Raw genomic sequence first — 72089 nt, 5'->3', positions numbered from 1 at the left:
CTGGAGTGGTGGAATGGCAGAGAGGGACAGGGGGAAACTTAACAAACTGGTCGGGAGGGCCAGCGTTAGCGGCACAAAGTAACATTACAAATCACTCTTTGGCACAACATCGGGATTATTTCATTATTTATTTATTTTTGTGTTCATGCGAACAATATGCCTGATTTGCGACTTTCTGCACTTCTATTGGTTGTTCAAACAAACGTCACGTCACTCCGAGGTCAAAGTTCAACACGACAGCGCTCCTCAGCCAGCACTTTTTATTTTATTGTTCTATAAAAAAAAAAAAACCCAAATACTGTATTAAATTTATTTTTTACCGGTAGTGAACTGTACCTACCATTTCCACACACAGGCGTTAAGTGCACTGGGCAGCTCAGAGTATAAGATATGATTTCCTTCTTGAGCTGACATACATTACACAGTGCAGGAGAACGATGACGTCATTCTGACATTATAAACAGTTAACAGTTTGCTCATTTCTTCCGACGCTGTACCACTAACGTATACACAGTTACATGCACAACATTAGTTTGTGTTAGCATGTTGTGAGGGGATCGTCAGTCGGCCACCGTCAGAACAACAACCGGGGCTGTGTCGGTGGCTGTGTATGAACGCCACCCATTTTTCTGAGTGAAATATCCGCATAAACATTCATTACAGTTTCTCTCCTCCGCTGTACTAAGTGTAACTTACTGCCAATATCAAATATACCAGTGTTATTGGCAGGCGGCTAGAATCTGTAACACAGCTCCGCTTAACTGCCTTGAAAAACTATGTAATAGTAAGTAGAACAATAAAATAAAATGCAACGAACCCATCTGGGATGATCCTGCAACAGTTAAAACGTCAATTCACCGAGTATACTGTAACATCGTGAAACACGTTCATTCCTATATAACATTATAAACTAACAAACATGCTAACAGCTAACCGTAACTGTACCGTAACTGTTTTCCTGTAAAAATAAGAGACACCAAAGTATCTCTCTTTTTTTACTCACCTTTTGCTCTTCCATTAATAAAATAGCATCTTCGGGGACCCCTCGGCCACGCAAAAAATCACTTATATCCACCATGTTTAGTGAATTAGGTCTCCACCTGCACACCTGGACACATCCCTGTCACTGAAGATGGATGCCTGCAGGTGCCCACCTCAAAATTCTGAGATTAAAGTCAGAATTCTGAGAAAAAAGTCAGAATTCTGAGATTAAAGTCAGAATTCTGAGAAAAAAGACAGAATTCTGACTTTAATCTCAGAATTCTGAGATTAAAGTCAGAATTCTTTTTTTTTTCTTTCCTGTGGCCCTAATCCTCTTCCGTACAGTAGTGACTTGAGGTGGAGCGAGTGTGTAATGCTCCCGCCCACACACCCGCTGGACATGACCGCGAACACGCCCCCCTACACTTTTTGCGTAGCCCGGCTGCTCGAGTTTTTTTGCTGGTTTACCGCGACTGACCACTCGGTTAATTAAGGTAAATACAACCATGTCACTGTTATAGAAAAAGACGCACAGCTTATCATCTTATAGTTCTAAAATCACTCTGTTGTTAATTCGTTTGCTAGATTAGCCGCTAGCATATGCGCTGTGTTGGAGGCTTGTTGCTAGCTAGTTAGCAATGCTACACACCTGCTACTCTAATAGTCTGTGTTATTGAAGGATTCAGCACTTCTTATGTTTGTTTTTATCCATTTTTAGACAGCGATGAGATCATCTGCACACTCCACAGAGGCCCAGAGTTACTGTTAATATCAAAAAATATCATGCTGTCCTTTGAGATTTTAACAGAAGACTGTGAGTGTAATGGATCTAAAACTGTTTAAATCTTCAGAGCTCTCTACAGCCTGGTAACATGGAAACTTTAAAAACATCAGCAGAACGTTTCAGTGTAGTTGTAGAATATATATAAACTGGAGGTGCTGGGTATACAAGTCTGGCCTAAGTCTTCGGTCAGAAAGACTGCAGCAGTCCAGGAGTTTAGTTCACTGTCTTTAATTAAGCTTCACAGAAGAACTGGTTACAGCAGGCTGCCAGGATAAATCCAACTGTGCTGCAGCCAGATATGAACTTATAACTAGCAGATGCAGTATAGGTGACTATAAGCATGGTTGTCTGAAACAGAAACAGGTAATACTATAATTAGCAGGGTCTAAAATAACTAAGCAACAATCAGAACATATCATCTACTTAGTCACAGCAATATTTTACAATGTCCACAAGGGGTCACCGTAAGACCACAAGTTGGCTAAATAGCACATATATTCCCAGTTGCTAGTACTAAGGCAAGAATGTGGCAAGCTAACAACAGCGTAACTAAGCAATAAACAACAGAAAAATCTTTTAACCGCTGGATGTAATCGTTGGAGGAGATTCTGACCACTGTTATGAACTTAGTGCAAATTAACTAAATAATTAAATAAACCTGCTAACGTGATATCAGTGTACCGAGGCATAACTTTAGCTTGAAACATGCACAAACAACTATGACTCTTGTTGTACCAGTTAGCAAAGGTCAACTTACAGATTCATTAACGCACACGGAATCACACAAACTGCGTTACAACTGCCATGCTCTGTCGCTGCGCCTTTCGTCTCTCACTCCCACTCTCCCTCTGCGTGATGCGCACATGATCAATGATGCGCTCATTTGGGTGCGCTTGATTCTTGCCTCTAGCCCTCCTGAGGCCGAGTCAGCAGGGAATTTGCACAGTAGTCTAATTTATTCTTTTCATTTTATAATAGAGTCCATATTATATCCACAGCTACATTCACCCTGGAGAGAAACTAGTGAGGGAGACCATCAGGACCAAGCTGGGTTTCCTGGGTCCAGAGGTTTGGAGAAACTTCTTCCTTTTCTTTCATCACATCTGTCCTGTGCCAGATGTTCTGTTGACCTACTGAGAGAGACTTCATTTAAGAAACACCAGGAAGACTGAAGCTCATCGCATTGATCAAGCAGGACTCATGATCTTCACCAGCAGCTCCCTCACAGGGAAATCTTCAGCACTCCTCTGTAGGCCCGATCCAGGAGATGGATAAACCCAGCATTTCATGAACACTGTGATGAGACCTTTGGTTTGTGTAATTTTATAAATACTCGGATACTCCCCAGAGGCTCCAGACTTTTACATAAACATATTATATTCAGTCCTGTAAAGTTATATATTTAAAAATATATGATCACCTCTGGTTACTCTGGTATGAATAACTCTGAATCACTTTATGGTAAATAACACACTATCTGCAAAAAACTGTGAAAGAATTCCAGATCACAAGTTTGTAGTTCAACATACAAGTGACGACCTTTGACCTTCATCAGGTTTTATTTAATTGTGTCAGAGAAAATCTCATATGCTCTTCATGCAGCTGAGTACATCAAGTGTTTAAAACGGAAGCTGTGCAGGCCTGAGATCAGCAGCTTTGTGAAACACCAAACTGAGGTCCTGTTAATGCTGATATATAGTGACACAGTTACATGAGTGATTAATCCTTTTGTTTTTTTTGTCTTTAACTTTATCAATAAAGCTGCAGCTTTCACTACAGCATAAAGCTGTAGTGAAAGCTGTATTCACTACAGAATAAAGCTGATTCTTCTGTCCTCACACACTCAGGATCTTAAGTTCCTCTCTTGCTGCTGTTTAATAAGATATTTAATAATCAGCTCTGCTGAATACTTAATACTTGTAATAAAAGTACAGTAACAGTAATTAGTGACTGATTAGCCCGGAATGTTTCTCTTGATTTCTTTAGTAAATTCATTCACCTGCACAGATTAGCTAAACGAACCCTGACAGCTGAGTGCTCATCTTAGCTAGCGAGGTCTCAGGAGCTAGCTGTCAGGGTTTCTGGGTCGTTGACCCAGTATTTTCGGTTCATGTTCACTGTTTATCTTCTGCCTGTTTCACTTCCTGTTTTATTGTGTTAACCTTGGTCCATGTGCATTATGTTCAGTCCTCTTCCCATTTTATCATTAGTTCATTATGTTCAGCTGTGTACTCACCAGTTTCTAATCACTTTTCACTCAGCCTGTGTATTTATGTTCCTCAGTTCAACCAGTCCAGTGTCGTGTCATTGATGTTATGTTCGTGTGATGCTGTCCTTTCCGTGCGTTCCCTCAGTTCAGTCAGCCATTCAGTTATCCAGCCAGTCAGTGTCCGTTCACCATCTGTTCATCCATTCCTTATAATAAACCTTCACCAGTCTTCACCTACCTGCGAGTCCTGCGTTTGGGTTCCTTCTTCCTCGCCTCCACACAAAACCTGACAGAAGCTAAGGACGGTAGTTACTGATTAGCTTACAAACACGTTTAACTTACCGAAAAAGTGCAGCGGGGCCTTGGGTCCTTCTGTCAGGTAGTCGAGTTTACTGAAGAACAAATCAGACTGTCAGGTTAAAACACTCGGTCGTGTTTTCGTAGCGTAAACGCTGGCCCTCCTCTCAGAGCCTACGCTCTATCTGCTATTCCCGAACAGAGATACACAAGTTTCTCCGTGACTGCAGCTGCCAGTCAAAGCTGCTATGATGACGTTTCACCCCAATTTAACATCACCGCGGTAGGGAGCTGTGGCGTCGTCCATGTTTTCTACAGTCAATGGTCCTGAGTGATTCGCTTACGTTTATGATTCAGCACAGGAGGGAGGGGGTGAGTAGCTCAAATATGCTGTTAGCAGAGCGATGCTACTGTGAACCGAGGAGCTATTGTCTTGATGTGAGCATCTACTCAGGGTTTTTTCTTCCAGTTCAGAGCAGAAATTTTTTTGTTAAGATACTGGATGTTGTGTTTTTCTCCACAATTTTAATTATAAGCTAGATATATTGCTGCTAACAGCAACAGAGATGAGTCAGTGAGTCAGTTGGGCTGGTGAATCATTATTCATGAGTCAGTAAAGTGATTCTCGAGTACTGAACGATTCGTTCATGATTCGCGCATCACTACTGCTTTCCCTAAACTCTTTCCTTGGCCTCGAGGAAAACGTCATCGTGAGAGGGAGAATTGCTAAGGACTCAGGGAAAGAGAGGAGCGATGCTGAGAATTAGAACAGCCTTTTTTAGTAGTGCACACAGCTAACTCTCTCTTAAAATTAAATACATATTGTTTCCTTAGAATTTACTGTTGTGATCCAGTGTAACTCTTTTTCTCCTCCCTGTTAAGGATCTCTGTGACTAAAATAAAATTCCCTCTATCGATTTCTGAACTGCACTGAAGTAAAACTTAATCCTCTAAATACGACCTGCATAATTCCAACTTTTTTCGTTATCTTCAGGCTAGAGATTTTGTAAAAACGCAGTTCCCTCACTTTCCCAATCGGCCTCCAGAAACAAATCTGGATATCATCCTGCAGACCAGTGGCAGAGCGGGGGGGGGGCTTACTGGACTTAAGCCCGGGTTGTTTTTTCAGAAGCCCGGGGTCTTTTGGAGTGTAATTTTTTCATAGTTAGATGCCTGACTGACAACTGTATAAAATAAAAACTACACACAGTATGCGAAGCACATAGTGGCACACTGTGGGAATGTACGACTGCGCGTAAATCCCCCCTAATATTGGTATGATCCGAGCTCATGACCCTGATGAAGGCCACAAGCCGAAACGTGTTGGTCAGTTATTAAAGCTGTTCTTCATTTCTCAAGTGTTGCTGGAGTTCCTGCTTTTTTAATTCTTTCATCTTCTCCATGCACCTTGGAAGCAGGTGAAGTTGTGCCAGGATTTTTTGCTGTGATTTATGATCCAAGCTCAGACACTAAGCGACTGAGCGAGGGGGCGGGGGGAGCTGCTGCCTCGAGTGCGCTGTTTTTTGCCATTCCTCCCGACTTGAACTCATCTGGCCCCTCAAACAGGCCCTAGCCTTTACCACTTTACTAGCTCGGAGGCTTATTCTGTTGAAGTGGAAGCTTCCCCACCCCCCAACTCATGATCATTGGGTGAGAGATGTACTCTTTAACTTAAAGTTGGAAAAACTTAGATTCTATCTAAAAGGTTCTATTAGAGCATTTAACAAAATCTGGAAATCATTTCTCTTGCTGGTGGACACCATCACTTTACTTCCTGAATCTGAAGTGAACTGAGCGAAGCTACATTATAAAGTTTTTATTTTTATATTTTCTTTTTTCTTTTTTTAATTTAATTAAATTTTTTTTAAAATCTATCTATCTATCTATCTATCTATCTATCTATCTGTCTATCTGTCTATCTATCTATATTTGTTTTCCCTTTTGTTTCGTTTGATCCCTTCTCTGTTTTTGTTTTGTTTGTTTGTTTTTTGCGGGGGGGTTGTTGTTTTTTGGGGGTTATGCTTGTTATGTGTATGGGTCTTGAGGTGTTTTTTTGTTTTTGTTTTTTGTTGTTGTTTTTGTTTTTTTGGTGTTTTTGTGTGGGCAGAGACTGGTTCTCTGCGGTGTCTTGTCTAGTGTGGACCTGGTAGGGGGAGAATTCGGGTTGGAGGGTATAATGGACATACACTGTTCTGAAATCAAGATTGACTTTGCTGTCGCTAACTTTGTATGTCATTGTTGAAATCAATAAAACAAAGTTGGAAAAGTAAAACTTTAAAAAACCTTTTTCGAATTCCACTTTAATAAACTGCATTTCAAAAAACATTTTCGAATTGCACTTTAATAAACTGCATTTCAAAAAACATTTTCGAATTGCACTTTAATAAACTGCATTTCAAAAACCATTTTCGAATTGCACTTTAATAAACTGCATTACGTACTGTGTTGTCAGTTGCAACGTTAGATCACACGATAGGGAAGGCAGGAAGCTGGAAAATGGGCTCTTTTCATCGTTTCCCCTCCTGGAGGCAACGGGAGGGATCTCATGTATCCGATATTACTAAATGAAGACGTCAGGCTTGGATTGCAGCGGTCAGACTCGGACCGGCACGCAAGGCGAGTGCAACGAAAGCGAAAAAGAGCACCCATCGGAGGTAACCCCCGCCCCAAAAACATACAAAATTGTGCTCGTTGTACGCTAATCTGCACATAACTTTCAGATGAATCACGCACCTGGAATACTGGTGTACATTTACCTTATGGTGTATGCACTAATTTTATCTTACATGCTTTCATTATGCAGCGGCACAAGTAATAGATGAAGCTCTGACAGAAGACCAACAACAAAATCACCATGTCATGGAGACTGTGGACAGGAGTTACTCATATCATGTGAGGGTGAAGACACAACACTGCTTGATAAGAATGTTAAGGTGTGCTGTGTTTTGGTGAATATGTGCCCCAGTGTGGTTGTCAAACCAGGGCCAAATGAAACTTGCTCTTGTTGAATATTCATAAAACTGCTGTGTTTCATTGTAAATAATTGTACTTTCTGTAAAGTGGTTTCAATTAAACAGAAATGAAAATATGTTCATTTTTTTTTTATTCAAGATCTGTTCACATGTACAGCAAGTACATGTGCAGGTACGCATGAAATGCAAAGTATTTACATGACAACACACAGCTGGCATCAATCGTGAATCGTTCATCTAGAGCAATTTGGGGGGCAGCTGCTGAGGAGAAGTCAATGTTATGTGCAACCTCTGGCTGTATCTTGGTCATATGGTCAACGTACTCACAACGTGGAGGCTTAAAAACGGCCAAATCTTGTACCCAACAGTTTGTGAATTAGATGTGCGCCTCCAGGAATTTATAATTCCGAAAATGATTCGCCATGTATGCGCTGACTCCACAGACAAGGTACGCAAAAATATCGGGATAGGACAACGGTGGTAGGCTGTCTGGGTTTCCGCTCCACTGCCTTATTTCATACGGGTCCACATTACCGATGCACGCTATTTTTTCCAAGTTCCAAGTCGCGATACAGCCCTTTGTCTTTTGCGCTGATTTTAAGCATGGTTCTGACAGTCCTGCTTCCAACACAGTGTGTTGTTTTGATTTGTGGCCTTCTATCATGGGGCCGCGATCCCACAATGCACTGCAGCGTGACGTCAACTCCAAAGCCCTATATAATGTAAATGATTGAGGTCTTAAAGTACTTAAATCACTGCTGATAGTCTGGTTGTTTATATTTTCACAAGTTTTTGTGTCTGTAGGGCTGTTTGATGACGATATGGACTCCTCTGGGAGATGACGACACACCCACATCTGTTCCATACTGCAGCCATTGATGTTGTTACAGCTCTGAGGGAGCTTTGGGCCATCAGACGCACACACTGGAAAACCAGCACCTGGACTTCATGCAGGAGAGACGGCCTCAGTGATGTAGGTTCATAAGCGAGTTCAAACATTTCTGGCCTCTTGTCACTTAGATTTTGAATGCATTTAAAGCGGGAACTGCACACCTAGCTGTCAAAAGTTTGGCAGCATGAGTACTGTAAAGTTTTGTGGGGTCCTTGTTAAAAATTCCACAAGCACCACACCACATTTGTCATTTTTCACAGTACATTTTTGAAATTACATATATATATATATATACATATTAGAGCTGGGCGATAGAACGATAACGATATGTATTGCGAAATAAGTTTTTCTCAATAGAAAAATTAAACTATTGCGATAGACCTCATCTCTTTCTTGCTCTCTTAAAAGAAAAAAGAAAAAAAGACCAGCCAATCCAAATTAAGTAGCGCAGAGCCGAACAAATCACAGCCGCAGCGTCACGTCACGTGACTGTTACGTACAGCACAAGTGCCAAGGCGCACATGTGTAGTTGTTTGGGAAGCAGGCAGCCGCCGTGCCGCCCGGGTAATGGAGGAAATGAGTGTGCCAACTAGAGAAAAATCAACCGAGAGCGTGGGTGACCAGGTTACCGAAGAGAAAAGAGATGATGGTTCCAATGCCGGAGAGATTGTCAAACGGAAGGGCCAGAGAAGTTCCGTAGTATGAAGGTATTTCGTAGTGATGTGTCCATCGCAAACGAAATGGCTCTTAGAGCCGGATTTTTGACGTGAACGACGCGAGCCGGCTCCTTATTGCGAGCCGTGGGTTTTTTTTCTTTCCTTCTCTCACCCTCTCTCTCGCACTTTTTTTTCCGCTTCATTCCGCACGCGAGCCTTGTGCTTTGCGCTGGGAAGAGGGGGGAGGGGGGGTAGTTACAGTCGCAGTAGCAGAGGAGCGGGAGGGAGAGAGAGAAAGAGAGCCAGGGACAACAACGTCACATTAGAAAGGTATAGTGATCATCCACAACTATTTTCAGTTGCGGATGATAAAGGATTCAGAAAGTTCAGAAAGCTATACAACAAGGAGAGACTGAAAATTTCCTTTTAGTTCTCAGTTTATTTGATATTGACAAAAGTTGGCCAATTTTGTCTGTTCTTCTGTAAAACAAAGATTTATTTTCAGAATTAATATTTTGTTTCTAAGTGGAATTGACAATTTAGTAGTCTGTTTTGTTTGTTCTATTTTGAAACTTAAACACATTAGCGGCTGCCTTTTGTGTAGTTTGCAATATTTGCATTTATTTATCTGAAAAAGTCTCACGTTCCTTAAGTACATCTACCCTGTTGAACTTATTATGGGAAATAAATATTTAAATCAAGACAAGCTGCTGATTATTTGACATTTTACTTGTGAGCAACGGCACATTTAAATCTTACAAATATCGTTATTTGGCTTATATCGTGATATTATATCGTTATCGCCTGAAATAAAAAAAATCATATCGTGATATGAAAAAATCTTAAATCGCCCAGCTCTAATATATATATATCCTAGTTATCCACTTTTCAGTAATTTTTGAGTAAATGGATGTCAGTGATAAATCAGTGGTAATTCACCTGCAAATGTTTTTAACAAACTTTGTTTTTTGTAGAATTCATCAGCAGCTGTGGAGAGATGCATATGAATATCTTCTGGTTCCACTTTTCCTTACCTGAAAGCTGAGCATTGCTGATTTCTGACAAGGACACAAACCTCAGCGCTTGTCATGGATGTTACATCCTCTGTGCAGCAATTCCAGAGAAAACGAGAGAGCAACGACCACTCATTAAGACCAGCCAGAAATCTGTCCCTTTCTGGCAGCTGTGGAAACTTCCAATAAGAAAGTTTGCATTCTTAGAACAATGCTGGATCATGTGTGATGTGTCATATGAGGATATTACACTGTTATGGCCCATCTAGGCGCGGCCAGACCACAACATAAAGGGTGATCCATCCCCGTCCAACCCCAAGCAGCACTCCACACACTTAATATTTTGTGACAGTGATTTATTTACAATGAGTGCAGTTAAACAAAGGAAGGGAGCATATCATAACTTCAGGTTGAACCCAAGGCCAAAACAACAAACAAAAGGTAGCCTATCTCAGGAATAAACACAACTTACCTACTCAAAAGAACTAAACCAAACGACAATCACTTTCCTCCCTGCCTAACAAAAACAGGAGAAAACTGATCAAACAAAAAGGCGGTCCACCCCTACGTGCTCTTACATTAACCAACATAGTAACATAGTGACACAGTGAACGGTCTGCGGGTTGGGTTGGGCCGAGGATGAATGAATTGGCAGTCCCTGGCGGTCTCTTCTTATCCGCTGCCTCCCGGTCCTCAGCCAGTCGGTGCGAGCCATCCACCCTGGATGCACCAACCACGGAGGAGCACCTGCACACTCAAATTTACATATGATTACGATCACAGTCATAACATACACTTTGCCTTAATTCTGCTCAATTAAGTGTTTTGATCGTTGATCCAGTATGGCAGCTTTGTGTTGTGCTGCAAGTTAAAACCCATTGTCCTCATGAGCACAGCATCTAACAACTCTCCTTAAAAAAGTCGATTGACTTTAACTGGACACAATGGTTTCCAGTGGGAGATACATTCATCACTCATCCGTGACACTAGAGAAGTCACCTGGATGTAGGGCTGTGCGATATGACCAAAATCTCATATCCCGATATAAAAATTCTATCGTCCCGATAACAATATAAATCACAAAAATTTAACATTTTCTGTAAATTCTGTGAATCTCTGGCAGCTCGTCTTGCAGGAAGTGTTTCTAGCTGCGCGTCGTGTACCTGGAGTCGAGTGTTTTAACCGATGCATAAAACTACACATTTTTAGTCATAAGTTGTAACAGCCGCTGTTTTTCTTTGTGAGTATTTATTACACGGCGTGCTGCGGGGAAAAGTCTGTTCTAATGTTTGGGTTTATTTTTTAACACCTGACGGCTCTTTTTTACTTCGCATCCGTAAATAATCTGCTCTTTCACGTGATTCAGTTTATTTTGAAAAGTCTCAACAGGATCTTGAGCTTTTTGATGCAGTCTCAATCATCCAGGAAAGTAAATCTCCAAAAGTTGAATCTGTTCATCTGGATGTAGCGTTTTGTGGGAGAAGCGTTTCGTCACTCATCCAAGTGACTTCTTCAGTCTCAGCTGACTGCAGGTTTCCCCAAACCTTATAAACAGGACATTTGCATAATGACTGAAACCAGCCCACAGAAGGAACAATGGGCTGTGAGGTCAGTTCCTTAATCATAATTATGCAAATTCCCATGACCATGGGAATTTGAGAAGGTGAGAGATGTCATTATGGAGGCAGATGAAACCATGGTCTCATACGACGTTACATCTCTCTTCACTTGCATCCCAGTCACGGAAGCGTTGGAGGTAGTTCGTAAGAGATTACAGGATGACCCCAACCTCAGCAACAGGACCACTCTCAGCATCGACCAAGTGTGTTTGCTTTTGGAACTGTGTCTTCATTCCACCTACTTCACATACAAGGGTCAGTTCTACAGGCAGAAACATGGGTGTGCCATGGGTTCCCCAGTTTCACTCATCGTGGCCAATTTGTACATGGAAGAAGTGGAAAAGAGGGCTTTGCTATCCTACCCTGGAACACCACCAAGCCATTGGTTCAGATATGTGAATGACACCTGGGTGAAAATCAAATCTCAGGACGTACTACATTTCACAGATCACATTAACTCGGTGGACCGACACATCAAATTCACCAGGGAGGATATGAAAAGTGGCAGGTTAGCCTTCTTAGACAGAGATTTCCATCAGTAATGGGGGACATCTAAAAGCTGACATGTACCGTAAACCTACACATACGGATCAGTATCTAAGGTTTGACTCTCATCATCCACTGGAGCACAAACTGGGTGTCATCAGGACGCTACAACACAGAGCAAACACCATCCCCACTGACACAGCGGCCAGGGAGGCAGAAGAACAGGACATCAAGAAGGCCCTGAGTAAATGTGGCTATCCCAGCTGGACTTTTGTCAAAGCTGGAAAGACACCTAAAGAAAGCTCCAGTCGATCCAGGAGAGAAGGACAACCGCTGCCCAGGCGAAAGCCTGTAGTGATCCCATGTGTCAGGAGTATCGGAGCAGTTGATACGCATTTTTTCGAAACACTGGGTCTCTGTGGCTTTTAAACCCCAAAACATGCTGCTCCAAAAACTGGTCCACCCCAAGGATTGGGTCCCCCGACACAAACAGAGTAACATAGTGTACGCTGTTAAGTGCCAGGAGGATTGCCAGGATTTATACATCGAGGAAACCAAACAACCTCTGGCGAAGCGGATGGCACAACACAGAAGAGCAACCTCGTCAGGCCAGGACTCTGCAGTCTATTTACACCTACAGGCCACAGGACACTCTTTCAACGATGAGGATGTACACATGCTGGACAGGGAGGAACGCTGGTTTGAGCGCAGAGTCAAGGAGGCCATTTATGTGAAAAGGGAAAGACCATCTCTGAATCGAGGAGGGGGCCTAAGAGTACATCTTTCGCCATCTTACAATGCTGTGATTGCAGCCATTCCCCAACTCTCTGTGAATGGGACTCATGGCCATTGATCAGTGGGTTTTGGTCAGTGATTGTTGATCAATGGTCATGGGAATTTGCATAATTATGATTAAGGAACTGACCTCAGAGCCCATTGTTCCTTCAGTGGGCTGGTTTCAGTCATTATGCAAATGTCCTGTTTATAAGGTTTGGGGAAACCTGCAGTCAGCTGAGACTGAAGAAGTCACTTGGATGAGTGACGAAATGTTTCTCCCACAAAACGCTACGTCCACATGAACAGATTCAACTTTTGGAGATCTTGAGCTTTATTGTGAAAGGTTTATGTGGAACATAAACAAGCGGACACGCGATGCTGTTACCATCATTGTTGCTAACGACATCGCATAAAAACAGGCACTTGTCCGTCTGTAGTGTGGTTATATTAAGTATAAGAGACAGAGAGAACTTTAAGAAATTAATATAGCCATTACAGTGACCGTCAAAACGATGAAAAAATATTGCCGTAAACAGTTTATTTTGCGACACCACAAAACAAACGATAGCGTAAAATGAAACTATAGACGTTTTTATATCGTCATCCGATATACAGGTCCTTCTCAAAAAATTAGCATATTGTGATAAAGTTCATTATTTCCTGTAATGTACTGATAAACATTAGACTGTCATATATTTTAGATTCATTACACACACCTGAAGTAGTTCAAGCCTTTCATTGTTTTAATATTGATGATTTTGGCATACATAACTCATGAAAACCCAAAATTCCTGTCTCAAAAAATTAGCATATCATGAAAAGGTTCTCTAAACGAGCTATTAACCTAACCATCTGAATCAACAAATTAACTCTAAACACCTGCAAAAGATTCCTGAGGGTTTTAAAAACTCCCAGCCTGGTTCATTACTCAAAACCGCAATCATGGGTAAGACTGCCGACCTGACTGCTGTCCAGAAGGCCATCATTGACGCCCTCAAGCAAGAGGGTAAGACACAGAAAGAAATTTCTGAACGAATAGGCTGTTCCCAGAGTGCTGTATCAAGGCACCTCAGTGGGAAGTCTGTGGGAAGGAAAAAGTGTGGCAGAAAACGCTGAGAAAAAGTACTTTGGACCACTGAGCAACAGTCCAGTGCTGCTTCTCTGTAGCCCAGGTCAGGCGCTTCTGCTGCTGTTTCTGGTTCAAAAGTGGCTTGACCTGGGGAATGCAGCACCTGTAGCCCATTTCCTGCACACGCCTCTACACTGTGGCTCTGGATGTTTCTACTCCAGACTCAGTCCACTTCTTCCGCAGGTCCCCCGAGGTCTGGAATCGGTCCTTCTCCACAATCTTCCTCAGGGTCCGGTCACCTCTTGTCATTGTGCAGCGTTTTCTGATACTGTTAGATCTATGTCCCTCTACAGAAAAAAGGCAAATATTTCATACAGCCATTACTAGCAGCTCCAAAACTATGGACCAATATGCCTTTTGAGATAAGACAGGCCTCTTCTGTTTTTTTGTTTTATTTGATTCTGTGCTGTTTTATCTTATTTTAAACATAGGGCTGTTTTAATTTTAATGTATTATGTGTTTTATTTTTTTATTCTATTGTTCTTAACCTATTTACTGTACAGCCCTTTGGTCCTGTGCTGGGAATTTTAAAGTGCTTTATAAATAAAGATGGTTTGGATTAGATTGGATAGAATTAAATACATCTTGTTCTCTTAGAATTTATTGTTGTGATCCAGTGGAACCCTTTTCCTGCTCCCTGTTATAGATCTCTGTGACTACAATAAAACTCCCTCCATCCATCACTGAACTGTACTGAAGTAAAACATCATCCTAAGGACTGCAGTACACCAAAGGACACCACTAATAAACACTGATTACACTCGGTTCTTCTTGCAGCAACAACATTTTCTGCAGGTAACAATTTCCCATGTTACCTGCAGCTGGAATTGAGCAGTAAGACTGTATTTGTCTCTATTCAAATGATGATTCAGTGAATTTGAATTATTCTGCAGCAGGAGAATGACCCCAAGCATACAGCCAAAGTCATTAAGAACTACCTTCAGTGTAGAGAAGAACAAGAAGTACTGGAAGTGATGGTACAGCCCCCCACAGAGCCCTGAACATCATCGAGTGTGTCTGGGATTACATGAAGAGAGAGAAGGATGTGAGGAAGCTGGTAGGAACAACCTACCTTCAAAAACGGTGTGCAAGTGCACCTAGAAGAATTGATGCTGTTTTGAAGGCAAAATGTGTTTACACCAAGTATTGATTTGATTTATCTTTTGTTCATTCACTGCATTTTGTTAATTGATGAAAATATGGTGACTTTCAGCTAGCAGGGCTCAAATTAGAGCACCAACCAGTCGTCTTGATGCATTCTCAATCATCCAGGAAAGTAAATCTCCAAAAGTTGAATCTGTTCATCTGGACGTAGCGTTTTGAACAATCAGTCATATTTGTAGGTTATTGTTACGCCCCAGTCTAGGGGTACAGAAACATAACATAAGGGTTAGAAATAAGGGTTAGAAAGGAAGTGACCCCCCCCCCCCCCCCCCCCAAAAAGAAAAAAACAAAAAAAACAAAAACAAGCTAAGTCAGGAAAGGAGGTGCTATCTAAACCCTATGTGAAACATAAACCAAACAAAAGACACGTGCTACACCTAACTCCCTAACTGAATTAAACAGGAGAAAATTAAGGCAGCTCACCCCTTCTGCTTCAGTGCCTATTTACAGTTTACTATTTACAACTGAAAATGTGTCTACACACTATGTACAAAGCTCTGTAGAACCCAAGAATCACACACACGAATATCATAAAGTTTGGAGGCCAAGGATGGCTCTGCTGCTGCTGTCAGTTGCTTCAGCCAACAACTGCTGGTGAGGGATGTTTTAAAAACAGCCACATGATGAGGGGACCAATAACCACCGCCAGCTCTCCAATCAGGAAAGACCTGAAGATACTTAAAGACATAGCACAGAAACAAACTCTAGATGGCCAGGGCCGTAACAGTTATTGCCAATAACCTTCAACTATTAAAATACGTTTTGCTAAATGACCTGTATTAGATCAAAATAAGAGAAAACAGATAACCACTGTGTGATACTCTTTATCTCTCACCTGGGTTTGTTGGTTTTGTCAAGTCAATTAATACAAAGAAGGACTGTCTTTGTTGAGCTTCCTCAGTTAAAACACTAACACAGGTACACACTTAGCCTGTATTTTTGTAGGAAAATTACATTCTGGCAACTTAAGCTGACCATCTGCAAAATTAACATGAGAAGTCCAAGAAAACAAACTGAAGCAGAATTAAGAGAAACTCTATATTTGTTTCTTTATCAGTACCTGTGAGAAGACTGTTCATACTGTGTTGTTCTCTCTGCAAAGGTTTCTATCAGTAAATCTCAGAGAGACAAAGGAAACATTTACCGTCAGGTCCCGAGCTACTGCTAAAGATACTGTTACTGTGCCACGTGCATATCTTTGGAAATAATGAATTAGGTGGCAAAATTTGAGAATTAAAATCAGTTAATTAACTAAAAAGATAGAAAACAAGTAGAAAACCAAATTGAAAAGAAATATGTGTTGGTGTGTCTCCTCCTCTGATAAACCTCCACCAACACCACTGAAAACAGTTAAATTAGTTTGAATCTGAAATCATGGCTCAAACTACTTGTTCTGAGACCAATTCTTCATTTTTCACAGCAAACTGTTTAATAAGACAAACGTTACAGAGTTCATCAAATATAACTAACGCTTTACCATTATCAGGATTTCATAATACAAACTTCAAATCAACAGGAAAACAGCTGCAGAACATGTGGATCAAAGTGAATTCATTAAAAAACAACACGTGGACTTCAAGGATACAGTAAATACACTAAAGTGAAAGGAGGAGCCAAAATTTGAAGGAATTTGAATTAAGTAAAAGTCACCTGTGATCTTTAAAATGGTCCTGATGTGTGCTGCTGTTTTTAACTTTAGACATTTCTTTGCTGCCACTGTGAATACGAATGTGGTCTTTGCCCAATTAAATAAAGGTTACACTGACTCACTGCTTCATCTTCTGGTACAAACTGGTATTATATGGAAGCACAGCCCAAAACCAGTTTAGCTTGAGTTTCTTTTTTCTGGACATAAAGTCACAGCAGGTGTTGTTTCAAAGCTGGTGGACAGACAAGGTTATTATCGTTAACGAAAACTAACGAAATAACGAAAACTAGAAGTGAAAAAACATTTTCGTTAACGGAAATAAAAATGAAAACAAAAAAAGGAAAACTAACTAAAACTGTAATGAGTGTTCACAAAACTAACTAAAATTAACTGAATTCATAGCAAAAATGTGTTTAGTTTTCGTTAATGTGTGCGTGTCATACAATAGTCAAGGGTAAAAATGAAGTTTAGTTTCCAGGTTTTTTCTTGCTGTGTCTCATTATGCCAGCAGGTGGCAGTACGTTAGTCGAGTCGTCTGTGTCGGTGCTCCGTCCACGCGCAGAATCATGTCAGGAAAAGTCTGGAGAAAGCGCCAGCTTCCAATTTGGGATTACTTTGAATATGACTGTGTTTTGGATAAAGCAAGTGTCTTGTAGTGGAAAGAGACAAATTATGAGGGACATTTCTAAAGGGAAAAAAATCCCACAAACCTTAAAGTGCACTTGAAAAGCTCACACAAGAAGGCTAACCTAGCTTACCTGGAGAAGGTAAGGGAGCACATTCAACCCTCATCCCCAGAAACAGAAGCTAACCCCAGGCAAGGCAGCGTGATGCATCCCGAGACAACAGGACTGGGATATCTACATAACTGTGTGAGTCAATTGCCTTAACACCCGGTGCTGCAAGAGTTAATAGTCTCATTGGGGCCAAGATATACTTTTTATAGTTGCCTGGTATCAACGGTTGTTCATCTGCCTTTATTTATTTATTTAAAGAACCCATAGGTGGGAATGTGAGTTGTCTTTCTCTGCATGTTAACCCTGCGACAGACAGGCGACCTGTGCAGGGTGCAGGGTATGGTAGCTGGAATAGCAACATACCCAAGGATAAGCAGAAGAGAATGACTGATATGATGAAACTGGGATTTTGTTACACTTTATTGCAAACACAACTAAAACTATAACTGAAACTAATCAAAACTAAACTGAAACTAAGGATTTTCAAAAAAATAAAAACTAAACTAAACTAGCAAACAATTGGTAAAAACTAATTAAAACTAATATAAAATTGAAAATCTGAAGTCAAAACTAAATAAAAATAAAAACTAATGAAAATTGCAAAACTATTAAAACCCTGTGGACAGATTTAGTTCATTTTGGAGGTTTTAAGAGCAACTGCTGTGAAAATATTTGCAGTTTTGGGAGAAAAGGATTTAAGAGAAGGGATTACCACAGCAAACGATTAAATATGAATGAAGGATGCAGACCTTTTTATTTACCACGGGAATTCACCACTGTTTTCATTATCGGAGTGTACATTCCACCTAGCGCTAATGCTAGGTGGTTAGGGTAACTATATACAAACATCAGTGAACTGCAAAACACACACCCGGATGGACTGTTCATTGTTGCTGGAGATTTCAACCATGCAAATCTCAAGTCAGTGCTTCCCAGATTCCATCAGTATGTGGACTTTGCAACGAGAGGGGAAAACACGCTGGATCTTGTTTACACAAACATCCCCGGCGCATATCGGGCAGAGCCCCGCCCCCACCTTGGCTACTCAGACCACATCTCTGTTATGCTAATCCCAGCATAGGGCTTTGAAGCGTGATGTCACAGGGGTGGGCGTGGAAAGGATTTTGGCCCGATCTGCCATTTTCGGGGTCTAGCGCTAGTGAAAAGGGAGCGAAGGCTAACAGAACAGCCATGGTTCGTATTTGCTGTGTGGTCGGCTGCAATGTTCAAACGCACGACCGGCAAGAGAATAAGCTTGAAAAGGGTTTATCTTTTCATTCTTTCCCAACCTGGAAGCAACATGAGGCAGCTCGTGTATCGATGTTACCAAACGAAGGCGTCTAGCCTGGATAGCAGCTGTGAGACGAGCTGATATCCAGTTCTCTTCCATCTCCAAATATCTGTTGGTGCTCCAGACATTTTCATTCCGGTAAGTTCTAAATATGTTCGTATCACTCTTTATAGCCTATTAGTTTTATTTGAGGTCATAGCATCCTACTGAGTGATTTTGCAGAACTACCTTCTCTTTATAGAGTTGCTAATTATTTGGCGTTATTGCAGCAAATCAGCCTATGAAATGGATGAAACACATCGTGACTGGGTTCCAGCGCTACACAAGGGACCTGCTTCAAACATACCACCATGCCAATCAGATTACTTCTTCCATGTGAGGGTGAAGAGGTGACCCTTCAGGATAAGATGGTGAAGGTTTGCTGCGTTTGTTAAACAGTGTTGTAGTAAAACCAGGGAAAATGAAACTTGCTCCTGTTAAGTATTCTTAAGTCTTTTGCTGTATAAATAGTGGGGTTTTTTTTTTTCAAAAGATACAGTAAATAATGTTAGTAGTGTGTGATATCATGTAAACACTGTCATGATTTTATGTAAACATTTTGTCTTTTATAAACTATAAATGACATGGATTCTACACTGTAACTGATGTGATGTTCTATAAAGTGGTTTTAATAATAAAAAAGAGGCAAAAATTAGTTTGTTTCTTTATTAAATTTTTGAACAGTGGTACTCAGTACATATTCAGTAAATTATTTACATGGCAGTGCACTACAGGTATAAATCTAGACCCCTAGACAAAACATTATGGCATTATAGCAGTGACAACTCCTCCACAGTAGCAGGTGGGCTTTTTCTTTTTTGAGGACAGCTCCTTTTACCTGTCACTATGGATGGTCTGTTTATGTTTTGATCAAGAGCCTTTTTTTGGCCAGCTGAAGAGGAGAAGTCTATCTTATGGCCAACCTCTGACACATAACCCAGCAAAACCCAGTATGGAGGTTCATCTGTAACAGGCCTTGTGCCACAGATCCGCACTGTTGCTTCTACATTAAACAGAAGAGCAGCGACATGGCTGCAAGTCTCCACGACATGGCTGCAAGTCTCCACGACTCCGGCCATACAGGTGCAGTGGGCGGCTTCAACCTTCCCTGTGATGCTCACAGTGACCCATGGCTGCAATGCTGTTCATTCAGTCTTTGAGAGTGCAGCACCTGAAACGCACACAGACAAAGTTCAATTAAAGACAAGAACTATGAGCCAAGGCCGACATAAATGTGTTTTATCTACTTCATCATAAATGTGACAGTGTTTAGAAAGTTAGCACATACATGTAATTTTTCATTTCTTTATGTGTCCATCTATAAAACGCTGCATTTTATAGGGTAAATCTGCCTGTTTTCTGTCAGAAACCTGCCTGCAGAAAATGAACCTAAAGTATGTAATGCAAGGATGTAATCGCTTTAGAGATGGAGAAAGCATAAAGTGACAATTATGAATCACTTAATATGATAAGGAGTTCTGCAGGTCATTAATCAATGTATAAAATTAAAATAAAATGTATTTTTAGTGACACAGGACACAAACACAGAAGCAAGATGTATATTTAAATTATTTATAATAAATATGAATAAATCATTGCGATTTCTTTAACCATAAAGAATAACTAAATCCTTCAGGACAATGTCTCATCAATGCACTGAACTCACTATGTTATCCACCTGACAGCCTCCACCTGTTCTCACTGTAATTTCCCCTTATGAATGAATTTATGCTGCACTAATCTGAATGTTTGGGGGAAAATCAAACGCATTTCACACGCAGTACTCGAGCTGACTTACCTTTGTTTGAATGACGACTTGTACTCGCTGACTGCACAGATAAGGTACGAAAATATGTGAGGCTATGTCAGTAGCGGTTGGTCTTCAGGGTTTCTACTCCACGGCCGTGTTTCATACGGGTCCACATTTCCAATGCACGCTATTTTTTTTTAAGTACCGCTGCTTCACCTCTGGACGCAATCGGTCTCTATACCGTCCGTTTTCTTTGGAGCTGCTTTTAAGCATGATTCTTGTCGACGTCGTTCCAACACAGTGTCTCTTTTGATTCGTAGACCCCGAAAATGGCGCCGCGCTCCGCGGCGTGACGTCAACTCCAAAGCCCTATACAGACCACTCGTCAGGCGATCAAACCGGTTCTGAAGCAGGTGAAAACCTGGCCAGCAGGAGCCACCTCTGCTCTTCAGGACTGTTTTGAGAGCACTGACTGGAACATGTTTAGGGAGGCTGCAACCTACGGCGACTTCACTGACTTGGAGGAGTACACGTCAACAGTGTCCAGCTACATCAACAAATGCACCGATGACGTCACTGTCTCCAAGACCATCATCTCACGACCCAATCAGAAACCGTGGATTACTGCGCAAGTGCGTGCACTTCTGAGGACCAGAGACTCTGCCTTCAAAGCAGTAGATAAGGTGGCGCTTAGCAGAGCTAGGGCCGAACTTTCTCGGGCCATCAGAGAGGCGAAGCGTGCACACGCCCAGAGAATCCACAACCACTTCAAGGACAGCGGCGACACACAGCGCATGTGGCAGGGCTTAAAAGCCATCACCAACTACAGGACGACAACACCTGCCTGTGATGGTGACGGCTCCCTTCCAGATGCGCTGAACAACTTCTACGCTCGCTTCGACAGGCAGAACGATGTGGCGGCGAGGAAGTCCACCCCTCCTCCGAACGACCAGGTGCTGTGTCTCACTACAGCTGAGGTGAGGAAAACTCTACGCAGAGTCAACCCACGTAAAGCTGCTGGTCCAGACAACATCCCAGGCAGAGTGCTCAGAGAATGTGCTGAACAGCTGGCAGATGTTCTCACCGACATCTTCAACATCTCTCTGAGCAGTGCCGTCGTTCCCACGTGCTTCAAGGCCACCACCATCGTCCCAGTGCCCAAGAAGTCTTCTGTGTCCTGTCTCAACGACTACCGTCCTGTTGCACTTACACCCACCATCACGAAGTGCTTCGAGCAGCTCGTCATGAGACACATCAAGACCCTGCTGCCCCCCTCACTGGACCCACTGCAATTTGCATACCGCCATAACCGCTCAACGGATGACGCCATCTCCACTGCACTCCATCTTGCCCTCACACACTTGGACAAGAAGGACACACACGTTCGAATGCTGTACATAGATTTCAGCTCAGCATTCAACACGATCATCCCCCAACAACTGATCGGAAAGCTGAGCCTGTTAGGCCTGAACACCTCCCTCTGCAACTGGATCCTGGACTTTCTGACCAGAAGGCCTCAGTCAGTACGGATTGGGAACTGCACCTCCAGCACCACCACACTGAGCACTGGGGCCCCACAAGGCTGTGTGCTCAGTCCTCTGCTGTTCACACTGCTGACTCATGACTGTGTAGCAACACACAGTTCAAATCACATCATTAAGTTCGCTGATGACACGACCGTGGTGGGTCTCATTAGCAAGAACGACGAGTCAGCGTACAGAGAGGAAGTGCAGAGGCTAACGGACTGGTGTAAAGACAACAACCTGTCTCTGAATGTTGACGAGACAAAAGAGATGGTTGTTGACTTTAGGAGGACACGAGGCGACCACTCACCGCTGAGCATCAACGGCTCCTCTGTGGAGATCGTTGACAGCACCAAATTCCTGGGCGTTCACCTGGAGAAAGACCTCGGATGGTCCCTCAACACCAGCTTCCTGCACAAGAAAGCCCAACAGCGTCTCTTCTTTCTGAGAAGACTGAGAAAGGCCCAGCTTCCACCACCGATCCTTACCACCTTCTATAGAGGAACTATTGAGAGCATTCTGAGCAGCTGTATCAGTGCCTGGTTTGGGAACTGTGCCATATCGGACCGCAAGACCCTACAGCGGATAGTGGGAACAGCAGAGAAGATCATCGGAGTCTCTCTCCCCTCTATTAAGGACATCTACAACACACGCTGCATCCGCAAAGCCACCAGCATTGTGGCTGATCGGACACACCCCTCTCACACACTCTTCACACTCCTGCCATCTGGAAAAAGGTACCAAAGCATTAGGGCACACACATCCAGACTGTGCAACAGCTTCTTCCCACAAGCCATCCGTCTCCTCAACAAAAAGGAACTGGACTGATACACACACACACACACACACACGCACACGCACACACACACACACACTCTATCACTCAGCTCAACTCAACTACCTCAAAGCATTGAGACTGGACTTACACATCAATCTGAAAATGCTCTTTTTGCACAATATTTTTATGTTTACTGTTCCTGCACTACCTACATACCAAGTATGTTTACGGTTTCCTTTGCACTACTTACCTAGTTAGAATAGTTAGTTTTAGTTAGATAGTTAGTTTTTGTTAATTTATGTTGTAATTTATGCTAGGTCAGTCTGCCCTGTCTCGAGCTAGCTAGTTTAGTAATTTTCTGTTAATTTATGTTGTAAATTTATGTTGCATCTAGCACCTTGGCCCTGGAGGAACGCTGTTTCGCCTCACTGTGTACAACTGTATATGGCTGAAGTGACAATAAAGCCAACTTGACTTGAGGATCGAAATTTAACTGAGGTAACACATAAAATGAATACAACTACTAAACACTACTGTGTCCTAATGGAACAAAGATCAAAATGTAAAAGTGATAACATTTTAGAGAATTAAAATCCCTCAAAGGAAAAAAAAACATAAACTTGATATACATATCTATACATGCAGCTTCCTAAATGTAACATTCAGGATTATTCACTGCAGCTCCAGAAATCAGAGCTACCTCATCAGATCCAAGTGTGACATCAGCTGACACTCTTTACAGGAGACTCCATCTGAACTCTGTGGAGCCTGATCTCAAGGTTTTTAAGTCCGACCCTGAAACCAGAAGAGGATCTTTCTCTCTATTCAGATTCATTGTGATCCAGTGATTTCAGTCCTGCATGATCAGGCTGATGTTTGCACAGAGCAGATAATGAAGTGAATGTTTTTGCACATTGGTAACAGTGAAACAGTTTATTTACAGTGTGGAATTGTTTGTGTTCGGAGTATGAACTGAGATTCCTGAAGCTCTTGTCACACTGCTCACAGCTGAAGTTCACTTCCATGTGTGTACGTTCATGTTTGTTACGATGACCTGATTGTGAGAAGCTTTTGTCACAGTGTTTGCACTTGTATGGTGTCTCTCCTGTGTGGATTTGCTTATGCTTTTTCATTGAGCTCATGTCCAGTGGTGAAGGATGGCCCACACTGGTCACAGATGTGCTTTTTGACCCCACTGTGGAAGAGTTCATGTATTTTTAATGTACTTGGTGTGTGGAAGCCTCTCCCACATTCTTTGCAGTAGTTCATTTTGGCTCCAGTGTGTCTACGTTGATGTGTTTTTAGGTCCCGTTGATGATTGGAAGCTTTTCTACAAAGGTCACAGAGAAACTCTTTCCCACCACCACAGTGACGACAGGGTTGAGAACTGGATCCATGTGCGTTGCTCTGCTTCTAAACAAAGACAGTGTAAGTCAGGGAATTCCTTCAACGTTTTTATCCTGAACGTCGCCTGAAATAAAGAGCATCTCTGCCAACGTCCAATTACATTTTACTGTTTACATTATAACACTCAGCTTATCGGACAAAGATGACTCTTCATTTTTCCAAACAGTTCATTCAGTATAACTCCATAAGTTTACTGATCAGACTTGTTCCAAACAATCAGGTTAAAATTACAAGATAAAAATCAATACCTCCTCACAGTAACTGCACTTGTAGAGTTACTTTCTGGTGTGGATCTGTTGGTGTTTTTTTAGCTGATGTGGAGCTTTAAAAGTCTTCTCACACAGGTCACATTTATAAGGTCTCTCCTCAGTGTGGCTAAACATGTGTCGTTGTAGCTGTGCATCTGTTGTAAACAGTTTCCCACACTGATCACAGCAGTAAACATCATTTCCAGTGTGAATCCGGAGGTGACTATTTCGGTAGTGTTTGTCGCTGAAACTTTTTCCACAAAAGTTGCAGCTGTACGCCTTAATTCCAGAGTGGGTAACTAGATGCTTCTGTAAGTTTTCATTTTGAGCAAAAGCTTTACCACACAGCTCACAGCTGTGTGCTTTAACTCCACTGTGGATGAGTTGGTGTTTTTTTAAGTGTGCAGCCAGGGTAAAAGACTTTCCACACAAGTCACAGCTGTGTGCTTTAAATCCACTGTGGATGAGTTGGTGTGTTTTTAAGCTTCCAGCCTGGGTAAAAGACTTTCCACACAAGTCACAGCTGTAAGGCTTAACTCCACTGTGGATGAGTTGGTGTGTTTTTAAGCTTCCAGCCAGGGTAAAAGACTTTCCACACAAGTCACAGCTGTAAGGCTTAACGCCACTGTGGATGAGTTGGTGTGTTTTTAAGACTCCAGCCTGCGTAAAAGACTTTCCACACAAGTCACAGCTGTAAGGCTTAACTCCACTGTGGATGAGTTGGTGTGTTTTTAAGCTTCCAGCCAGGGTAAAAGACTTTCCACACAAGTCACAGCTGTACGGTTTAACTCCACTGTGGATGAGTTGGTGTTTTTTTAAGACTCCAGCCTGCGTAAAAGACTTTCCACACAAGTCACAGCTGTAAGGTTTAACGCCACTGTGGATGAGTTGGTGTGTTTTTAAGTTCTGAGCCTGGGTAAAAGACTTTCCACACAAGTCACAGCCGTAAGGTTTAACTCCACTGTGGATGAGTTGGTGTGTTTTTAAGTTCTGAGCCAGGGTAAAAGACTTTCCACACAAGTCACAGCTGTATGCTTTAACTCCACTGTGGATGAGTTGGTGTGTTTTTAGGTTGTTAGTCCGGGTAAAATCCTTCCCACACTCATCACAGCTGTAGGTTTTCTCTCCCTTTCTTCTGTGAGGTTTGTCGGCCTCCTGAGAGCACTGACTTCTCGCTCCATGTTGGTCCTGCAGTGACAGAGATACCAACAGAGGCAGTGAGTGAAATGCAGTCATTGAACAAACTGAAACTTCCTCCATTGGTGGAATGAAACATGTCAAAAAACACATTGTAGCTGTGTTACCACCACCTTCTGGTGATAGTATCACATTACAATGATGTGCTACAATGAGAGTTGTAATGAAAATGACATTATTGAAGAAATATTGATCTCAGTAGAGAAACTCTTTTATTTCAGACAAAAATTGAGTTCAACTGATGATATTGTTTTTTCAATGTGTGTAGAGAAAATATGATCTTTGTATTTTTTTGTAACTTGTGTGGTTTTTGGTTGTGAATGTAGATTCTGTATATATGGAGGAGCCCAGGATGGAAAAGATAAAGCTGCTGTTAACATGTTTTTAAAAACCAACCAGCTGTACACACAGTTTCAATAACAGTGTAACTGTGATGTTTTTCTCACCTTTTGTGTTGAAGTCATTGTTTCCTCTGTAGTGGCTCAGCTGAGTCCAAATGGCTGAAATTGTTCCTCTGCTGCACCACCAGACTCTTCTCCTCCTGTTACTCAGCTGGGACACAAAATGTATATATTTGTATTTTATTCCTGACAAAAAAAAAGCAGAGCAAATAAACATGACTAAACTCCTCAGTGACAACAATACCTATGAAGCTTCACGGTGAAACCCCAGAAGCAACTACAAAAAGAAAGTCATCAGTTGCCTACAAGAACTTGAAAGGAAAAACCACTGACCCCCTGCATGTCATCGCCTTTACCCAGGGGATGCTACACCCTGTATATATGGACTTCCATAGACCCACAAAGACGGAGTCCCGATCAGTCTCAATGGTAGCAGTATAAACTCAGCCACCTACAACATTTCAAACACCTCATTACCATCCTAGCTCCCCTAGGATGGTTATGAGGTTTTTAAAAAACATTTCGAAACTCACTTTGTTAATGTGGAATTCTAAAATTATTTTACAAATGAAGAATTTATTCTACAATTCATCATCTAAGAATTCTGTATTTCGATGTGTGTCTTATTTAATGAATCACTTCAATGTAAGCAGCTATCTCTTGGTAGTTTTCAGTCTTTTGAATATGTGGCTTTACAGCTGAAGGCCCCATCCAAAGTTATGTTTCCTAATGTTTACAGGCCTCCCAAATACTGCACAGACTTTTTAATGACCTCAGTGAACTGCTGTCTGTGATCTGTGTTGATTTCAACTGTGTAATTATTGTTGGGGATTTTAACATCCATGTGGACAACCCTCAGGACAAAGGGACTAAAGACCTGAGTAACACTCTGGGCAACTTTGGGCTGACTCAGCATGTAACAGAGGCCACACATAATAGAGGACACACTCTTGACCTACTGATCTCCAAGGGCCTGAGCATTTCAAAGGTTACTGTATCTGACGTGGGCCTATCTGATCATTACTGTGTTTTCTTTGAAAGTAAATTTTCAGCCCACATAAATATATCAACAGCAGTGATCACAAAACGGCGTATAACTGAAAACAGTAGTGAGATCTTTAACCAGGTCTTCCCCTTAACACCTGACCTGTCTAGAGGTTCAGTCAATGAGCTTGTCACTAGCTTCAATGCTAAAATGCTAAATGTAATGGACACTATTGCTCCCATTAAGGTGAAGGTTTCTCTGGAAGGAAAAAGTCTCCATGGAGAAACTCCACACTGGTGAAAAATGAAAAAAAGAGAGTGTAGGAAAGCTGAGCGCAGATGGAGAAAAACAAACCCGCAGGTTCATTATGACATCTATAAAGAGAAACTTCACAATTATAATTTACAACTGAGGAGTGCAAGGAGGTCCTACTTCTCTGGCATCATCACGAAAAACAGTCATAATGCTCGGGTCCTATTTTCTACAGTTGACAGGCTAACAAACAAAGATCAGTCTTAGTTTTACTGGATCTCAGTGCAGCATTTGATACAGTTGACCACAACATATTACTCAAACGACTGGAGAATTGGGCAGGTCTTTCAGGAACTGTACTAAACTGGTTCAAAACATACTTAGACCCCTTCTGTTTAACATTTACATGCTTCCACTGGCACAGATTATAAAGAACAACAAAATAAACTATCATAGCTATGCAGATGACACACAAACATATATCACAATGTCACCAGGAGACCGAGGCCCTGTACAGGCTCTTGGTAAATGCATTGAGGAAATTAATGACTGGTTGTGCCACAATTTTCTCCAGCTGAACAAAAACAAAACTGAAGTAATAGTCTTTGGAGCCAAAGAAAAACGATTACAGGTCACCAGAGAACTTCAGTCTATACACCTAAAAACCACAAACTAGGCGAGACATTTGGGTGTAGTGATGGACGCAGACCTAAACTTAGAAAAACACATTAAGACAATAACAAAATCAGCTTACTATCACCTCAAGAATATTTCAAGGATAAAAGATCTGATGTCTCAACAGGACCTGGAAAAACTAGTCCATGCATTCATCTTTAGCAGGCTTGATTACTGTAACAGCATCTTTACAGGTCTACCTAAAAAAATCAGTCAGACAACTACAGCTCATTCAGAACTCTGCTGCTCGAGTCCTCACTAAGACCAAAAAAGTGGACCACATCAGTCCAGCTCTGAGGTCTTTACACTGGCTGCCTGTTCGTCAGAGGATAGACTTTAAAGTTCTGATGCTGGTCTATAAAGCTCTGAATGTTTTTTGGGACCAAAGTATATCAGTGAAGACTCACCTATTCTCAGCTGCTTTTGAAAAAAAAAACACCAAATCCACACTTAAGTTTAAATTTCTAAACTTAAATTTGAACTACTGATTTTATCTACTGTTCTGATTTTATCTACTGTTTTTTTAATCAATTCTAATCATGCTTTTTATTTGTTTTTGTTTTTAATGTCCCTGTAAAGCACTTTGAATCACCTTGTTGTTGAATTGTGCTATATAAATAAACTTGCCTTGCCTTGTGTGGCTATTGTTGTTCTCCATATGGTGGTACAAATAGAGGACATAGAGGAAGTGGCACACATCACGAGGGGGTACATGTTGAAGGTGTTAAAAACACACAGTGTGGTTGGCTAGGTTAACTCACAAGCAGAATTTAGCTGTGCCTGACTACAATAGAGACTTTCTTCTTTAGATGTTTCTGAAACAAGAAGGTGTAGTAAACAGATTTGTTTCAGAAAAAGGGGAAAGGAATTGAAACAACATACATAAGCACAGAATGTTTTAATCCTACTAACACATACACACACATGCAATGAAGCTCATGAATACCAGATGGTATTTTAAGCCTGTGTTTCTGATTTTATCATCTTGTTCGGTTCACTTAGTGAGATGAGAAGCGATATATGAACTAGTGGACTAATATTATATTAGGAAAGATGATTGTGTCTGTCTACATGTTGGGTAAGTGCCGAGTATTTGGTTGTGTATATGGGGGTGGGAATGCACGTCTGAGTCTGCGTGTGCCTGTTCGTCTGTGCCTATATGTAAGGTTGGGCCTTAGACTCAACCTCTCTGGGAACATCTCAGGCCCTCCAAAGTACGGAGTACGGAGGCCTATCTCCCCTCACCACACTCCCTGTCGGTGGCTGATGCCCTCAGACGTTGGTGTGCTGGTGGTTCTTGTCGACTGGGGCTGGGTGCTCATGTATGTACCGGCTCACTCCTGGTGGCCGACTGGCGGGGCCTGGCGCCTGTGGCCCGGCTAGGCCCCATCCGGGGGGGTGGGGTGCCCTCAGGCCTCTGGGCCTGAAGCTCGGTCCTCTCTGGCGCAACTGGCTGCCGGCAGAGCCCGCGGGCACGCCACTGCAACCCCCTCTGGCCTCTGCTCTGTGGCTGCTGGGTGACCTATTGTTTGGGGCTCTACTCAGCTCTTCCCAGGAGGGTGGCACGGTTCCCCCCCCTTTGGTGGTCCTCCTTGGGTCCTCGTACTCTGGGGCCTCTGGGTGTCTTGGGCCTGGATCTCCTCCATACCTGCTTCATGCTCTGGGGGACGGGGCTATGGCTCCCCACACTCCCTAGCAGATCGTTACATGGAGAAACCTTTGGAATACAAGCATGCTTATCCACACGGGTGTACACATGGGAGTTCACAGACACAAACTACACCTTTCTTGGCTGCTACCTCAAAGCACATTGTGCGCTGTCTATCTTGTGTGCTGCACAATAACATTTAATATTTAGTATCTACTGTTATCTACTGCTATCTACTGCTGCTTTTTACTGTTACATTCCCATAGATCATTGTGATGTTGTTTATTATGTGGCTCTTTTTTCTACTGCTAGCTAGTTTATTGTGATGGTGCTGTATTTATTATGTTGCTGTTTTTTGCTTGTTTGTTTTCTCTTATGTTTTTTTTTCTCCATACAGGTGATCCAGGTGTTTTGTTTGTTTTCTCTTTCTTTCTTCTCCCCTTTCTCTTCTCCCCTCTATTTTTCTTTCTCTCCCTCTCTTTCTTTCATTCTTTCTCCCTGTCCTATCCCCCAGTCATGTCTGTCCCGAATGTAACAACCGAAAATAAAATAAATACATAATTATAATAAAGGTCAATCAAATGGACCAATGTGGCAAGGCCATGATGATCCACTTGGTAAAGTAAATCCGCTTGGCATCTCTCTTGGCCTTAAGACAAAAATTCTGATGGCTAAAGATCCAAACAGGAAAGGGAAAAAAAAAAAAAAAGAACGACGATTGAATGATAGCAGGGGTGAACAGAATGCAGCAGAGGGTTTAAATGAGTGAGACTAACAGATTCTTAGTTTCTTGTTCCTGATGATCAGATAAACGATGAGCTTAAAATCCAGTTAAGGAACAAAGAAATAAAGAAGGTCAAAGATTTTAAGTTTTTAGGAATAATTTTTGATTTACGTCTTAAATTTGACAAGCATGTAAAGAAGATTGCTAAGACTGTCAAGGCTAATCTGAATTGTTTTGAGTTAATTCAGCACCATATACCTGCTTCAACTATGGGCAGAAATCTGTGCCATCAGCAACTGAATTTGAATAAGTTATTTTGAATTTGAATTGCTCAGATTGAATCTGAATTGTAACTTGAATAAATGCTTTTGAAAACTGAATTTGAATTAGTCTAATTTGAAATTGAATCTATGGCTTGAAAATGATCATCACTAAATTGAAATTGAATTTTATATATTGAAAATGAATTCATTTGCTCTGAAACTGCATTTTATCCTTTAAAAATTCAACTCTCAAATAATTTCAGTTTCACTCTCACCATTCAGTTTCAGTTCTACAATTCAATTTCATTTCCAAAATTCAGTTTTTTGGAACTTACATCCGGTTCCGGGTCAAGCGCAGATTAATAGAACTACGTTTTACTAGCAGACCGAAAGTGTTACTGATGGGAATCTACAGCGTCTTGAGCTGAATTAAGACTTCAGAAGTCATTCGTCATGTCGAATGACCAGCGGATAAACTCTCAGGTTGGTAATAAATGTATTACATGTATAAGAACAAGCGTCATGTTAACAAATGATAGCCGTACAGTAACTTTTATGCTTATTGTAGCTGTTAGCTAAAAACGCTAATTTAGCGTAGTTTGCCCTGAATTCAGCTTTGACAAACAAATATGATCGACTGTTTCTAGTAAAATTCCAAAGTTGTCGTCTTGGACCCTCTGAGAGCCCTGTATGCTTGCAGAGACCCCTACAGTAGGGAAACATGCAAAACGGTGTCCAAACCTTTGTATTTTAGCTTTATTTATGTCTTACACAGCATCCCAACTCTTTAGCTAACTTAATAACTTTAGCTAAAGTGAATAGTTAGTCTAATTCATTAGCGCAGTATTACTGGATCACCTGTTTGAAGTGATCAACACCCTAGACAAACGCTACACAGTGCCGTCCTGCAACTATTTTTCAAATGTTGCACTACCTGTTCTATACAGGCAGTGTCGGACAAGGGTGGAGACGGAATTACAAGCAGTACAAGATTTCACGGCAACGACAGACTTATGATCCAGCCAAACTCAGCGTTATATTTTGTTAATAATTGTGGTTTACATTTTAAGAAACATAGCTTTTACCTACCTCTCTCATCACCTTACACACGGAAAGAATACTGTTCAAAATGTTATTGTTAGAAGAATTTTAAGGTGTTCAGTCTCAACTGTTAGGAAGTTGATGTGCAGTTAATAAGTGCAATAAATATTTATATTGGAAAAGAAAATCGTGAGAGAATTGTGATCTCAATTCTAAGCAAAAAAAAATCGAGATTCTCATTTTATGCAAAATCGTGCAGCCCTGGCATCATTGTCACATTTTAGAGAAATATAATCTATTTGTGTTTTCTTAAATTAGTCTTTAAATGTATAAATAGGATGGCCCCAGAGTGTCTTAATAGATACATCCAGAGACAAGATAGTAATCGTATTACTAGAAGAAGAAGGCTTTACCATGACATACACCTGGTTACATGGGAAGAAACTTATTAGGAAACTAATAGGACATTAGGGTTGTGTGAAATGTGTGTGGCTGGTGGATGAATGTTTTGGGGATTTATTTGGCGGCTACATTTTTTTTTTTATCAAGTGGAACCTGTCAATACGTTTTGGTTTGATTTATCAGTTTAAGGAGACGAGTATGCTTTGGGAAGTCCTAAAACTAGACTTTCGCATTTTTATATTTTGTAGTATTTCTTTTCTTTTTTTCTTCTCATGTTTGAGGAGTGCACTGAGACTGGACTGATAATGGGGACAAATGGTTCACTGACTTGACATTGACACGCAGATTGCAGCTACTCCAAGCAGAGAAGGAAAGGGTGGATGTATGTATGTTTTTCCAGGAGCAGGAAGATGACAGCGACATCCTAGGGTCGCATGAGCTTGTGGGCCATGCAGACTTAATCTTGCAGTTGTTCATGTGTATTTACCAGCGCTGTGTTATTCATGTTGTAGTGCCACATTTCTTTTTTTATAAATCATAACACATTAGTAATAGTAATATTATTTCCTCACTTTAGTGTTCACCAGTTCTATACATGCATGTAGAATGTTATCACAATTGGGCCCCATGTTATTGCACCTTCACAGTGGACCCATCGTAGACTGGAAGACATCCTGCTTTAAGGGAGGTGACAGCGAAAATCGTTTTTAAATACTGAAGCTAGCTCTCCACCTCTACCATTGGTCTGGGGAGAGCTGAAAAATGGAGGAGTTCCGAGAAAGAAGAAAACTCACCGCGTCCAAGCCAAGTTTCCATCAGGAATATAAAATCCAGTCCCGACGAGGGCAGTCTACCCCTGAGATTGAAGCAAGAAGAGGAGGAAGAACGCAGAGAATCACCCAACACGGAAGACACTGAGTGTTAAATTACAACAGAGGTTCTAGTTTTAGTACAGAGAGAAGAAAGAGACACAGGTGAAGATGGAGTTGTGGGAGAGCAAAACACACTTAGCCAGATTAGTGTGTTTAGTATGGGACTGACACTTGTAGAGCATATTTTAATGGAATAGACGTGGACTACATTGAAGTGGAAACACCAGCTGAATAGTGTGAGTGTAGCCTGAGGCTATGTTAACATTAACGCGTTTTTGTTTGAAAATGCATCGTTTTCTCTCCATTTTGGCATCCGGTCCACAATGAGACTGCGTTTTCGCTGATGGAAAGCGCAGTGGTTTGAAAACGCTCTTGAAAACAAATACATCTGAAAACAGTGGTTTTGCGTTGCAGTGTGGAAATGAAAACTTTCTAAAACGATGACGCATGTTAACCTTATGAGTTAGTTGTTTTGTTTGCTCTCAATTTTGACAGTCCTATTAAAGATTAATATCAGTCTGTACATGCTCCAGATTTCTTGAAATTATTTAACTCTCAATCACTTTTGCAACTTTTTACTTTTGTGTTACTCACAGCAACAAGTCCACCTCATTGTTAGTCCATTTAAAAAAACTCTGCTTTTCCTCAACATTTTGCTGCCGCGTTTCAAAGAGCCGGTGTTCTGGGAATTCATCCTACCTGACATACCATCCTACCCATTGTTTCTGCACATGCACCAAACCAACCTACCTTTGTTAATCTGAGCTACAAGCATACTTTAACAGCTAAAATTCAGTGGTGAACCATCCTACCTTTGTCAATAACAGCTAGAAACATACTCTGATGGGTAAAATTAAGTGCCAAACCATGATACCTTTGTGAATGTTACCTACAAGCATACTTTAATGGGTAAAATTAAGTGGCAAACTGTCCTGGCGTTTTGAATATGACCTACAAGCATACTCTGATGGGCAAAGTTAAGTGGCAAAGTGTCATACCTACTTAAATTTGTGCTGGAATTACTCTGTGACAGCAGAAATGTGCATAAACTACTTACGGTAGGATGTTTTGCCAAAGCAGGATGGTTTGTCAGAAAACCAGAAAGTAAATAAGCAGCAGACAGAAATGAGGCAGGTCGAATCTTCTTGCGTTTCACGCATGCGCAGTCCTGACACGTAAGCGTTTTCGGCCGTTTCAATCTGGACGCGCAACGCTGTGAAAACGACTGAAAATGCCAGTGTGGACACGGAATGTTTTCAGAAGAGAACGCCGTTTTCCAATCTATCCGGGCTAGTGTGGACGCAGCCTCACTCTTCTCTCAACATCTTCACAATAAACTGTGAACAGATACCGAGGAGAGCAGCAGAAGACCTCATCCAGGAGCTGTTGAAGTACGATTCTTTTTGATGGCAGCAATCAGGCGGAGACTTTTACTTCCAAAATCCATTTGTGCTGGCAGCAGGGGCGATATTGACCCATTTTGGGGGTGCTTCAGCCAGAGTGATGGTGGCTGAGACGCAGCGGAGCGGAGGTTGAGTGTCTGCAGCTAACAGGACATGTTAGCTGCATTTAACCTTCAGTTACTCTTTATATAGTTAGGTAGAACTCAGACCATGTTTCTTTTTAGCAGAAAAACATCACACCCAGGTAACCTGCAGTGTTGAAAACGTGTTTTCCGACGATGTTTGCTACTCTACAATCCGTCCTACTCTCTAGTAAAATCAGCCACATCTAATCGTCCTGTTGCTCCCACTGAAATTTATATAGCCTATTTAAAATCTAAAACCTAAGATTGTCCGTAGCCTACTGTTGTTACCACTGTCCTGTTTGCAATCAATACTGAGAGAGGACTTTTTGTTAGTGATCTTAATAGAATTTTTTTCATATTAATGTAAATTTTCATCTAATTGAATACAATCCATTTGTGTATGATTGTCAGTTCAAAGAGGGAGAGAGGAAAGAGGGGAATGTGAGGAGAAAGTACAAGGTCAGGAAGAACCAGGTAAGAAAGCAGACAACTGAGAGGCAAAACAGAAACTGTTAAACTGACAAAGAGACAAAACCTAATTTTACTCACACAATCTGGAAGTTGTGTTCTCCCTATATTACAGCTGCTATACAGAATCTGCAAAACAAACTGGGTTGAAACATTTTTGACCCTCTCTAACAACATTCCAACATAACATTATCATTGATTGGGGAGATTAAAATCAATGATATATTTTATGTGGTTCAGCCACAACTCTATTAAAACCAGTAATACGTAGGCCAACTTTTGGACCGTCTAGTTTTCTGTATGACTGCCGCAGTACATACATCACATTTGCACACTATCAGAAAGTGCCAAACGGTGCCCTGGTGGAGTGAGGAGCTGTAAAGAGAAGCACAGCGCTCTGTTTATATTCTAAAAATGTTTTAAGCTTGTTTCAAAGATTCTGTACTGCAGCTTTAAATGTTTTTCAAAAGCACACATACACTTATCAGTGTTTCTCAAACTTTTTACAGTGTGTACCACCTGATAAAAATGTCAAGCTCTCCTAAGTACCACTATGAAAGCATGAAACTCGTAAATCTTACAACACAAAATTATTATTATTAAATTAGTAAAATTAGTATCTGCAGTAAAGATTTTTTCATACATTGTATACATTCTACCACAGGCAAAGTGGCCTCCATTTTTATAGTTTTTATTAATATTTTGTAATAATTTATTCTGTTTTGGGAGTGTTTTTTTAATGTTTCTGTATTATACATTTTACGCATTAAAAGTGAATCTCTGTCCAGAGAATGCACTCAGTTTACTTTTTACTCACTATGAGCATCATTCATTATTCTCCCCCAGTAATTAAGGTTAGGATATGTATTTTTTATTATTATTATTATTCCAATCCATTCTTCTTTTGCAGCAACAATATTTAAGGATGCAGGGACTGACAGAGACAGGTTTACCTTGCCTGGTTGGGCAGCTCTCTGGGTGCTCAGCACCCCCAAAGCTCTGATCCTAGAATCGCCCCTGGCTGGGAGTAAATAAAATACAGACGCATCTGGAGATCATTCTATGAAGTCCTATTCTAAAGTGTGTGAGGAGCATTCCTCACACACACCTTTATAGCGTAAGGGGGGACGAGCGGCGGGGGTAGCCCTTTGGCACCCCTTCTCAGTAGGCTTCCACTAGGGATGGGTATTGATAAGATTTTAACGATTCCGATTCCATTTTCGATTCTGTTTAACGATTCGATTCTTTATCGATTCTCTTATCGATTCTTTTGAAAAAGGAGAACACTCAGGTCGATTAGCTTAGAACTTTGTTTTTATCTTCTCTTTGAACGAGATAGAAATTTAGGAGTAACATGGCCTTACAAACCCAACAGTGCGATCTCAAGAGAACCAGCCTTCAATGGGGTGTCACAGGGTCCCCAGGAAAAAAAAATGTAAATGTAAAATAATAAAATAAATATTCTTCTGTACTATAACATAAATTATTCTGTAGCAGTTACACAAGAATATCCAGTAATGTCCCTGCCTACAATTAAACACCTTCACTTACCGAAAATCGGGGGCATCTGCTGTGACAAATGGGTGCAAGGCTTTGACCACAAACTTAGTCACTGCTCGGTGACATTCATCCTGGCCTGAAAGGAGACGCTACCGGTAGACTGCAGCGACAACTGCCAGCAGCTGAGCCAGCCAGACTCTGTCTGTCTCTCTCATCACGGTCACCTAAATGCACAGTAATGGCAGGTTTTGTAATGAGGCAGATCGCGCTAACATAATATGCACTGTTAGTTGATTATTTATGTTGGGTCTGTTCCCACAAACCCCGCTAGTTCTAGAGACTTATTCATCATGAAAGAAAACAAGGCAACAGTGTTCGATCGATTACTTGCGCAAGGGAGGCCTTTGGTCAAGAACCAGCTCTTGGAGCTCACGCTCCTAACCTGTCTCCAGCCCAAAGTCCTTCAAAGAGCAGCTTCCCTCGCAGCTATTTATTGAGAGACAGTTCACACAATAGTTTACAACACGTACCTCCCCTCTTAACCCCCCTTGGTTACAAAGACGAGGCACTGTGTGTGTTTGTGTGTGTGTGTGTGTGTGTGTGTGTGTGTGTGTGTGTGTATGTGTGTGTGTAGGTAGGTGTGTGTGTGTGTGTGTGTGTAGGTGCCCTCCTGCTGATCAAAGGGTCATAAACCCTAAAAGCAGGGGGAACATCCTTGGTCATAAAGAGGGTAGTCTCCCCCACACCCAATGTATGGTTTACCATAGGTAACACAGTGAAACCATACAAAGGGCAGGAAGCTCTACCACACATCAAACAGACCTCCACAAGGATGTTCCCTGTGATAAAACACTTCAGCCTCACAGTTAAACAATGTAGAAATGGATGGCAAGCATAAAAATGACAAACATTTAAGAATCCACTCTAACAATTTACCTGCCGCAATAACGGGAGAGGACGTGCAAACGTTACCGCTGCTGCTGAGTTCAGATTCACGAGTCCGGAGAGGAATTAAAAACACGACATTCATTTAAGGTTGTCGCGTGTTTTGTGAGCAAATGCTTTTGCATGTTCGTAGTGTTTCCTCCCTTAAATGAAATATCTACTTTGCAAGTATTGCAAGTTCCCTGTTGTCATCCGTTCTCGTAAAGTATAAACAAACTTTTGAGCGTTTGAGCCGCCATGTTTCCTGCCAGGTAAATGACGCTCCGCAACGTGGTGACGTCATTCGGGGCGACTGGAATCGATAAGGGAATCGTTTGCAAAAATGGCAAACGATTCCAAGGAATTGAAACAGTGGGAACCAGTTCTCAACAAGAACCGGTTTTCGATATCCATCCCTAGCTTCCACTACTCTCTCTCTCTCTCTATAGAGATTGAAAATGTGACGTCATTCAGGGGTAAAACCGCAAAGAGTTCTGGGAACTCGTGGCAAGAGGTACGAGGGCACGCAGGCTTTCAATTGAAATCAGTTACACAGCGATAAAAAGAAACACAAATAATGCCAAGAAGCTGTTGTATTATTAACTGCAATAGCCGATCGCATGACAGCCACGGGAAGCCGACGGGTAAAGAGATCGGTTGTTATCGGATTATGTCGTTGAAGAGAACAGGCGATGGATGGCCTGGATTGCAGCCATTCAAAGACCAAATATAACGTCCCAGAACACGCCAGCTCACAGGTTAGTCTGCTCCAAGCATTCCCACAAAGTTCAGTGTTTTGTAGTAGTTAATACGTCATTTTTCATAACATAATTGGTGATATAGGTTACAAGGAAGTCTGGCGCTGAACAGAAATTGTGGCGCTATGCTCCTTTCTTTATTGTGCATAAATAGTGAATTGTCCTGACAGAATATTGTGTTTCGCTTCTGTTATTACCATGGTACATTGACAAAAACGTATACTTTTATTCACAGGATAAAACAGTTTTTTTGTATCACTAATTGCCCAGTACGATTACAGCGTACAATATTATTGTCACTGCTACATTTCTGTAATGTGTACCAGAAATTATTTCCACTACTAATTAATTACCGTTGAGCTCAAAGGTCCTATTAATAAACGGTTAACGAATTAGTATTTATGAAGACGATTTGTGAGACTGGTAAACTTATGATATGTACGATGGTCTTTCGTTCTACACGATGTATTTCAAGGTCCTGTACCCATCCGTTGGTAAACTGTACCTGGGCTTGTTGCAGTGACCTGAAGTTACTAAACTTCATGAGTGTATGCACTCGTGAAGTTTAGTAACTTCAGGTCACATTGTTCTCCTTCGTTTTGTACATACCTTTTTTGGTGGGCAAAGAAAAAGCAAGAATTTATTGGAACCCTGGGGTTGCCCTCCCCCACGCTTGTACCTGTGGCTTACTGTCGTGGGGGTGGAGGTTGGCTGTTCTCCTGCCCTGCAGCCCATCCTTTTGTTCATATTCAAAGACTATTTTTCTGTATGTATTCTTACCCTCTAGCAACCGCCATTTCATAATGTTGCAAGCAATCACGAACTCTACAGTCTGTCTAACTCCAGTGTATACCAAGCAATCTATTATTCTCAACAGAGATAAACTCAACATAAACTGAACCCACATTAAAGTTAGCTCGGTGCTTACCTTTAGATGAGCCCACAAACCGAGAGAAACTCCGTGATGAAGCTGGAAGTCTTTCCAAACAGATCAGGGAGCAGAGACCCACGTGGTTCACGCTGATCTCAGCTACAATCCAGGAGACAAGGGTGCAGATCGATGCAGATATCGATCCAAACGTTGATAGTGGTATTTGTTCCTGTAAGTTCACTACTTTACTCCCGTTTCATGAAAAAGCAGCTCTCTGTGCTCGACTCCTCTCCTGCACACACACTTTGCTCCGCCCCCTTTTCCCGGCTCTGCTGTGATTTGTAGCTGTGCGGTCACGTGACTCAGCTGCACAACGTAACCACGTGGGAGTGTTATTTCAAAATTAGCGCCAATCTCCTTTCTAGTGATGGTAAATTTGATTCTTTTTACTGAATCGAGTTTTAATGAGTCACCAAAGCGAATCGAATTTTTTGAGTCATTTGATTCACTGAGTCAGTTGACCAGAGAGTGCAAAAATGTACATTTTCACTCAAACTTAATTTGTTTCTCTTTTCATGTAAATCCTACTGCTAAGATGAGTGATTCTAAAAGAAAAAAAACTATTTTATAGAGCAAAAACATTTGTAAAATTAAGCAATTTCCTATCAAAATTTCTTAATAAACATTTATTTTGTTTATTTTTATTTTATTAGTATTTTCCTTAAATGTGTAAAATATATATTTTCTCATCTAAATGTCCACTAGCTGTGAGCCAGGGGGCGGTAATGCGCCTTAACATTGGTTGCCAACCAAGAAGAAGAAAAAGCTGTGACGCAGGAGGGAGGGGGTGAGTGAGTGAGTGATTCGTTCGCTCTATGATTCAGCACAGGAGGGAGGGGGTGAGCGAGTCCTGAGCATTGACTGTAGAAAACATGGACGATGTGACTCCGCCTCCTACCATTGTGCAAAAATGAAGCCAAAATATCCCGCTTGTGGAGGCTGCTATCTTGCAAATTTGGAGCCAGAGTCTGCGCAGTACTACGGAAGAGGATTAGGGCCACTGGAAAGAAAAAAAAGAATTCTGACTTTAATCTCAGAATTCTGACTTTTTTCTCAGAATTCTGAGATTAAAGTCAGAATTCTGACTGTTTTTCTCAGAATTCTGACTTTAATCTCAGAATTCTGACTTTTTTTCTCAGAATTCTGACTTTATTCTCAGAATTCTGAGAAAAAAGTCAGAGATTAAATTTCAACTTCAATTTCTGCAAAAGCAAGCAACCACTGTCAAAAAGAAAACTAGGACTTCTGCAAAAACTTCACCTCTCGAATTGAGAGAAACAGTCGCTGACATGTCAGATTTGGATGACTTTATAAGACTGTATTTCAGACTTTCCTTCAGTAACAAAGAAATACTTTCAATTTTAGCACATAGTCATCAGACAATTATAAGTGTTCGAACTCTAAAGAGAATTTGTAAAAGACTTGGGCTCTTTAGAAGGAAGAATCAATCAAACTTGGAGGAAGTGCTAGCCTTTGTCCAACAAGAGATCATGACAAATGGACAGATGCAAGGTTATCATTGGCTACATCTTCGTGCAATTCATCGTGGATTTGTGGTGTCACAAGACACTGTAAGATGCATAATCAAATTGGTAGACCCTGAAGGTGTGGAACTGAGACGAGCTCGACGGTTGAGAAGACGTCAGTGCAGCTGCAGAGGGCCAAATGCTCTCTGGCACATGGATGGCTATGACAAGTTGAAACCATATGGTATTGCTATCAGTGGCTGCATAGATGGTTTTAGCCGCTATGTTGTATGGATGGAGGCTTATACCACAAACAATGACCCTAAATTGATTGCAAGTTATTTTCTGAAAACAGTTTCATGCATCAATGGATGTCCAGAGAGGTTACGTGCTGACCGAGGTACAGAAAATGGTTGTGTCGAACAAATGCAGATGTTTTTACGGAGAAACCACACAGACAGTTTTGCAGGTGAGAAAAGTTTCCTTTACGGAAGAAGTACAGCCAGCAAACGTATAGAAGGATCCTGGGCTACCCTACGCAAACAGAGTGCACAATTTTGTATGAACTTATTTCAAAGTTTTCAGGATGATGGCCACTTCACAGGGGATTTTTTGGACAAAAGTCTTATCCAGTTCTGCTTTCTCAATCTAATTCAGATAAAAGCATGTGCTCATGCTATGTAATGTCTTAGCTGCAAAAATAGAAAATATAAACATGCTTAGAACATTTTTTTCTTTAAATAAAATATGAATTTTATTTCCATTTTAATATGTCTTGATGCATGCTCAATCAGCCAGGTAAGGAATGATTTTTGACAAAACATTTCTCACACTGAAAACAATACATCCACATGAACAGAATCAACTTTTTGGGATTCCATTTTAATACTTTGATGGAATTGTACTCATGTTATCAGTGGAACTAACTGCCCCTTTCTCAGTACAGGTGCATTGAGCATTAAATTTTTTTATTGCCACATGGTTTTAATTACTATGGAGTCTGTTACCTAGCGGTCCTTTGGGCACGGTTTCAGAAAGCAATCTTATCATTTGGTAAATTCTCTATTGAAAATATATTGTAGAGTCATTGCACACTGAGTATAAAGTGTTGGGCTATCTATTCAACAGTAGAATCATGTAGCACCATTCTGTGTCCATGTGCTTTTTAGTGACAGTGCTATTTTGTTTTTGCTGCTTGGTTTTACATTAATTAGAGATCACTTTCTATGTCTGTTGATTAATGAGTTAATAAGCCTCAACTTTGGCTAAATCTACTGGTACATGGTCTGTTTCATACACTTATATTGTGCTGTTTTTCATGTAGGATGAACTTGATGAAGTTGTGAACACATGGAACTCGCACAAAATCCGGCCAAGTGGTAGTGCAGCATCGGGTCGACCAGTAGTAATGTACTCATTTCCAGAGCTGCACAGTGCTGAGGACAGACTGAAACCTATTTCTATGGAGGATATCACTTTGTGTATGGAAGAGTGTAGTCCAAAAGGTCAGTGCCCCTGTGATGAAATTTACAAATAAATACAAAATATTTCTCTTTATCTTGATAACGTGATTTGATAGTAGGTGCCATGTCTTACAGGTACCTTTTATGCAGGTATTTCAGCACTGCATTAAATGAAAGACATCTTTTAGGTGTGACCGAACATGCCATTTTTCAGGTCATTCTGTCAGAATATTGCTGTTTATTACTGCTGTAATGTAAATTCAGAGTGCTGATAGGAGATCGACACCAAGTAGTATCATTTTATGTTGATCATAGTAATAAATACAGTTTGGTTGGTATCTCCCCCCCCCCCAAGTAAGATTTATTTCTACATTCACACTACCAATAAACAGAACTGGTTATATATTGCTTGAAAAAGCTGAACATTGTGATATTATCAATCAGTTATGAAACACATGTTAATCCTTTTAAAAGGCCATACATTAAACTGCATTTACAAATGTTATATTTTTGATTGAATCATAAGCGTTGTAAATCTGCCTACCAGTCAACTGCAATATAAATTTCTGTGTTTTGTTGCCAGATATGTGCATAGTATATAAAATATAAACTGACCAGCTCCCTGTTCATTGTTTTCTGTATCAACCTTTATTCTTAATATTCATGGCTGGAAGCCCAGGCACCAGCATGTGATATGCTAGGTGCCCAGGTTATCTGTGGAATGTTTCAGCAAACCATAGTAGCATTAACATTTCTAGGTCTTGACAACAAAATGTTTCTATAAACGTATCATTGTTAATATTTCAAGTCGTTATGCCTTTTGGGGAGCTTTTAGTGCAATTATATTAAAGCAAAGCTATTATAATCATTTACACATATGAAGATCCATCACCTAATTATTATTTTATTTCACTTCTGTTAGTTGTAAGATATTTTAGCTGGTTTTCATGTAAAATGACCATGAGTCATTGCTATACTGATGCAGTGTGAGGTGTCGTATACAAGGCTCCTTTATGATATGAATCCTAAAATTATAAGAAACATACCAAAAATATTTTGACTTTTATTTGTAGTATCCCAGCAACAATGCAACAAAACAGTTCCTGCAAGTGGAACCAAGTTATTGTCCCATTAAGTGGAACATGTTTTACATTTATATTTGTGTATCTTTATGAAATGTTTGAAATTAAAAATAAATGGTATTCTTCCATGTTACTGAGCTCATGTGTGGCAGTCTCTTGAAATCTGGCATGTTCAAATAGATAAGGAGCTTGATGAACATATTCAAAACAACAATACAAATGTACTGTGTACAGTAACATTTTATTGGAAAAAGTTTACAAGAAACCTGTTCTTGCCAATGCCAATAACATGGCTAAAACTCATAACCATATAAGCTGCCCTGTAACAAGAATGACTCAACTTTTAAAACAAACTTATAGATCTCATACAGTCTTGTTACGCATCAGTACACATCAGGGACTTACTGTAAAGATCATGAACACTGGCTATTGTGGTATCACATAAAAACAAGTGTGAATGGTTGAGAACATACATGCATACAAATAAAAATGCATAATTTCTGGCAGTAAAAAGACATTCTTTCAGGTGTTAAGATTAATACTTTATCTGAGAACATGACAATTTGGCATTACAAAAGGATGCCTGAATAATCACAGCACTTGACCACTGCACTGAACTGTACAGTGTTTATTTATGATCTTAGTAATCAATAACTGTCTTCAAAACAGACTGAATCCTTTAAGCAGCTTGAATCAGTTTGATGGATGAATAACAGGAAAACAAGAAAATACCATCTGAATGAATTAGTCTTACTACTAATTACTTAAAAAAGTATTTGACTGTGCTGAATTCTCACACCACACATGGTGCATTAAAGAAATTTTAAGAGCAGTTTAATTATAGTTTATAGATCTTTAGTATTCTTTCTTCATGCTTTTGCTGAAGGTTTCTGTATTACAGCTGGAAAGCTTGGATTTGGTGAAGACAGCTCTGGATATGGTAGTAAACAGTGTACCTGTTCGTTTTGTTTTGTGACTGTATCATGTAAAACTCAAAATGATAAAAGAAACTGACATATTAGCCAAAACTGGACTTCTAACAGAGATGGGAAACTTCTCTCTAATTAAAAAAAGTATACTGTATAAGTTCAAAATACATAAAAATACATATTCCTAACATCTCTTTACAGTTATGCTCTAGTGTGAATGAGCAGTTCAAATGTAGCAAATTGCTGTGAGAGTCTAAACAATGTCCATCACCCAGACATTACTTTCAAGAACTGCATTAAATTTAGAACGGAAATCTGGGAAGTTTTCATAGCTGTTAGCTAGCTGCAGAACATTCCCACACGTGTGTCCGACTGGTCTTCTTGTAAACTCTGTCATATCTTGAAATTCCACATAAATATTGTTTGTTACTATAAGGTCAGATCCGGTGCAGAAACGCATAAATTTCTGAAGTTTAATGTTATCCAACTCTCTGATGAATCTTTTGAGATGATTTTTCACTTCTTTTTGTTGTGGAGTCAAATCCACAGCAAATTTCAGGAGCTGGCACACTTTTTTTGAAGTTGGTTGCAGTTCAGAGAATAACTTGGTCAGTGCCTCCGGACTGAGGGAGATATGGGGGTTGATGATCTCCCTCCAGCAGTCAATAACAAACATTGGTTTTTGGACAAGTTCTTTGTGTGCTATTTCATCAAGGATTGTAGGAAGAGTCTCAGCAGTGATTCTTTTTCTACAGCCATAGCTGTCAAGAACTTCCATAAGATCATTCAAGTCAACTGCAGAGAAATTTTTTACTGCTTCCATCAAAACATCACATTCTTGGCTGCTGACAAACTGTAGAAAGTGTGCTTTAAGATCACTGTAAACACCATTGAAAAGCACTTGCTCCAGAAAAGGGATTGCAAGTTTATTTGGAAAATACTGACATTCTTCATAACCTTTCAAGAGTATTCGCCCAACTGCCTTCCATTTTTCAGCAGGAAAATCATGGCGAATGAATGGCACTTTAACTGTTGCACCTAGGGTGCATCGCTCATAAAATTCATGCCAGAAGCATGTGAGTACATCTCTTAGTATTCCTGATCCAGTGCCTGGTTCTTCTGTGTTGTCTGGAAGTATGCGCTTCACATTCAGTGTTTTTCTCAAAATCTCTGCATCAGAGAAAGCAATAATCATGTCACGTAAAGTGTCAGCATGACGTATGGTGATTGTTATTACGTTCTTTGAATTCGGTGGACTGAGGGGTACAAGAAAACCCTCATAGACTAATGTGTCTTCTGTATCTTCTTCAGCATCAAAAATTGGCCCAAAAGTTATTTCTGGATCATCTGAAATTTCTGAACCAGTGATGACTTCATCAAAATTACCCCTGACTTCCCCCACTTGCAATGGATTAATATCACTGCCACTGCTTTCTGAGACAAACACCACTTCAGATGTCTCGCTGGCATCTTCTTCAGGATCTTTTGGTTTTGTTGCGATGTAGAAGCGTAACATTGTCAGTCTCGCTGCCTCATACATATTGCCAATAGACTGGCAGGTATCATCAGTAAGGTGGTTCTGTTTAAAGTCCCAAACCTCTATTTTGGATTCCTCCTCAATATCTGAACCTTAACATTTGGACGGCACCTCAAACTCAAAATCTGTTTCACATCCCTTAGGAGATATGCCATCAGGAAAAAAAAAGTTTCTTTCCTTCTTGAAGAATATCTTTTAATCCAGCATCAGTGGCCATTTGAATTTTTCTAGTGCCACCTCCCTGCTTCGCTCTCACCTGTTTGGCTACTTTTCCATCACTATGTATCCATCCTATCTCAACATTTCGTGTTGCTTTTTGCTTCTTTGTCTGTCCTATTCCTGCATCTGTATGTGAAGTGTTCTCCTTTGGACTTTCTTTTCTGGTTTTCATTTTCTCACGAAGTTTTTGCAGAAGTCCTAGTTTTCTTTTTGACAGTGGTTGCTTGCTTTTGCAGAAATTGAAGAGGGCAATTCGGTCTCCGTACGAGGGAATGTAGTTTGCCAAAGTTGCGTCATCCATCAGTGCTATGACGTCACAGTCAATCTGCACACAAGAAGAAAGAAAAGACAGTCATTTTCTGCAACATTTACACTGCAAAGCAATATTATGGTTAAGCCTCTTAGGTCACCGCTAATGGCAGCAGGAGAGTACTGACTGTAGTTATCAGGAAAGCTATCTATTTTATGCAGGGCGAAACACAATAATGAAAGAAGCAAACTAATGCATAGCCTTTCAGTAAATAGTAAATCCTAATCTGTATTTAAAAAAAGGCAGGACTTGATTGGTTATGATGTAGGTAGTACGTCTTCTAAGGATGTTCTACCACACTGTGGTGGCATCTGCTGTCTTTTATGTTGTGGTCTGCTGGAGTGGTGGAATGGCAGAGAGGGACAGGGGGAAACTTAACAAACTGGTCGGGAGGGCCAGCTTTAGTGGCACAAAGTAACATTACAAATCACTCTTTGGCACAACATCGGGATTATTTCATTATTTATTTATTTTTGTGTTCATGCGAACAATATGCCTGATTTGCGACTTTCTGCACTTCTATTGGTTGTTCAAACAAACGTCACGTCACTCCGAGGTCAAAGTTCAACACGACAGCGCTCCTCAGCCAGCACTTTTTATTTTATTGTTCTATAAAAAAAAAAAAACCCAAATACTGTATTAAATTTATTTTTTACCGGTAGTGAACTGTACCTACCATTTCCACACGCAGGCGTTAAGTGCACTGGGCAGCTCAGAGTATAAGATATGATTTCCTTCTTGAGCTGACATACATTACACAGTGCAGGAGAACGATGACGTCATTCTGACATTATAAACAGTTGACAGTTTGCTCATTTCTTCCGACGCTGTACCACTAACGTATACACAGTTACATGCACAACATTAGTTTGTGTTAGCATGTTGTGAGGGGATCGTCAGTCGGCCACCGTCAGAACAACAACCGGGGCTGTGTCGGTGGCTGTGTATGAACGCCACCCATTTTTCTGAGTGAAATATCCGCATAAACATTCATTACAGTTTCTCTCCTCCGCTGTACTAAGTGTAACTTACTGCCAATATCAAATATACCAGTGTTATTGGCAGGCGGCTAGAATCTGTAACACAGCTCCGCTTAACTGCCTTGAAAAACTATGTAATAGTAAGTAGAACAATAAAATAAAATGCAACGAACCCATCTGGGATGATCCTGCAACAGTTAAAACGTCAATTCACCGAGTATACTGTAACATCGTGAAACACGTTCATTCCTATATAACATTATAAACTAACAAGCATGCTAACAGCTAACCGTAACTGTACCGTAACTGTTTTCCTGTAAAAATAAGAGACACCAAAGTATCTCTCTTTTTTTACTCACCTTTTGCTCTTCCATTAATAAAATAGCATCTTCGGGGACCCCTCGGCCACGCAAAAAATCACTTATATCCATTCAATTCAATTCAATTCAATTTTATTTATATAGCGCCAAATCACAACAAAAGTCGCCTCAAGGCGCTTTATATTGTACAGTAGATCGCACAATAATAAATACAGAGAAAAACCCAACAATCATATGACCCCCTTTGAGCAAGCACTTTGGCGAGTGGGAAGTCCAGTGGGAAGGAAAAACTCCCTTTTAACAGGAAGAAACCTCCGGCAGAACCAGGCTCAGGGAGGGGCGGCCATCTGCTGTGACCGGTTGGGGTGAAAGAAGGAAAACAGGATAAAGACATGCTGTGGAAGAGAGACAGAGATTAATAACAGACATGATTCGATGCAGAGAGGTCTATTAACACATAGTGAGTGAGAAAGGTGACTGGAAAGGAAAACTCAATGCATCATGGGAATCCCCGGCAGCCTACGTCTATTGCAGCATAACTAAGGGAGGATTCAGGGTCACCTGGTCCAGCCCTAACTATATGCTTTAGCAAAAAGGAAAGTTTTAAGCCTAATCTTGAAAGTAGAGATATTGTCTGTCTCCCGAATCCAAACTGGAAGCTGGTTCCACAGAAGAGGGGCCTGAAAACTGAAGGCTCTGCCTCCCATTCTACTTTTAAATACTCTAGGAACAACAAGTAGGCCTGCAGAGCGAGAGCGAAGTGCTCTAATAGGGTGATATGGCACTACAAGGTCATTAAGATAAGATGGGGCCTGATTATTTAAGACCTTGTATGTGAGGAGCAGGATTTTGAAGCCAAAACAGGAGAAATATGTTCTCTCTTTCTAGTCCCTGTCAGTACTCTTGCTGCAGCATTTTGGATTAGCTGAAGACTTTTCAGTGAGTTTTTAGGACATCCTGATAATAATGAATTACAGTAGTCCAGCCTGGAAGTAATAAATGCATGAACTAGTTTTTCAGCATCACTCTGAGACAGGATATTTCTAATTTTAGAGATGTTGCGCAAATGGAAGAAAGCAGTCTTACATATTTGTTTAATATGTGCCTTGAAGGACATGTCCTGGTCAAAAATGACTCCAAGGTTCCTCACAGCATTACTGGAGGCCAAGGTAATGCCATCCAGAGTAAGAATCTGGTTAGATACCATATTTCTAAGATCCACCATGTTTAGTGAATTAGGTCTCCACCTGCACACCTGGACACATCCCTGTCGCTGAAGATGGATGCCTGCAGGTGCCCACCTCAAAATTCTGAGATTAAAGTCAGAATTCTGAGAAAAAAGTCAGAATTCTGATATTAAAGTCAGAATTCTGAGAAAAAAGTCAGAATTCTGACTTTAATCTCAGAATTCTGAGATTAAAGTCAGAATTCTTTTTTTTTTCTTTCCTGTGGCCCTAATCCTCTTCCGTACAGTAGTGACTTGAGGTGGAGCGAGTGTGTAATGCTCCCGCCCACACACCCGCTGGACATGACCGCGAACACGCCCCCCTACACTTTTTGCGTAGCCCGGCTGCTCGAGTTTTTTTGCTGGTTTACCGCGACTGACCACTCGGTTAATTAAGGTAAATACAGCCATGTCACTGTTATAGAAAAAGACGCACAGCTTATCATCTTATAGTTCTAAAATCACTCTTTTGTTAATTCGTTTGCTAGATTAGCCGCTAGCATATGCGCTGTGTTGGAGGCTTGTTGCTAGCTAGTTAGCAATGCTACACACCTGCTACTCTAATAATCTGTGTTATTGAAGGATTCAGCACTTCTTATGTTTGTTTTTATCCATTTTTAGACAGCGATGAGATCATCTGCACACTCCACAGAGGCCCAGAGTTACTGTTAATATCAAAAAATATCATGCTGTCCTTTGAGATTTTAACATAAGACTGTGAGTGTAATGGATCTAAAACTGTTTAAATCTTCAGAGCTCTCTACAGCCTGGTAACATGGAAACTTTAAAAACATCAGCAGAACGTTTCAGTGTAGTTGTAGAATATATATAAACTGGAGGTGCTGGGTATACAAGTCTGGCCTAAGTCTTCGGTCAGAAAGACTGCAGCAGTCCAGGAGTTTAGTTCACTGTCTTTAATTAAGCTTCACAGAAGAACTGGTTACAGCAGGCTGCCAGGATAAATCCAACTGTGCTGCAGCCAGATATGAACTTATAACTAGCAGATGCAGTATAGGTGACTATAAGCATGGTTGTCTGAAACAGAAACAGGTAATACTATAATTAGCAGGGTCTAAAATAACTAAGCAACAATCAGAACATATCATCTACTTAGTCACAGCAATATTTTACAATGTCCACAAGGGGTCACCGTAAGACCACAAGTTGGCTAAATAGCACATATATTCCCAGTTGCTAGTACTAAGGCAAGAATGTGGCAAGCTAACAACAGCTTAACTAAGCAATAAACAACAGAAAAATCTTTTAACCGCTGGATGTAATCGTTGGAGGAGATTCTGACCACTGTTATGAACTTAGTGCAAATTAACTAAATAATTAAATTAACCTGCTAACGTGATATCAGTGTACCGAGGCATAACTTTAGCTTGAAACATGCACAAACAACTATGACTGTTGTCGTACCAGTTAGCAAAGGTCAACTTACAGATTCATTAACGCACACGGAATCACACAAACTGCGTTACAACTGCCATGCTCTGTCGCTGCGCCTATCGTCTCTCACTCCCACTCTCCCTCTGCGTGATGCGCACATGATCAATGATGCGCTCATTTGGGTGCACTTGATTCTTGCCTCTAGCCCTCCTGAGGCCGAGTCAGCAGGGAATTTGCACAGTAGTCTAATTTATTCTTTTCATTTTATAATAGAGTCCATATTATATCCACAGCTACATTCACCCTGGAGAGAAACTAGTGAGGGAGACCATCAGGACCAAGCTGGGTTTCCTGGGTCCAGAGGTTTGGAGAAACTTCTTCCTTTTCTTTCATCACAGCTGTCCTGTGCCAGATGTTCTGTTGACCGACTGAGAGAGACTTCACTTGAGAAACACCAGGAAGACTGAAGCTCATCGCATTGATCAAGCAGGACTCATGATCTTCACCAGCAGCTCCCTCACAGGGAAATCTTCAGCACTCCTCTGTAGGCCCGATCCAGGAGATGGAAAAACCCAGCATTTCATGAACACTGTGATGAGACCTTTGGTTTGTGTAATTTTATAAATACTCAGATACTCCCCAGAGGCTCCAGACTTTTACATAAACATATTATATTCAGTCCTGTAGAAAGTTATATATTTAAAAATATATGATCCTCTCTGGTTACTCTGGTATGAATAACTCTGAATCACTTTATGGTAAATAACACACTATCTGCAAAAAACTGTGAAAGAATTCCAGATCACAAGTTTGTAGTTCAACATACAAGTGACGACCTTTGACCTTCATCAGGTTTTATTTAATTGTGTCAGAGAAAATCTCATATGCTCTTCATGCAGCTGAGTACATCAAGTGTTTAAAACGGAAGCTGTGCAGGTCTGAGATCAGCAGCTTTGTGAAACACCAAACAGAGGTCCTGTTAATGCTGATATATAGTGACACAGTTACATGAGTGATTAATCCTTTTGTTTTTTTTGTCTTTAACTTTATCAATAAAGCTGCAGCTTTCACTACAGCACATGTGGTACTTTAACCTTTGTACTGTTTTCATCAGCTCATTTTGCAGTTAACATGTGAACATGTTGGATGATCTGTCTGCTGTCACTGGGTGGTGCTGAGGTCCGAATCTGAGGGCAGCCCCTGTAATCACAAAGAGAACAGAACCATCAAACTCAGATATAAATTTTATCCCTCAAAATTGAAATAAAGCTGATTCTTCTGTCCTCACACACTCAGGATCTTAAGTTCCTCTCATGCTGCTGTTCAATAAGATATTTAATAATCAGCTCTGCTGAATGCTTAATACTTGTAATAAAAGTACAGTAACAGTAATTAGTGACTGATTAGCCCGGAATGTTTCTCTTGATTTCTTTAGTAAATTCATTCACCTGCACAGATTAGCTAAACGAACCCTGACAGCCGAGTGCTCATCTTAGCTAGCGAGGTCTCAGGAGCTAGCTGTCAGGGTTTCTGGGTCGTTGACCCAGTATTTTCAGTTAATGTTCACTGTTTATCTTCTGCCTGTTTCACTTCCTGTTTTATTGTGTTAACCTTGGTCCATGTGCATTATGTTCAGTCCTCTTCCCATTTTATCATTAGTTCATTATGTTCAGCTGTGTACTCACCAGTTTCTAATCACTTTTCACTCAGCCTGTGTATTTATGTTCCTCAGTTCAACCAGTCCAGTGTCGTGTCATTGATGTTATGTTCGTGTGATGCTGTCCTTTCCGTGCGTTCCCTCAGTTCAGTCAGCCATTCAGTTATCCAGCCAGTCAGTGTCCGTTCACCATCTGTTCATCCATTCCTTATAATAAACCTTCACCAGTCTTCACCTACCTGCGAGTCCTGCGTTTGGGTTCCTTCTTCCTCGCCTCCACACAAAACCTGACAGAAGCTAAGGACGGTAGTTACGGATTAGCTTACAAACACGTTTAACTTACCGAAAAAGTGCAGCGGGGCCTTGGGTCCTTCTGTCAGGTAGTCGAGTTTACTGAAGAACAAATCAGACTGTCAGGTTAAAACACTCGGTCGTGTTTTCGTAGCGTAAACGCTGGCCCTCCTCTCAGAGCCTACGCTCTATCTGCTATTCCCGAACAGAGATACACAAGTTTCTCCGTGACTGCAGCTGCCAGTCAAAGCTGCTATGATGACGTTTCACCCCAATTTAACATCCCCGCGGTAGAAATTAGAATCAAACTTATGGGAAAGGAGACCCCTTGGACATCAATTAGCATGATGAGAACTATTGATAACAAAAGAAAGAATCTTTGGAAAAAAATTATCTAAGGAGAATAAATTTATTTTAGTCTGACCCCAGTCTAATCCGCTAACATGGAGGAGGCGGGGTTTATGACCTATACTGCAGCCAGACACCAGGGGGCGATAGAGACATTTTGGCTTCATTTTTGGGGAGCTGTGGCGTCGTCCATGTTTTCTACAGTCAATGGTCCTGAGTGATTCGCTTACGTTTATGATTCAGCACAGGAGGGAGGGGGTGAGTAGCTCAAATATGCTGTTAGCAGAGCGATGCTACTGTGAACCGAGGAGCTATTGTCTTGATGTGAGCATCTACTCAGGGTTTTTTCTTCCAGTTCAGAGCAGAAATTTTTTTGTTAAGATACTGGATGTTGTGTTTTTCTCCACAATTTTAATTATAAGCTAGATATATTGCTGCTAACAGCAACAGAGAGGAGTCAGTGAGTCAGTTGGGCTGGTGAATCATGATTCATGAGTCAGTAAAGTGATTCTCGAGTACTGAACGATTCGTTCATGATTCGCGCATCACTACTGCTTTCCCTAAACTCTTTCCTTGGCCTCGAGGAAAACGTCATCGTGAGAGGGAGAATTGCTAAGGACTCAGGGAAAGAGAGGAGCGATGCTGAGAATTAGAACAGCCTTTTTTTAGTAGTGCACACAGCTAACTCTCTCTTAAAATTAAATACATATTGTTTACTTAGAATTTACTGTTGTGATCCAGTGTAACTCTTTTTCTCCTCCCTGTTAAGGATCTCTGTGACTAAAATAAAATTCCCTCTATCGATTTCTGAACTGCACTGAAGTAAAACTTAATCCTCTAAATACGACCTGCCTAATTCCAACTTTTTTCGTTATCTTCAGGCTAGAGATTTTGTAAAAACGCAGTTCCCTCACTTTCCCAATCGGCCTCCAGAAACAAATCTGGATATCATCCTGCAGACCAGTGGCAGAGCGGGGGGGTGGCTTACTGGACTTAAGCCCGGGTTGTTTTTTCAGAAGCCCGGGGTCTTTTGGAGTGTAATTTTTTCATAGTTAGATGCCTGACTGACAACTGTATAAAATAAAAACTACACACAATATTCGAAGCACATAGTGGCACACTGTGGGAATGTACGGCTGTGCGTAAATCCCCCCTAATATTGGTATGATCCGAGCTCATGACCCTGATGAAGGCCACAAGCCGAAACGTGTTGGTCAATTATTAAAGCTGTTCTTCATTTCCCAAGTGTTGCTGGAGTTCCTGCTTTTTTAATTCTTTCATCTTCTCCATGCACCTTGGAAGCAGGTGATGTTGTGCCAGGATTTTTTGCTGTGATTTATGATCCAAGCTCAGACACTAAGCGACTGAGCGAGGGGGCGGGGGGAGCTGCTGCCTCGAGTGCGCTGTTTTTTGCCATTCCTCCCGACTTGAACTCATCTGGCCCCTCAAACAGGCCCTAGCCTTTACCACTTTACTAGCTCGTAGGCTTATTCTGTTGAAGTGGAAGCTTCCCCACCCCTCAACTCATGATCATTGGGTGAGAGATGTACTCTTTAACTTAAAGTTGGAAAAACTTAGATTCTATCTAAAAGGTTCTATTAGAGCATTTAACAAAATCTGGAAATCATTTCTCTTGCTGGTGGACACCATCACTTTACTTCCTGAATCTGAAGTGAACTGAGCGAAGCTACATTATAAATTTTTGATTTTTATATTTTCTTTTTTTAATTTAATTTAATTTTTTTAAATCTTATATCTATCTATCTATCTATCTATCTATCTATCTATCTATCTATCTATCTATCTATCTATCTATCTATCTATGTTTTCCCTTTTGTTTCGTTTGATCCCTTCTCTGTTTTTGTTTTGTTTGTTTGTTTTTTGCGGGGGGGTTGTTGTTTTTTGGGGGTTATGCTTGTTATGTGTATGGGTCTTGAGATGTTTTTTTGTTTTTGTTTTTTGTTGTTGTTTTTGTTTTTTTGATGTTTTTGTGTGGGCAGAGACTGGTTCTCTGCGGTGTCTTGTCTAGTGTGGACCTGGTAGGGGGAGAATTCGGGTTGGAGGGTATAATGGACATACACTGTTCTGAAATCAAGATTGACTTTGCTGTCGCTAACTTTGTATGTCATTGTTGAAATCAATAAAACAAAGTTGGAAAAGTAAAACTTTAAAAAACCTTTTTCGAATTCCACTTTAATAAACTGCATTTCAAAAAACATTTTCGAATTGCACTTTAATAAACTTCATTTCAAAAAACATTTTTGAATTCCACTTTAATAAACTTCAGTTCAAGAAACTTTTTCGAATTGCACTTTAATAAACTGCATTTCAAAAACCTTTTTCGAATTGCACTTTAATAAACTGCATTACGTACTGTGTTGTCGGTTGCAACGTTAGATCACACGATAGGGAAGGCAGGAAGCTGGAAAATGGGCTCTTTTCATCGTTTCCCCTCCTGGAGGCAACGGGAGGGATCTCATGTATCCGATATTACTAAATGAAGACGTCAGGCTTGGATTGCAGCGGTCAGACTCGGACCGGCACGCAAGGCGAGTGCAACGAAAGCGAAAAAGAGCACCCATCGGAGGTAACCCCCGCCCCAAAAACATACAAAATTGTGCTCGTTGTACGCTAATCTGCACATAACTTTCAGATGAATCACGCACCTGGAATACTGGTGTACATTTACCTTATGGTGTATGCACTAATTTTATCTTACATGCTTTCATTATGCAGCGGCACAAGTAATAGATGAAGCTCTGACAGAAGACCAACAACAAAATCACCATGTCATGGAGACTGTGGACAGGAGTTACTCATATCATGTGAGGGTGAAGACACAACACTGCTTGATAAGAATGTTAAGGTGTGCTGTGTTTTGGTGAATATGTGCCCCAGTGTGGTTGTGATTAAGGAACTGACCTCACAGCCCATTGTTCCTTCAGTGGGCTGGTTTCAGTCATTATGCAAATGTCCTGTTTATAAGGTTTGGGGAAACCTGCAGTCAGCTGAGACTGAAGAAGTCACTTGGATGAGTGACGAAATGTTTCTCCCACAAAACGCTACGTCCACATGAACAGATTCAACTTTTGGAGATCTTGAGCTTTATTGTGAAAGGTTTATGTGGAACATAAACAAGCGGACACGCGATGCTGTTACCATCATTGTTGCTAACGACATCGCATAAAAACAGGCACTTGTCCGTCTGTATTGTGGTTATATTAAGTATAAGAGACAGAGAGAACTTTAAGAAATTAATATAGCCATTACAGTGACCGTCAAAACGATGAAAAAATATTGCAGTAAACAGTTTATTTTGCGACACCACGAAACAAACGATAGCGTAAAATGAAACTATAGACGTTTTTATATCGTCATCCAATATACAGGTCCTTCTCAAAAAATTAGCATATTGTGATAAAGTTCATTATTTCCTGTAATGTACTGATAAACATTAGACTGTCATATATTTTAGATTCATTACACACACCTGAAGTAGTTCAAGCCTTTCATTGTTTTAATATTGATGATTTTGGCATACATAACTCATGAAAACCCAAAATTCCTGTCTCAAAAAATTAGCATATCATGAAAAGGTTCTCTAAACGAGCTATTAACCTAACCATCTGAATCAACAAATTAACTCTAAACACCTGCAAAAGATTCCTGAGGGTTTTAAAAACTCCCAGCCTGGTTCATTACTCAAAACCGCAATCATGGGTAAGACTGCCGACCTGACTGCTGTCCAGAAGGCCATCATTGACGCCCTCAAGCAAGAGGGTAAGACACAGAAAGAAATTTCTGAACGAATAGGCTGTTCCCAGAGTGCTGTATCAAGGCACCTCAGTGGGAAGTCTGTGGGAAGGAAAAAGTGTGGCAGAAAACGCTGAGAAAAAGTACTTTGGACCACTGAGCAACAGTCCAGTGCTGCTTCTCTGTAGCCCAGGTCAGGCGCTTCTGCTGCTGTTTCTGGTTCAAAAGTGGCTTGACCTGGGGAATGCGGCACCTGTAGCCCATTTCCTGCACACGCCTCTACACTGTGGCTCTGGATGTTTCTACTCCAGACTCAGTCCACTTCTTCCGCAGGTCCCCCGAGGTCTGGAATCGGTCCTTCTCCACAATCTTCCTCAGGGTCCGGTCACCTCTTGTCGTTGTGCAGCGTTTTCTGATACTGTTAGATCTATGTCCCTCTACAGAAAAAAGGCAAATATTTCATACAGCCATTACTAGCAGCTCCAAAACTATGGACCAATATGCCTTTTGAGATAAGACAGGCCTCTTCTGTTTTTTTGTTTTATTTGATTATGTGCTGTTTTATCTTATTTTAAACATAGGGCTGTTTTAATTTTAATGTATTATGTGTTTTATTTTTTTATTCTATTGTTCTTAACCTATTTACTGTACAGCCCTTTGGTCCTGTGCTGGGAATTTTAAAGTGCTTTATAAATAAATATAATTTGGATCGGATAAAATTAAATACATCTTGTTCTCTTAGAATTTATTGTTGTGATCCAGTGGAACCCTTTTCCTGCTCTCTGTTATGGATCTCTGTGACTACAATAAAATTCCCTCCATCCATCACTGAACTGTACTGAAGTAAAACATCATCCTAAGGACTGCAGTACACCAAAGGACACCACTAATAAACACTGATTACACTCTGTTCTTCTTGCAGCAACAACATTTTCTGCAGGTAACAATTTCCCATGTTACCTGCAGCTGGAATTGAGCAGTAAGACTGTATTTGTCTCTATTCAAATGATGATTCAGTGAATTTGAATTATTCTGCAGCAGGAGAATGACCCCAAGCATACAGCCAAAGTCATTAAGAACTACCTTCAGTGTAGAGAAGAACAAGAAGTACTGGAAGTGATGGTACAGCCCCCCACAGAGCCCTGAACATCATCGAGTGTGTCTGGGATTACATGAAGAGAGAGAAGGATGTGAGGAAGCTGGTAGGAACAACCTACCTTCAAAAACGGTGTGCAAGTGCACCTAGAAGAATTGATGCTGTTTTGAAGGCAAAATGTGTTTACACCAAGTATTGATTTGATTTATCTTTTGTTCATTCACTGCATTTTGTTAATTGATGAAAATATGGTGACTTTCAGCTAGCAGGGCTCAAATTAGAGCACCAACCAGTCGTCTTGATGCATTCTCAATCATCCAGGAAAGTAAATCTCCAAAAGTTGAATCTGTTCATCTGGACGTAGCGTTTTGAACAATCAGTCATATTTGTAGGTTATTGTTACGCCCCAGTCTAGGGGTACAGAAACATAACATAAGGGTTAGAAATAAGGGTTAGAAAGGAAGTGACCCCCCCCCCCCAAAAAAACAAACAAAAAACAAAACAAAAAAAAAACAAGCTAAGTCAGGAAAGGAGGTGCTATCTAAACCCTGTGTGAAACATAAACCAAACAAAAGACACATGCTACACCTAACTCCCTAACTGGATTAAACAGGAGAAAATTAAGGCAGCTCACCCCTTCTGCTTCAGTGCCTATTTACAGTTTACTATTTACAACTGAAAATGTGTCTACACACTATGTACAAAGCTCTGTAGAACCCAAGAATCACACACACGAATATCATAAAGTTTGGAGGCCAAGGATGGCTCTGCTGCTGCTGTCAGTTACTTCAGCCAACAACTACTGGTGAGGGATGTTTTAAAAACAGCCACATGATGAGGGGACCAATAACCCACCGCCAGCTCTCCAATCAGGAAGGACCTGTAGATACTTAAAGACATAGCGCAGAAACAAACTCTAGATGGCCAGGACCGTAACAGTTATTGCCAATAACCTTCAACTAACCTTCAACTATTAAAATACGTTTTGCTAAATGACCTGTATTAGATCAAAATAAGAGAAAACAGATAACCACTGTGTGATACTCTTTATCTCTCACCTGGGTTTGTTGGTTTTGTCAAGTCAATTAATACAAAGAAGGACTGTCTTTGTTGAGCTTCCTCAGTTAAAACACTAACACAGGTACACACTTAGCCTGTATTTTTGTAGGAAATTTACATTCTGGCAACTTAAGCTCAGCATCTGCAAACTTAACATGAGAAGTCCAAGATTACAGAAAACAAACTGAAGCAGAATTAAGAGAAACTCTATATTTGTTTCTTTATCAGTACCTGTGAGAAGACTGTTCATACTGTGTTGTTCTCTCTTGTTACGGGTTCGAAATTGAGGATGAGAGTAAAACAATGATAGTCCAGAAGAGGTCGTTCAAACAATTGATTTTAATGCACGCAGCGTGGAGAGGTGCAAACTGCAAAACAGTTGTACATCTCTACCCAAAATACACTCTAGATTGCTTTTATAACATCAGGGTATTGTGACGCCCCTTCTTGCGTTTACAAGCACATAATTTGCATGTACAGAACATTCATGTATTTTAAGAATTAAATGCAAACACAGAAGTTCCTCCTTGTGGCATACTCTTCCAAATATGGTGATAATCTCAGGCCTTGAGGTCACCATGGACTGGACATCCTTCCGTCACCTGTAACTAAGCAAACTCAAATACCACAAGAAGCTGAATACATTCAGGCCTTTGCTCAGCTACTATTTTACTATACCAATATACTCAGCATATGAGTTATGATACATATGATAAGTTTGTAGCTTGAACCTATTCGCTGGAACGTTGAAGGCAATGTAATTACACAGCAAGCAAGACACGAGTAGGCAAGTTCTTTATGTTTCACGTGCACGGGAGAGAACTGGACAGGCGCCGTTCCTTCGCTTGACCCCAGTTGCTCTCGTCCGCTCCCCCGTAACACTGCTCTTTTATTGTGGTTACATGAATATGCATAGGGTCATTAACATATAACAGCTTGCATAGGTATGCATGTGAACAAAGAATACCCTGTGTGTGTGTGTGTGTGTGTGTGTGTGTGTGTGTGTGTGTGTGTGTGTGTGGTCATAAAATGACTTCCTAACCCTGCTGGCCTGGAAGTCCAGCAGTTCATCTAAACAAAATGCACTTAGCCTAAAACAGGCATAGATACGTTTATCCTACCATAAAACAATAAGACAAGGTACGACCTCTTCCCATGCTCCCAGCATGTGGGTGTGAAAGCCAGAGTGCTCTGGAATGCACACAACGTGTGTCTGCAGACTACTAAGGATCAAACTATTAATCTACAACTAATTATAAAACTCTAAGCATATATGAGTAGATATTTCTAAGCATAAATGACAATCAACAATACAAAACCTAACATTCCCCCCTTTTTGGCAGTTATGCTAGAAAAGTACCCAGTTATGAATACGTCGTGTCTGACAGTGTCAATGCAACCATTTTTATACTAAGCATACATCAATCACTCTAAATCACTGTAACGCACACAGTTTGACAGATGTATTAGCAGTTATCCAAGTTCTCATTGATCTCATTCAATGGTAAACTGCATCCTACAAGCAAACAAATGAATTGTTAATGGTCAAAAGAGAAATTAACATTTTCAAGATCACTCCAGCTTGGTTGTGCTCCTCTGCAAGACATGTAAATCACATGTCTCTCTGCAGAGTGGTTTAAGTTCTGCAGGGCGTCATAAATGTCTCTTCCAGGTGTTCCCATCACTGTCCATAGGACCAGAGTCCAAATGTATGTAGAATAGACATTCAAACATACCAGTTAAGTTTGTTGTTTGTCAACATGGGTCTCAGCTATCGTAAAAGCTGCAGACCTCTTCAGCACTCTAGTTTTATGGCCTCTGCCAACCCCCATCACCTCACTTCAGGCCTCTGTCCTGTGGGGGATAGTTATGACTCCTCCATTGTCCATTCTCTCTGCAGGAAAAACCCTCTGTGGAAAGGATGCTGGATCCAGTTATCTTACTGCTGTTATGATCCCAGCAGTCTTCAGTGTGCCATCGTATGCACAGTACAGTGACACAGCATTAGGTGATGTTCATAGGAAACTGCTGTCATCACCACCATCGCTTCTGGTTCCTGTGCTTTTCACAGAATCATGATGCCATCCTCGAAATCCGCCTGCGCCGTCGATTGGAGCTTGGCACGCTCCCCTCAGCCTTCAGGTGCCCGTCTGTCGTCCACAATCTCCTCTGTTGGCCTCTGGAAAGCCCCCTTGGCACAGCTCTCATTCCAACGCAGCTTCGTGGTCCTTGCTGTGGCTCCAAAGTCTGATCTCATGATGGGCCCCAAACAGCTCGACCTTTGACCTCAACCACTGCCTTGGCTGTCAGCTATGCCTGGAATGGGTCTTGCTTCTCACTGGGCCTCAGAAGATTCCTTTCAGCAATTCTCTGACTGCTGCACCTGTATTTCCTTGCTAGGAGGAAAAACTTCTACTTGGAAAGCATGTCAATCATCATCAAACCACATTCTTTAGTTCAGTGAGCTCCATCTATAGACCATCAAAGCCTCATCTGAACATGGATGCACCTCTTGCATAGGTTTAATACCCGTTGATTAACTGTTAATCGCACAAAAATCCTAAAAACATAGTTTAGAAAACATAAAAAAGATAGTTTCATGTAACTCTGTAATTCTGGACCCCTCCTCTTGACGCATGGACACTCCCATGAGTCAACTCATCAAACCTAGATTCCGGTCTGAAAGAAAAAAGTTAGCTAGATCATGTTCCAGGCAACATCAGGGTGTCTCCCCCTCTGGAGCAGCACCATCCCGGACCTATAATCCTGCAATAAAAGATGTTAGTGTGTTTTGCATATTAAGTTTACTCAAAACCTGGCTCTGCCAGGAGCCTGCATACACACCATCATGGCCTGGAAAACAAGATCTAGAAGTAAAATCAACCTTCACACTTATAAACAATTGTATCATTAGAGTAAGAAAGCATTCGGCATCAACAGGACAAGTATCATGTGCAGGGTTTCTCAAATTAGAAAACTACAATTATTGTCATAATCTGCCTCAGACGTGGATCAGCCCATGTACTCAGTTAACATCAATGTAATCGGTGACTTCCCTTAAGCAAAGTCACTCCATGTATTTAACACTAGGAGCTCAGTAGTGGCCAGCTAATGAGCCCCATATTAAACTATTCCATAAACACTGCATCTCTCATTTGCTTTCTCATGTTACTTGTCCGTCTCTGCCGAATCCTCTACATGCACTCTTAGAAAAAACAAACATTAACAACACACATGGATAATCCCGGAGGTCAGGCACAAGTTGACAGGGTCCAGAGGTGCCATAAAAAGACCATAAAGTTAGCCATCCATAGCTGTGGACAGAAGTGACACTAGTTTCAACACAGGAAATGTTTCACATGTTATTCACATCGTCAAAGTAACCTTCACATTTCCCCAACAACACAGTGTAACAGCATAATCAACATATAGCCTGTGGGTTCCCTTCACTCATAAACCCAGTAATCCTGTAATAGAAAAAACATCAACCATTAGTGTGCCCTACTGTAACTCACATAATCAAACACATGATTAACTCTCTGCTGTAGAAAAGAAATGTTAACGCTGCGCACAAGCCAATAAATAACACACCCCTGATAGATTCTCAAACACAGAAAATGGCATTTAAAAGGTTAGATCGTCACACAACCTCGAATGTTGCTGTCATCTTCCTGCACCTTGTAAGAAGAAACACACATAGATTTATCTGCACCTTTGTCAGGTGTGGGTTAACTCTGCACAGTCGTGTTACATCAGTAAAATCGTGTCAGCTTTTGTCAGCTGTTGTCAATCAGTCAGTTTTATTTCTCTTACTCATTTGTCATTCACTCATTCATGCATTCATTCATTCTTTGCTAAAAGTGGAACCCATCGACGCATTCAGTTTCCACACTCAGCAAAATGACGTCATTTCAAAAGAAAAAGAAGAAAATTTCAAAAGAAGAATTTAGGCTGGATTATCTTGCTGAATCCTTTTTGACAGGGACTTTCATTTTAATTGTCCCAGATAAGTGACTTTCTCCTGAGCCCATTTTAATATGGAGAAACTCACTTGCAACAATTTTCTCGACGTGTCATATAGCGCTTCTGTTCTAATCGTGCAGATCTGCTCAAACAGAGATCATCAAACAAAACTTTCAGTGCACTGTGAAAGTATCAAAATAAAAAGGCCTCGTTCAGTCATGACACACGCTCCTCATCTCAGGAGGGTAAATCATACCATCAGCATGATTTATCAAACCATCATACTAATTAGCAGGCTCAACTTCACAACAAAAGAAAAATCATCAGCTAGATAAACACCAAACCAACCATCAGCCGCACAACACACAACATAAGCCTAATGTCTTATTAGCTATGATTTTAATCTGTACCTTTTTACTCATTTAGGCCACAGATTTTATTAAGTTTTCCTTTTTCCCCGTCATCATAAAACATGTGACATGTTGTCATGCATCTCACAAAAGAAGTTCGTTCTTATGTATTCAGAGTTGTGTATCTGGGTGCAGGATTCACTCACACATCACAACAGGACACTCAGTGTTTTAGAGTCTCCACTCTAACAAACTCCAACACTTCCCATTCACTCGTGCTAGAATTCAATCATCCTTCCTTAATTTAAGAACGATCAACGAATTTGCATAACAGCTATTAACCCACTAAGATGACAGGACAACAGAAATGCATGTTCAAAATATTATCACAAAAATATAATTTCCCTCATACAGTAAAATATTTTGTGCTGCATCAATCAGGCAGAAAGCATCTCCCAATTTACTATATTAACAACTAAATTTATTGTCTCATCACTGGTTGGTCAAACCAGAATCTTGTTTCCCACAAAAATCAAACTGTTGTCCTGCAACCTAGAGAGTTAACTGTCAGCATTGGATAAATTCAGCATTTGATAACAGGTGTCTGCTAAATTGACACTATTTTAACACTGATGAAAGATAACAAGCTGATCTTCATTGCACGTATGTTTGTTATTAGGCAGGTTTAATCAATGTGTCTGTGGAGCTGCATCTCCAGCAGGCCATATTCTTAAAGCTGCCTTTCCTACACTTCTCTGCTATTATTTGATCATCTTTAACTAACGTGCTATGAGTCCACTGATGTTTTCATCACACGAGGTGACTTGGACAAGATGATAAACAGACTCACATGCTCAAGATGCTGCCTAATCTTCATGGACTCTCTTTTGGTTGTGTTAGTAGGGTTAATGCATGTTCTGCTTGTGTGTGTGATTTTGTATATGTTTCTTTTTGCAGTGTTTCAGATTCCTTCACAATTTTCCTACTTAAGCAGTCAGTATTATTTTGCCCAGGTTTGCTAACCCAAAATTTTGATTTCCCACATTAAACAACAGCTTTCCTCTGTGTTCTCACCTACTGCTCTCACTCTGTTGTCCTCTCCCACTTCAACAGTCCAATAGCCGGCAGTTCTTCTTCAGCTTTGCCCTGTATTCTTCACTGTCTCCTTTTGGCATTTTCTCCAAAGGTGGCAAATGTCAACTTCCAACAGTCTCCTCAGTTCTCCTCAAACGTTCTTTTCACAAGCACAGTGAAGTTGCAGCTTGTTGGAAACACAGTGCCATTCATCCAATCAGTCAGGATGATGGTTTGCTCTTCTTCTGCGATGCTGTTTGTCCACACTGCTGCTGCTTGCTGGGTCTCTTTACTCAGGACTTTGCTGCTGTCTCTTATCTGCCATGTTATTGCTCTTGCATTCCTTGTCTTCAGGGAGGAGTGAGAGCTCGCTTGTGACGATAAGGAACACATGGTGCTGTACATAAGTTAGCCAAAAATTGGCCTGAATGTTTCCAATGATCTTAAACTATAACTTTATTCCGACTGCTGCATGTGGAAAATTGATCCAGGTCTGCTTTTCACCTGAAAGTGACAAACTAAGACATTTTATTATTATCATCACTGCTTAACGAACACACAGAACTCTATCTCTGTCTTTCGTAAACTCTCCTTTCTTAGAAGCAGAAAATGAGATTGTAGTTGTTCTTGGCTGATAAACACAAAACCTTTTTCCTATGATTATTTTCCATCTACAATGTAGATTCTGTCTCTTTTTACTCTTTTTTCTTTACAATAGCTGGTGACCTGCAGAATCACCGCTCTCACAATTGGCAACAATTACTTTTACACAACGCACACACACATCTGTGATCAGGCACATTCACACTCACTTTTTTCATCTGCGTAAATAAATCATATGGCTGATGATATGTGCCATGGTGATCCATAAGTATGATCACAAATTTATCTAGTTAGTTTTCGACCCAACAAAACAAATAAACAAAAAACATGATGCTGATGCTATAAACACTGTATACACACGAGTCAAGATGCAGGAAAACTGCTGCGCATCTGAAAGATGAAGCTGAACTCACGGATACGCTACATTTTCGATTTATCATAGTTTCTCTCTCTTTGATGAGTTCTCAGCCAGCTCCTGATCTGATAATGTGTAGCTTGCTCATCAGCTCAGAAGAGACAGCAACGCAACCTCACACAGTGGTTGCGTGCTTTGCCCACAGTGGCAAAGGCTTACACATATTAATTTCAGCTTCTCCATCATGTAGTTTTAGCCGTTTTATACAGGGTTCTGCATATTAGTTGTTTTCATAGGTGTGTTCTATATCTCAACAATGGCTCATAATAAGATGACAGTTTTCAAACAGGTCAAGTGCCGCTATGCACTTAATTAATTCAAATATTTACCTATTTTACTTCATCTCATATGTCATTGTACTGAATTTGAGCAACCTTAAGCTTAATGCAGATTACTTTTAACACTCATCCACCTCAATCAAATCTGTGGTCTGGAGCACGGCTGTTGTTGATCAGGGCAATCTAAAAAAATTATCTAAACATGTGTGTGTATTGGCAGTTTTGATGGGCATAAAATTAGCAATGGTTGGGTGAAAGCCATTCACCAGAGCTTAGCTGCTGCTGATGTGGGCTGGCCTTCTCTGCACGCTCTTCAAGGCTGCTGTGTTTTCTGAAAACTTCCAACATTTGAGATTCTCCCCTCCAACCAATTTACGCTCATGACAGTTATGAGAATACAAATACCTCGCACTGTTGGGAGTAAATTCTTGCAAAAATGTGTTGTCCCCCTATGAGGCAGTCTTACTTGCTCGGGAACCCATGATAACAACAACAGTCGGCGTCACAGACCACGTGTTGTACTCCGCACTTACTCAGACAAACACACTCAACACAACAACAACAACAACACAAAATAGGCCTATTGTCCAGCACATCTGGACCCCGCGGAACTTCTCAATGCCCCACAAAGCGGCGGACCCCACAAAGCGGTCTACATTTCGCCCCACTAAGACGGCGAACCAAACAAAAGTTCGAACTGCGCAACTCTGCGACTTAATGCTTCTGTACAACAACTTCACTGAGCGGTTTTGTACATCGCCCCACTAAGACGGCGAATTTTAGCCCCACTAAGCGGCCACGAACAACGCCCCACTGAGCGGCGAAGACGTACAGTTATAGAGATGCACTCTAAACTTACTCGGTGTTGCTTAGCGTGTAATATCAGCCTCGGATCCCGCCGATCGTCATTCGTCGAGGAGAGAAAACACAGCTGATCCACAGGCCCGATGACAAATTCTCACGTCTTGCTGACGTCAGGGTTCTCTCCTCGGTGAATGCCAACTCCAGGGATCCGGCATCGAAGGACCAATTAATGATAAGTTTGTAGCTTGAACCTATTCGCTGGAACGTTGAAGGCAATTGTTACGGGTTCGAAATTGAGGATGAGAGTAAAACAATGATGGTCCAGAAGAGGTCGTTCAAACAATTGATTTTAATGCACGCAGCGTGGAGAGGTGCAAACTGCAAAACAGTTGTACATCTCTACCCAAAATACACTCTAGATTGCTTTTATAACATCAGGGTATTGTGACGCCCCTTCTTGCGTTTACAAGCACATAATTTGCATGTACAGAACATTCAGGTATTTTAAGAATTAAATGCAAACACAGAAGTTCCTCCTTGTGGCATACTCTTCCAAATATGGTGATAATCTCAGGCCTTGAGGTCACCATGGACTGGACATCCTTCCGTCACCTGTAACTAAGCAAACTCAAATACCACAAGAAGCTGAATACATTCAGGCCTTTGCTCAGCTACTATTTTACTGTACCAATATACTCAGCATATGAGTTATGATACATATATATTTAACTCAATCATTTTAAAGTAGTTATAACTGCACCTGTAATAAAAATGTTAATATTTGATTATGATAACCCCTATAATATAAATTATAACATAATGCCAGCAGCTTCAATAAACACTTTGATGAAATGATAATTAATGCAATGATACGATGATGGTTATGTAAAATAATCCCTGTAATTCCACAATTCCCTCTTTTGACATTCCAATCAGGAATGTCACCACACTTCGTGTTGCATCACTCCCTGCTCGGCTCTATGGGTTCTAAGTTCATCCTATAGATGCCCTCAACCCAGCCAGGGTTCACAACCCATTACCTTTACCAACAGTCCTCTTACACAAGGAATGATACAACAACCAGCGATGACCAACATTCCCAAAAATACAGCCAATGAACATATCACTGACATAGCCACACCTTTCCATTGTCCAAACACAGATGTCATCCAGGACGCCAGCGGATTTTCGATACCTGAGTGCTCATGCATTGTTTTAGACAAAATCTTCAGACCCACCAGAGCTCAGGTTACTGAGCCATCTGGGGCAGTATTAATAGGGATAAAAGTGCAGCACATGTCTCCGAACATGGCGCATACGCCTCCCCTCTCACGTCAAGGGTCATTTGATTTTACACTCCCATCAGCAAACTCGGACCCAATTGTTCTTCCAACCCCATCATGGCGTCCCTGGTGAGGTTAGAGAGTCTCAGCAGGTTTTAGTGAACCTAATGCGGTCAAAATTTTGATTAGGCGTTACCCAAAGAAATATACTCTCAAATCCTGCAGCTATCAGATTTACCAGCTTGTACTCGTCTGGAACTCCCCTAGGCACTCCTATGGAGTCTACCCAGGTCGGTGAGTTTAGGCGAGGATCATAAACATGTGTACCCTAGGTCCCTCTTTTGGCCAAAATCTGTCTCTTATGTCTGGCAGCTAAAGTTCGCGAGTTGTGTTATGGAATAGTCTTTACCTGGTTTCTAATCAGCATGAGTGGAGCTCCCAGTCGCTCTGTAGACAAACGTGGCCTGGCTAAAGCACAGGCAACATAATCAGATACATGTTGTTCTCTAGCATTTTGAGCCACCCAATCAAGCCAGAGGTTACTGTCCTTGAAACCAGTGACACGCTCGATTAAATCCTTAAGCTCCAGTCTAGAGTAATCTGTGGTCAGAAGTACTCTCCCTTTTGGTTCCTGTTGCTTTTGAGCTACTGCTCTCAAAGTTAGCATCTGATCAGTCAGAATGGTGATAGAACTTTCTGCGAGCGGCTTAGACTTTGGATCAACTAAATTTACCTAAGCATATCATGGGGTGATTGCAGACCTGTACATCATACGCTCTCCAACTACTATTAGCTCCTGTACACTTAATGACGTTACACAAATCAAACGTGAATGAGCTGGTAGACCCTTTAACATAATTCAACTCTATGCCATTATTGCTGCTGAGACACTCATCACCTTTACCTGACACCTCGCGCTTTTGTCTTTTTACCGATCCCGTTTTAGCAACTACAGTCTCAGGAAGCGCTGGACTGGACTGGCGTCCGTGTTCAGACAAGGGGTCTGGAGTACCCTGCAAAATATAAACAGTAAACAACACAGCCATGGTTAATATCATTGCATACAATAAACATGTAGTGGTAAGGAACATTTTAATAAGTTTCTTAGCCCAAAGAGATTTTTATTTTACTCCTGTGCTTGACAGGATAAGGGAAGTTGTTTTTGTTTTGTTTTGAAATTTTTCCCTTCTGTGTGTGTGTGTGTATACATAAGTAAGGATATGATAATCAACATAACATCCCTGATTTGCAAATTATTTTCTGCCTCCGCTGCAGGGCCACATCCTGCATCATTTTGTGGTGAGTCTATGTTGGCTAGTTTAATGCAGATATGTAACAGTTGCTTGATTGCATGGATCACGGAGAGTTGCGCAGTTTCAATGTATGTGGAGAGTTCAATACACATTGCATTTGATTTCACTTATATATTATCATGTTCTGGGCTCTATCCATTATATTAACTTTATTTAGTCTCCATACTCTTTATGTGTGTGAGCAACGCTTTTAGTTTTATTAAACACAACCCCAGTAAAATACACACCATCCCCATGTCAGCCTAACTCTCCGCTAAAAAGCACACTTCAAAGTTTTCTATCAGGATTTACGCCTCTCTTGGCTTCAAGCATATACATAACATGTAAAAGTTACTGTTAATGCCAGTTAGACAAGTTTCCATTATCTACAACATTTTGTTTCACCCGGCTCACCTTCACATGTTTCCTGTTCGCTTATTGCATATTTATCTTTAACACCTTCTACCTCAGTAGTTGCTAATCAGAAACAAAGCAACATGTGGTCCACCTTTACCCTGTAAAATAAACCCCTGTCATGTTTGTGTCTGTAAGCATGTTTTGCATTCATTCGTTACACTCCACGCCATTCCTGCAAATTAGGAGCTGTAAAGTTGAAAGCTGCATCAAGTCCAGGCCTTTGGCCTGGCCTATATATAAATCATGTGTGTTTGTAAGCGTGCATGCAATTAACCTGCTATGTTCTCATCTTCCCTCAACATGTATCACCTGGACACTCTCACCAGTGAAGCTTAAAACCCTTTTGGACAGAACATCAACTCTAAACAAGCACAGTTATGCATTGTGTATAAAATGAACTCAACCTGTAAATAGAGACATCACTGTTATGACCAACATCGACCTCTGCACAGCTCAGACGCCAGTTGCAAGAGCTCTCTAACATTAGAATCATCAACTGTGACTTATATAGTGTTATTTCGGTACTTTATACTTCACACATTTTTGAACGTTGTTTATGTGGGGAGTTCCTCTTTTTGTGTCTATATTTATTAATATGCCTTGTGCACTAAAGCTTCCTGTTTTTCAGTCTGGCTGAGCACTTGTTTGTGAGTATAAACTGGCCTCTACAAGCCTTCATCATTAAAGTACATAAAACAAGATAATGAGCCGATACACATTACAAATGCTTCATATATACAGAGAAAAACCCAATAATCCACATTTCACTATTTTGTTCTTTGGTTCAGATTTGGATTCTGTATTGTTCTTTATTTATTATTATTTATATTCAGATTGTTTTTTGCTAGTCTTGGTTTGTTGTTGTCTGTTTGGGAGCTGACATAGTCTCTATAAATGAACTTCTTTTGGTGGAGTAGCATCAGGAGAGAAGCTCCAGAGAGGCATCTTCCATGTTAAACACTAAAATATAACATAAGAGATCTTCTCAACGTGTTGTATATTTTTAATATTTCCTTATTATTTTGTCATAAAATAAATCAACCAAATAACTTAAGCTGTGTGACAGCACCTTGCGTTTACGCCAGGCTGTGAACTGCCCTGAAGCTACACCCCCTTTTACCCCATTTACTTTCTCAATCTTAGTTTAAACTATTCCTGACCTTCTCCTTCTCTCATCTGATCATCTCAAGTACGTCCTGTACCAAATTTGCTTCCTCTTTTCAAGTCCCACATTTAATTACAAGCTCTAATACCTTTGCCCTATATGGCTGTTCCGACGTGGTTCCTGTCAACTTAACAGAGTTATTCTCAGAACTCAGAGCTGAAGTTCCCCTTTTCTAAGTCTGTATGTTCTACTAGAGAGCAAGTCGGTAAACAAGTTTATCATCACAAAGGTTGTTAGGTACAGGTCACATAGACATTTGCTTAGTAACCCTAAAACAGCACATTTCATGTAGCTAATCGCATATATTAACAATTTTCCTTTGACATATCTGTATGTGCACGCCTAAATTATAACCTCTTTTCTAGGAATCAAAAATAACCCAAATGTCATCGAGTAATCCTAAAACCCCTTTCAAATTAAACCTTAAGTCCTGTAACACCCCCCTTTTTGTGACACATCTCATGTGTTACAAACTCAAAATCCTTCACTCAGGTTAGGGAATTAAAAGAAAAGTTTAGTCCTATCAAATTATATATTAATGCTCCGGAGCTTCAAACCTTTCTTTAAGGAATGAAATCAAATTAATCATCATGTCAAATCCTTTCTTGGCTCCATCCACAGCCTGCATCCTTGAAACGTCCTTAGTCCAGTCTTTTGTCAGTGTCCAGGTGGTCCAACCTATGGTCTGCCTGGTCCGTCCATTCAGCTGTCCATTCCCACACATTCACTCACACGCATTAACATCTGGTAGTGGTAGACGTCCGCACAAATAATCACATTTTCCACTTTCAGCAAACTCAGTTAATTTATATACTCATTTATTTTCTTTTTATTTGTTTCTAGGAAAATAGTTCTTTATACTTTTGGACTGGATTTGCTCGCTGCAATCCTTTTAGACAGGGACCCACAATCTGACCAATTGTAATTCGGAAAAGGTCACCTTACTTTTTGTTCTCCTGAGACTATTATCAGCGCCGTTATCCATTGTTTTCTTTTGCAGGCCTGCTTAGAACAAAAATGAGGAAAAAAAAAAAGAGCTGAGTATTAGCTCATCAAAGTACAAAACAAAATCACCTGACAGGTTTTTTCTTTCTAAGTGCACTGTTACAAAACCCATTAAACATGTCCATGTTTATTAAAACTCTCTCTTTAAAAAAAAAACAACAACCTCAAAAATCTTCAACAATCTTAAATTTCACCCATAGAACACACCCAAAACGTAAAAAGCTTCACCGTTTTGTACACAACATCCCCCTTTAAGCACTTTACCAAACTCACATTCCACCTAACATATAAGCACGTTCTCACAATATGTCAACACTAATTTATAAACCTCTTAATCAAATTTGCACCTCTGAACAATCTACCCCTCCTTTAAGGCCTCAATCACACACACAGCAACCTCCTCTGTTATCAGTCACATAAGCTCCCTAACTAATTTGCATACTGAGTCACATCTCAACAACTTAACTTGGCAAAAGAAATACATGTTTAAACTTTATCACATTATTTAATTATTGTCAATTTCTTCCTATACTAATCCCTTGTTTCGATCAATCAGTGCAAGAGCACTCCTAAGTCACCCTTTTCAACTATTTCAACCACTTTATTAAACATTCACACCATTCTGTCACTCATACAAGTAGCAAGCCGATCTTCATTGCGTATGTTTGTGTGTGCTATTTTGCATATATGGCTTCACAGTCTCACAGACACTTTCCCATTCTCCAGTTAAAGAGTCAGTTTTCTCCGTCCCCGAATCACTAACCCAAACTTTACTTCCCCACCTTAAATCACAGCCCTGCTGGTCTTCCACCACCAGTTAGGGCTTGCTGTCAGGTTCCTGGACACTGTAAACAATTCAACCAGAAACTTACCTTAACATATCCATTCATGTTAACCTGTACTTTCGTCCGACTCCTGCATCTGGAGAATTGGTCTGGGTCTGCTTTTCTCCTGAAAATAACAAACTAAAACATTTTCATTATTATTACTAAACGACCCATCTCTCTTTCTCTAGTCAAAAATACCAATTATGTCATGTGTGTAAGCGTGTTCTTCCTTGCGTTATGTGGTCATGTAAATGCAGTGTAAGCTGTTTTCTTCATTGCATGCCTTCATTGCGTTCTTCATTACATTCTCCTGTATTCATGTCAATATACACTAAGTGTAAGCTGTTTCTTCATTGCATGAGTGTAAGCTGCTTCTTCATTGCATCCTTATGTATTCATTGCATTTTCATGTATTCATATTTAATTTATGCATCTTTTCACTGAGCTCTACATTCAAACTGTCTCACTTCTGATTCGTTTCAAAAATAATCTCACATGTAACAATTTGTATATGTGT

The 72089-nt window shown here is 40.7% G+C and overlaps 1 protein-coding gene and 2 long non-coding RNA genes across 3 annotated transcripts; 1 reads left to right on the top strand and 2 right to left on the bottom strand.

Moving 5' to 3' along the window:
- Positions 1–18273: 18273 nt before the first annotated feature.
- LOC134618403 (uncharacterized) lies at positions 18274–19349 on the top strand. Its single transcript, XR_010091906.1, has 2 exons — positions 18274–18793; positions 18925–19349. It is a non-coding gene; the product is annotated as an uncharacterized LOC134618403 (long non-coding RNA).
- A 4697-nt stretch (positions 19350–24046) lies between these two features.
- Positions 24047–25381, bottom strand: LOC135932556 (zinc finger protein 239-like; the record flags this gene model as incomplete). Its single annotated transcript, XM_065470038.1, has 2 exons — positions 24047–24158; positions 24678–25381. Coding segments are annotated over 2 exons (816 nt in total), but the record flags the coding sequence as incomplete, so codon positions are not given.
- Positions 25382–25485: 104 nt separating this feature from the next.
- LOC134623914 (uncharacterized) lies at positions 25486–39150 on the bottom strand. Its single transcript, XR_010573564.1, has 3 exons — positions 38967–39150; positions 26044–26149; positions 25486–25588 (listed from the first exon to the last, which is right to left on the bottom strand). It is a non-coding gene; the product is annotated as an uncharacterized LOC134623914 (long non-coding RNA).
- Between the last annotated feature and the right edge of the window lie 32939 nt (positions 39151–72089).

The sequence above is a fragment of the Pelmatolapia mariae genome, linkage group LG3_W (genome assembly GCF_036321145.2).
Source record: "Pelmatolapia mariae isolate MD_Pm_ZW linkage group LG3_W, Pm_UMD_F_2, whole genome shotgun sequence".
Classification (NCBI taxonomy): domain Eukaryota; kingdom Metazoa; phylum Chordata; class Actinopteri; order Cichliformes; family Cichlidae; genus Pelmatolapia; species Pelmatolapia mariae.
The sequence above is the reverse complement of the archived record's forward strand: the minus strand, read 5'-3'. Positions and strand labels throughout refer to the sequence as shown.